General features: G+C 45.4%; 1 protein-coding gene across 2 annotated transcripts; it reads left to right on the forward strand.

Moving 5' to 3' along the window:
* Nucleotides 1-19677: 19677 nt before the first annotated feature.
* MME (membrane metalloendopeptidase) lies at nucleotides 19678-57011 on the forward strand (the record flags this gene model as incomplete). Of its 2 annotated transcripts, XM_084267132.1 has the most annotated exons (22): nucleotides 19678-19837; nucleotides 21173-21208; nucleotides 27815-27976; nucleotides 28752-28832; nucleotides 29477-29572; nucleotides 29678-29796; nucleotides 30799-30864; nucleotides 34037-34171; nucleotides 35863-35964; nucleotides 38926-39062; nucleotides 39162-39255; nucleotides 40000-40128; nucleotides 40967-41065; nucleotides 42872-42952; nucleotides 43914-44017; nucleotides 45089-45147; nucleotides 48176-48295; nucleotides 48945-49078; nucleotides 50666-50731; nucleotides 52506-52601; nucleotides 53006-53082; nucleotides 55633-57011. In XM_084267132.1, the coding sequence occupies 22 exons, from the start codon at nucleotides 19678-19680 to the stop codon at nucleotides 55730-55732; spliced, it is 2253 nt and encodes a 750-aa protein (XP_084123258.1). In that variant the 3' UTR covers nucleotides 55733-57011. The 2 variants fall into 2 exon arrangements, with proteins under 2 accessions (XP_084123258.1, XP_084123259.1); XM_084267133.1 differs by lacking the exon at nucleotides 48176-48295.
* Nucleotides 57012-72089: the final 15078 nt, after the last annotated feature.

Here is a 72089-nt window from a genome sequence, read left to right on the forward strand (position 1 = left end):
CCTACAGCTATGAGAAAATGACCAGCTTTTTATCTGCAATCCAGACTGGACAATTCACTCACAGGGTACGTGTGGATCAGTGAGAGACAGATGCCAATACATCAACACACTGATACAGAACCATGAGACAAAGCAGGCTGTTGAGTGCAACTACTTGCAAAACATCTTCTCATCAGGAAACTCTTACTCACTCTCAGCCTGAGTGTAATTACCACCTGACGTATTTTTTCCCTGAAGTTCAGTTTACTCTCCCGCCCACCTGCCCCAGCGTGGCTGAGCTGGGGCTCAAAGTGCCAAAACCCCACACCAGAACACAGCCTTGCTACATTTTCCTGTATAAAAGGTCTCACTCAACTCACAGAACCTAAAGGAGAAGTTTCCTAGACATATTCCCTGTGCAGCTTCTGTAAACTCCCCCCAAAACCTCAGATGAAGGCAAACCCCATTTAACTGGACAGAAGTTATCTTCCAGCACACCCTGATCTAGCTCATCAAACACCCCACCTCTCCCCCTTGTGAGCACACCACCTCCCTCCTGTACAAAGACTGAAGTTTAACTGCATTCAGACGTACCTGTTTCATCTCAGGAGGTGCAGCTGACACCCTCAGCTCTCCCAAACCTCCTGCTGCTGTGCTGCACAGCAGGATTACTTCTACAGCCACCATTAGGACAGCACAGCTGAGAAAACTTCCCTTTCTGTAATGAACTGGCCTATCCCCCCATCACATTTCTTCTTTGCAGGAGACATTAAATAGTGAATTACCTTGAAAAGTTATTAGTGCAGCTACATCAGGACACGATCATTCCACATCTGCTGCTTTACCAGCATGGCAGTGGCCAGCTGCAGCCTTCAGTTCTATAAAAGCAGTTCTAAAAATATGCCAATTTCTTTGCTAAGTACATCAAATGGTTAAGTGGGGTACTGCAGAGAATGAGATCTGGAGATATTTTATCTATTAAAAATCTCAATTAATTGATACTGTTAAAGTGGTCCATATTAGGCACATAGCAAAAAGTGTTACTGCCTGTGAGATAGTACTGGAACACTGGCTGGTATTCAAACATATTTAAGCATAACCTTAGAAGGAGAAAAAATGGAAACACTCAAGTTAGATTTCCAAATCAGAATTCTAATTTCTTAGGTTCTGAACGCCCCACCTCTACAATGAGCAACTTCACTCAATTTAGTAACAACAATAAAGGGTTTAGAAAAGTATTCTATTCATCTGCTGGAAGCTGCAATACAGAAATCACAATTTATATATTTATTTTAAAATACAGGAAACACAAGAGCAGTTCTCAGGATTCCCTCTATCTTACTGAGAAAGGCTGTAACTTGCCAAGCTAGAGTCATGCTTTCCCCCTGTTTCCCCACATAAACCTTGCTTTTTTGTTTTTTAAACAACAGCACAGGTTGTTTCCTGAACAGAGTGAAACGTGCATTGGAAAACGTGTCTAACCAAACATCAAGTCAGAAGTGATTAAGCAGAACCAAAGCCCACAATCAACAAGAGAGAGGTGGGAGTCACCCTGTGCATGTAAGATCTCTGATGAATGACCCTGATTACAGGACAGAGAAAGCCACTCTGATTTTCAGAAGCAGAAGGACCTTGCCTTCTGTCCAGCTCAGTGGGAGCTGCAGACACCAACACATCTTCAACACTGAGCAGAACAACAGTGCAGAGCACTGGAGAGTAGGCAGACTGTTACATCTGTGTGCAGGTAACAGAACAAATCCAGTTCAGCACTGTACTGCAAGGAAAGACTCCAGACAGTAAACCCTTCAACAGTCATGTCTAGATGATACAGAAAAAAATCTCTAAAACTCCATCTCATTAATTGATCAGTGGACTTCGTATAAATAAGAGCAAATTCCTCAGTTTGTATTAGTTGACTTAAGACTTGGCTTTTAAGTCTTGGACTTCTTTAATTTGGGCAGCTGAACGACACAACTCCTGGCCCAAACCACTTTTCCTGCCTTAAAATAATTACCATTTTATTCTAAGATCAAGTTCTCACATTCTGCATCAACCTGTGCCACACATGCTTTCAAGGTGTACCTTCAACAGGCTTTATCCCAGGCATACTTTGAAGATACACCATTAGTGAGCCTGGGGCTGCTCACCAGCCTTCATTCTCCTAGTGTGAGTAGTAAAATTCAATCACTCATAGATGTCCTTCTGCAGACAGTCATATCCTTGTGGCAGCGCTCCATGTTTAATCACAGGCACTGCTCTTGGGCAGATTCAAACACCTTCCATTTATATTCAGTGACATTTCACTGTTCTTCCACACATGGTCAGCTCACACTGCATTATAATGCACTGCTGCAGCAGGGTCACATGAGAAATGGAATAAACTAAATAAAAATCCCTAATAAGAATGACAGCTGATTGATAAAGAACCAGTATGTTCATATGGGCTGAATTAAACTCATTTTCTAGTGCACTGAGGGGGAGGAAAGCACTTCTAAGATAGGCTAGATTTTTTTCCAGAAGAATGTAAGTAATTTATGAATTCAAGTTCTAATGGAAAGCAGGGGGAACTTGTACTGTAAATGGCTCTGGATCTAGAAAACAGAAATACTCATTGAACATACCCTCTAAGTAACCAGAAAATTATTCTTTAGACCTCTTTTTAACACTGAATTTTTAAGTTAAGAGATTATCTGCTTAGCCCCAGGGAAGTCATGACATCACAGCAGGGTATTAATGCAGTTTTGCATTAAAATAGATACATACAAACAAAGCAGGTCACAGCTTAAAAAAGTAACTAGTACAATTACTTTTGTAACTGAAGCATCTGTGAGGAGTGACACTTTCTAGGTGATTTTTTTGCAGCTGCAATAAACATATTCATTAACTTCCTTTTTGCAAAGCCTATTCATGAAAGCCAGTGGTGTCATCTCCTCAGATGTTTATTTAGTCGAGCTGTTCTTACACCAGCAACTGAGCCCTTGAAATGTGCAAAACGGTGAAGCAAGGTGAACCTGTAGAACTTCAGAACTTCCCCATGAACTTCTAAATCTTTTGAGTTTCAGCTGCAACCGTGTGTGGGACACAAACACAGCTCAAAGAAGAGGGATAACAACACTGAGCTATACCTCTTCCCTTACCAACATTAAGGGATACCACATATCCCCTCCTCATTGTTGCTTAAGGTTTCTGTGTATCTCAGATCAAGCAAATAAACTTCAGGTGCATTCTTACTTTGTTAGAGCCTGACACAGAAGATTAGTTATTACTATGCTGGCAAACCTTACTGTGCTTCTCCACCATGAGATGAGAAGAAAATTAAAAACAAACTATGACTATCTTTAAAATAACTAAAGCTAGAAACAAAAAATTCATCTTAAAAAAGCTATGAAAATCTTAACTGAATAACAGCCTAGGAAAGGCAAATTTCTAATCTCCTAAAATGCTGCAAGCACAGAAATGGTTAACTTTTAAATCCTAAACAAATTTGGATTATTCCCTCTAATCCCCCTATTTTGTTTTAATGGTTATTAGGAAAGACATCTGAGAAACCTTATCCTTTAATCTCCACATAACTGAAATACTAAGATGACTGTATCAGCAATGATTTTGCTACACCTGCCAAAAATCATGAGTCTTCCCAGCTTTCAATATGCTGGCTGCAGGGAAGCTGTGGCCAATGTCACCATTATTACTGAATGTTTTGGTCTTTATCTGAATGCCAGCAAGGTTTTTCCAATGAGAAGAAGCTCATCAGAAAAACAAACCCAACAAAATCCGAAACAGATCACATCAGCACACATTTAAGTCTTGTCTCACACTTCAAATCTTAATCTCATTCTACTTAGTTATCTTACAAAAGATACAGGACATTTTCATTCACCATCCCAGCTGAATCAACCATCCTCAACAGTCACCTTCTTAAGAAACCAATATCCACATCGCAGTCTAACAAAGCCAAACCCAACACCCACCTGTAAGGTAAAAGGTAAAATCGCTTTTCTTTATCATGATACATTTCTTTACCATGACACACTGCTAGCTCATACCAACTAAGATGATTGTCCAAGCTACCCAACATTAAGGTACCCAAGATATAGCAGGGTGTTCCAGTAGAGTTACAGAGCATAAGGTAGATAAAGCCTGGGAAAAGGTGGCAATAAGTATTTGCAAGCATTCCTATGAATTTTAGTTTGGCTCAGCCATCTTTTTCAAATCACATAATATTATTTGCACAGTAAAGGCAAATTCCTCCCTGTAACCAAAAATCAACAACCTGGGCAATAATGTCTGCTGAGGACAAATATTTCTGTCTCAGGTGGAAGCAAATGTAACTTAAAAACATTAGAGCACCCAGTCAGTGAAAAGCCATGAATAATGTCACATGGCATATCACACAGCTTGAACTGCTCTTCCCAAACACAGAGTAACAGGTGTAAATGATGCAGAAGAAAACACAACAACATTTACCTAAACTGTCAAGAAAATGTTGAATAAAATGTAAGGTAAAAAAACCCTCTCTATAAAGAAATGATAAAGAGCTGGGATCTCACAATGTAAAAAGAAGTTTACTTTTGCTACATTTAACCTTAAAAAATGCAGAGGGCAAGGCTAAACACACACCAGGCAAGCACAGTGCATTAGTGTTAAGATTTTCAAGATCAGAGATGCTTTAAATTCAGTTTTGTTCTCTAAGATAAACACACCTTAGTACAATAAACAGCCTGGCAAGTTGAGACAGAGACAGGAGAGCCACAACTCAGAGCTATTATTCTGTAACACAGGAAGCCTGAACTATGTTGTTCAAGTGAAAGATGCATTTTACACTACTGGGTACCAAAAACCCCAAGTAAGCACCAAAGAAGTGTGCTGCCTGTGTTGGAAGTTTAGTATGACTCTCACTCTCCATGGTGCTACCCCCATTTTATTACCCCCAGCAAGTGCTTTAACCTGGGAGAGGTTGTACAGGACCTTCCCAAAGGGCAAATGTGGATTTTTATGAGAAGAGCCTTTCCACATTTGTGCTTGGTTGGGATGATCCACAGAAAGACTGAACTACTGGGGAGACACACCACCCCTGCATCAAACCAAAGGAGGGAAAACTAGCTACAGAAAACTACTGCTGAAACTGAAGGATTCAGAATACTATAAAAGCATATATATACACAGAATATGGAGAACCAAACCAATACATGCTAGCTACACACTTAGTGTGGCTATTTTATACCCATTACTTTGCATGATGTGCTCAGATATTTCAGAACATTTTACAGAGGAAAGTCTTGCTGGAGTGAAGGTCAAATTGTAATTATGACAATGCCCTAAAACAAGAAAAATTTGAAGCCCTATGAACTCAATGATCTCAAAGGTCTTTTCCAACCTAATGATTCTGTGAAAACATGCAGAAACTACATCAACACATTCTTTGTATTTCATAAGAATTTTCACAAAATAAGTACTACTGTTGCTCAGAAATGAAGAATGGATGTCACAGTTCTCACACAAATAATTAAGTGTATTTTCTAGCTCTTCACACATGATAAGAAAGTAAGAAGTGCCACACATCTGAAGTGGGTACAGTATTTCTATCTCCTGTAGAAATAACTCTCAGAATTTGCTCTTATTAATGCTTATTCTTCTCTATCCACAGGACCTCTACTTGGCAAACACAGATACAGCATCTACCATCACCACCCCCATCAGTGAAGAGACAAAGACCTCCAATAGTTATCTCTCTTATGTGTGCATCATAAGCCTGTGGCAGCCCCTGAAATAACGCTCACCAGCTTGGACCTCGCAGTGCAAAGCAAGGGCTGTGGCAGTGCTGGACTCAGGACTTCCTGAACTCCTTCAAGAGTGACAAGTCTCACAGGAGTCGCCCATGGCACTGCACTGAGCACCACGCTGCTGCCATCAGCCCCCTGGTTATGCCCATGGGTGAGCATCCTTCACCACCAGACGCAGCACTTCTGCATCTTTCCAGACAGGAAAGGAATACATTTAATTGGTCAACAAACCACAAGTCTTTTTCGATTTCAACTTGGCATTCCCTGGGGGTATCTCACTGAATGAGAGAGAATAATGAGACACTTCTGGAAGGGGCTGGGTGCTTCAGCCAGATCCTCTCTTCTCACTTCCGCCTGAGTCACTCTCTGGTCCCCCAGGCTTCTCCACAGCTGGGTGTCAGATTATTTTGGCTGGGAGTTGCACTCACACAGTTGGTACCACCTGCTGTAAATTCTTCAGTCCTTGTTATCTCTGCAGCAACACTTGGCCTTTCAAAAGCTAATGCAGTGAAGAAAGAGGAAGGGACAGTTTGTGCTTGATGTTTAAACTGCAAATTTGTTTTCCAGAAACTCTTCACATTGATAGTTTTGATTATATTTGAAGAACTCACAGCATGACACAATGAACTATCAACCTCTACTGCTGCTATCACCTAAAGAAGGCCAAACTCTACACTGTCGAGTGTGATGATCAGTGGTATAAGCCCAGTGTAATGCCAAAGACCACAATGCAGGTGACAGAGCTACTCTGAAGTTGTGTAAATAAGAGAGTAACAGTTCAAACTACGTCTTTATGTAGATAAAACTCAAGCTACTAGGCACAAGCAGACTCTAGTATTCCTCTGTTTATCCCACAACTCACAACAGTCAGCATTTTTATAAACACATGCTTTTGGCTGAGGATGCCAATAGTCAAGAAAAGGGGGAGGTAATAGAGACAGTAGTTGTAGTGATTACAGAAACAGCTGAATTTATATTCTTGTATTTAAGCAAGACTTACTTAAACCCACTGTAGTTGCAAGACCTGCACATTCCACAGGAATCAACTGATTCAGCATCAGCAAGTGCATTTGATTTGCTGCAGTCAGGAGATATGGATATGGGCCCAAACTAGTCTGAGGGATGCAGATGTACATTCCAGTTAAATTCTGAATTTGAGCCAAGAGCCAAAATTTCACAAGGCAAACCCACTGCTCATCCAAAAATAGGTCTGAACAGGTGAAATTTAAAGAAAGTTCTACACTCACTTTGCTGTACAGGTAAGCTGCCATTTGTATTGCTGTGTGGTCTTTTTACAGGGTACCCACTGAACAAAGAGAAGCCTGATGACGTTTTGGGTATCTTAAATCTGAAAGGGGAAAAAACAAAACAGTTTTGTGCTACTATGAGAAAAAAGCCACATCTGTTTTCTGCCTGTCCTTCCCCTTATGCTCCACCCTGTCTGGGACAAATGCTTCATCCAAAGCACTGAGATGTGGAGTAGGGGGGAGGAAAGTATTTTTAGGTTACCTGTATCTTGCCCTTCCTCTCTGGGAAGTAAACAACAGAAGTTCCTATTTGTTCTCAGTTATGAGTAATGCTTCATAATAAAAGAACCTGGAATTAAATAGACACTATCTAATCTCCCCAAAACAAACAGAAAGATATAATGCCACAGAACCTTATGAATGGCAAACAGGTAGGATGGAGGAAAGCAAATTCTTCATGATTTGCTTTTAGGGAATTATGTATTGAAAGATCAGAAAGTAGCAGTGGTCATATATCCTTACAGCATACATAGTGCATGGTTAATGTATATTTTAATACTCATGCATTAACTTCTTAGAGAAAACATACATCATGTGGTTTAAGCCAGCCACGTGTTACCAAGAGAATTTTTTAAATTTCTGCACTTAAAATTATAAATCTTTGAAACTTTTCCTTGTTCTCTGCAAAATGAGCCTTTTTCTACTTCTCATCTCTCAGTTTTATGTGTATTTAGGGATGCCCCAAGTCAAAATCTTTCTCTGCCTAAATAGGTGGGGTCTTTAAAACTTCTTAAGGAATTTGATAGGTCTGGAAACTCTTAGTATGTTACTAAATCCCCCTATAAATCCTGGCAAATTCACAGACTGCCCATTCTCACAGGGATACATGGCCTAATTACAAATCCATTAAACACTCTGAGTTCAAGGGTCAGCTTTATCCTTGAAATTATTTGATCCACCTTACACTAATAGCTTCAGTGAAACAAAGAAGAGTGAAAAAAGACAAAGCCAATAGTAAAATAAAGTGAGAACAGGGTCAGAGAGCAGGCAAACTACAAACATGAGAAAAGTAAATGGCAATTGAAAAAGACTAAGCAGTCAAGGGGAAGAACACTGTGGGATAAAGAAGATACTCAGCTACTGGGGGCAAAAGAACACTGCTTGCTTTCCATCAGCTATATCTTAGCCAAATGTAAATAAACTGAGAGATGACTAAGATGTTGATGCCTTGTCACCTCTCCAGGTAACAAAGGTGTGGGACCAGCTCTGTCTCTGCTGTTCAGCAGGGGCCACAGCCAGTTGCTCTGAGTAGGTATCACTGCAGAACTGCACCTGGCAGAGGCGTGAGGATGCCTTTAAAGCCCCGTGTGGAGCAGGTATTTGCTTTTATTACCCATGCTCAGTTTTATGTATGCTCAGACATCTGCAGCTGTGCTTAAAGCCACTCGATACCACACACAAGCACCTCACTCAGCAGCCCGGTGTCTCAGGGCAGAAAGATGTCCCAGGTCCTGAACTCGCTGCTGAAGTTACCAGAAGCTTTGCCACAGGCTCGAGTGAAGGCAGAACCACCCCTCGCTGAGGCAATCAATGGGGATTTATTTCCCCATTTGCAGGGTCACACACACAGAATCTTTACCCTTTTGTGTTTTAAGGTAGAAAACCTAATGTAAACCATTAGGAAAAACATTTTTTTTCCTCTCAGAGATCTCCTATTTAATGTGACTTAAGAAGGGTGGTTTGGAACAGGACAACTCTCACTGTGTTCTGACAGTCCAGAGTCAGGGGTATTTTTTCTCCCTGTTCCCCATACAGTGCTCACATTATGCAAGTCCTGTACTTGGTCATTCACAATTACAAAGAGACCAAAAAGAGACATTTCAGTCATGGACTTTGTTCAAATTATCTCATTGTCCAGGGACATGGAGCCAGCTAATCTGTGACATTGAAACAGAACTTATTTTTCTTACAGACTATTTGGTTATGTCATTTGGATGGTAAAAAGAAACTCTGATCTACTGTGTAAGCAGCAAGAGTGAACAGAAATTGTTGACTATTCACTTGCCAATTTGCCACTTTGCCAGGCAAGGTGGTGTTACTCACTGTTTTGTTAAGTTCTGGCTGACTTTTCCAGTGACCTAGACATTACTTAGGAATACTTCTAATCTGTCATCCTAAATTTAGACATTTCTTTCCTCTCATTTTAAATACCTTCCAGCCTTAATAATCTTCATGATTGTAACTGTATCCAACACTCCCAGCAAACATGGCCTTTAGTGTTTAGCATGTTTATTAGGCTTGCAGTACGTCAGTGGCTCGCTGTTTTAACAGAGTATGACAATGAAAAGAATCACACCCTTCGGCATGGCATAACCTGATCAGGGGCTGAACCAGTCTTGACATTTTTCCAAGCTACTGAGAAAACACATACTTTAGGATCCGTTCTTCAAAGGGTTTGTCCTCTCCTGATAAAGGCCCATCATCCATCAACAATCTAGTATGGTCAGCACACAATACAGACGTGCAGTATTTCAGCAGAATGCTATTTTGTACCTAACTCCCACACAGCACCACTGTGCCCTGTTATCTGTAGTTAGTGAACTAAGAATTCATTTGGTGTTCTGAACAATAATTCAAAGTGTTGTTGGAGAGGATGCTTAAATTTGTGCATGAGGTAAAGATATAGATATTTTGTACATAAACACAAAAAAGTTTACTTACTTTAGTCCACTGAAATCCTATTTTTTCTCTGGCTTCTTTGCTGTACTTTTAATTTTCACACTAAGATACCAGGAGGAGATGCCACATCTTTGGTTAAATATTGATGATGGTAATTATGAGCCTCTATAGAAAGGTCTGTGTTTTTTCAAAGGTTATCATGAATCATGTTTTCTGCTCTATGAACTCGGCCACAGCCATGAACACTACTGAAATATTTGGTCTCCAGACACATCCAGGTAACTAACACTAGGAAGAAAAATGGACCTTGAAGAGGCAACTCATGTAAGAGCCCTTCAGAGTGCAAGCTGGCACACTCCACTCCGAAGAACATTTACCCTGCATGGCACAGCAGCCGTCAGCTCCTCAGGCATGCTATATCCCAAGCACTGAAGGAGCTTATCTTCTAACTGTGAATGCAAGACTAATTATTCTCTGGTAACTTCACAGAACACTCAGAAACTGTTCTGTCAGTATGGAATGAATCAGTCCACCTTTCTCAAGTACCACAGGTAAGTCTTTTTCACCTATCAGCACGTTTAGCTACAGCTTTGTAACTTGGTTCTGAAACAACAGTTTCAGCCAGTGCCAAGCCAGTATGCAGGTAGGTAATTCTGAAACCAAATGTATCCCAAAAGGGACATTTTGGCAGGCACATTCCTTTGTGGAGCACTATCACTGCTTGGGAAGAGAAGTCTGGAGAGCAATACTTCCACAGCTTCCATGGAAGTCGTGCCACCTTCCTGGCAATGTTTGTTCAGGGACAGTGAGGTGTATTTTCCCTAGAGCCTGTGCCATCAGGAGGCTCTTCCAGACCTGGGCTAGGTGACAAGGCATTTGACAAGTCAGGTGATAGTACACAGCTGCTTGACTTTTGCCATCTCTTTCTCCATTTCACTCCTACATCTCTGGGTGCTCTTTAATGGAATGGGTCATCTCTGAAACTCTTTTTTTCCACAGAAATTGAAATGTATAGTGACTTACTGTTACTGCATTACCACATGACACCTATTGCACTCCTGCTCACATGATGGAGAAGTCAGCAACACAAAATAAAAGAAATGGGACAAGCACTCTTGATGGACAAAGCCTATTTTACCCCTTCAATTGCTATCTATACCAGCTTGTGTGGTTCTGGGGACTATGTGACACACCCAGTGTGAACCCTGCAGGAATGTGAAGTAACTATTTCCACAAATCTGCTCGAAATCAAGTACCTTTTACGACTAGCAGGACAGGCCTTTTCATGAACTCCATGGCTTCCAGCCTGAAGTGCTTTGCAGAACTGAGTAGGGCTGGTCAAGTAACACTTCCTGGATGGTTGTGTCATCTGTAAACAATCAAATGGATAAAAAAACCCTTTATTGTTTGGTAACTGATTATGCCATGCAGGCACACCAGGCATTGCAGTTCAGCTTCAAACAGCGCTGCAGCCCAATGCATTCTTAGCCCCAACCTCTTCATTTAGTAGGATCTGGCCACTGTGATTGGTGAAATCCAGAACAAACATGTGGTTTACAAGTTCCTAGTTCAAAACATTCTCCATAATCATGGTCCCCACGTACCTCCCACCCCACAGTCCACTACTACTGACTGGCATTTCCTGTGAAAAAGCCACCCCAAAACACATTCTGCTTTGTCATCTGATCAGCACCACATAGGCATATAGCTCTGATTCCTAACCACAAAGCTCTTTGGCAACACCAACCTCTGCAAGAAAAGCAAACAATCAATTTACCAGCCCTAAGGCCTAATAATAATAATGCAGTCAATAATGCTAACAGGACACAAGGAGCACCTGCCCTACGGAGAGAGGCTGAGGGAGCTGGGCTGGGTCAGCCTGGAGAAGAGAAGGCTGTGGGGGGACCTCACTGCAGCCTCCCCGTCCCTGAAGGGAGCAGAGGAACAGGAGGGGAATCAACTTTTTTAAAGGGTAGATAATGGCAGGACAAGGGAGATGGATTAAATTAAATACTAGAGGGAAGTTCTTTGCAGAGAGAGTGGTGAGGGGCTGGAAGGGGCTGCCCAGAGAGGGGGTGGGTGCCCCGTCCCTGGGGGTGTTCAAGGCCAGGTTGGCTGGGGCCCTGGGCAACCTTGTGTAGCTCCAGGCCTGGAGGTTGGTGTCCCTGCCTGTGGCAGGGGGTTGGAGCTCTGGGACCCTTGGGGTCCCTCCCAGCCCAGCCCAGTCTGGGATTCTGCATCTCGAGGAATGGGCACTGATGTGTCAGCCTGGCCAAGACCCTGCCACGGGCAGCGAGGCCGGGGTGACCCCTGAGGCACGGCGCCACAGCCCCACCCCAGGGCGCCTGCCGTGCTCCTGAGGCACGGCCGCAGCCCCCGCCCCCTTACCGGCGCGCCAGGCCACGCCGGAGCACCGACACTGCTCCGGAGAGACACAGGGACCCGCAGCGGACACAGCAGTTCCCGTGCTGGCGGCGGGCGGACCCCCGCTGCCCGGCCCGGCCGCGCCAAGCCCACCGCTCCCGCCGCCGTCGCCTCAGCCGCGCGCCCCCTGGCGGCCCCGCCCCCCGCGCCTTCCAGAAGGTTCGGCGCTGGGCGGGCTCAGGGTACCGCGGGTGGCGGTGTCTCCTCCCCGCCGCTCCGCTCAGCCGCAGCCGCCTGTTCGCGCCGGGCGCTCCCTGGCTGTCAGCCGGGCGACGGACGTGCAGATTTGCGCCTACGAGGCCGCGCCGCCGGCTCTGCCGTGAGACCCGCTCCCTGAGGCGGCGCGCAGCGGGTGAGTGCGGGCCGAAGGCCGCCTGAGGCGAGGCCGTGGGGAGAGCGGCCCCGCTCCGCGCCAGGGCCTGGGGACGTGGTGTGGCGCCGGCTTTTTCCGCTCTCTGTGGCCGGGGTAGTTCCTCTGCCAGGTGCTGCCTGAGTAAAAGGCCTCTTGGTGCTTCTGCTCAACCTTATTTCCAGCGCTGTGGCTCCAGAGCCGGCTGGGAGAGTGTAGCTGCGCTTTGCGTAGTCATATTTGCAGTGTGCGGGGCGCCTTGTCGCTCATTCACCCAAACTGCTTCACCCTTCGCTCCTGTGTTGACATTATTACCGGCTTTTATGCTGCCTGTGTGTGTGGTGTGTGGTTTTACCTCGCTTCAGCCTTAACCCTTTCTTCCAGCCCCTGTTTTCTGTGGTGCTCAGAGCTGTGGCTGCAGAGATGCCCAGGAGCCTTTAGCCTCTGTTAGCCCGGGCATTGCGTGTGGCTTTTCGGCAAGCTCGAGAGCAGCCAAAGAGAAAACAAACCTTGCAGCTTTTCAGCCAAGCCTTTTATCAGGCTTGCAAACACCTGCAAATCAGTTACACTATGAAGCATGTCGACTAACAGAGACAAAGCTTTGTAATACAATACAATTAGACCTGAATAATTTAGGCGTTGAAGCAAGAATTTGGAGACCCAGGCTGTTTACTTCCCTGAATGAGAAATTACCCAAACTTGGATTCATTATAAACCAGAAATAAAGAGAAAACAAACAGTAAATGAATAAACACTCCGTGTGTTAGTCGTTGCCATCTAAATTCTCTTGCAGTCCAACTGCACTGAGCATACAGGGGGCCAAGGAGGGAAGGTGGGAGATTTCCCTTCATCTTCTGCCTATGGCATAGGACTTGACAGGGAGAAGAGATCAGCAGGACTAAGATGGGTGGTCAAAACCACACAGGCAGCATTAGTGTTGGCAGCTGTTTGTTTCTTGAGCATAGACATTGTTATGTTGGGAAAAAGAGCTTTCCCAAAAGGAAATAAGCAAGCATCATCAGTGCTGTTTCACAGTAATGTAAATGAGTCCTAATTTCCTAAATGTCATGAGGAAGTCATACTGAGAATAAGGTCTTAGTGTTGTCCATTTGGCCCAACTGAAGAAAACAACATTGAATGGGTTATTAGCTTTTTCTTGCCTTGATGAAGAGTTGAAGTTGAGCTATTGTGACACAGTTTATTTTTCTGAAGGCTGGACAGTGCATCTGTTTTGTGTGTTATTCTGAACTACCTGCAGCAGTGTTTGAAGAACACACTTCCCTAGCCACTGATTTTGGAGAGATAGTACTCCTAGCTCCTCTCAAATTAGTACTGAGCAGAAACCGTTATTTTTCCAGGATACTGATTTAATGCCAGTGAGCTGCTTCTGACTTTCTAAATTGTATGCAGAGTTTTGTTGGGTTCTGTGAATTTACCATGTATTGTTTGCACCAGGAGCTGCCCATCAGAAACGCCAGATCCTGCTAAACTTACCCTGAATCTGCAGACTCTTAATAGTGCTTTTCCACTGAAAGCAGATAGATTGCTTGAACAAAAGACAACTCAGGAAGGTTGTAAGGACAAACGATTCTAATCTCTAATGTGAGGGTTACACTATTTATTTTTTTTAATTCTGTGGAGACCTTTCTGGTGTTGGTTTGCCTTTTTGTTTCTTATCTCAGCTTTGTCATATTACAGTAGTGGAAAGATAGAGGTGATTAAGAGGAAACCAAATACTCAACCTTTGACAGGAATCAACATAAACTATAATCTGTTCTTTGGGTATGCACCTTATCAATGAGTAGGGCGTTCCCATTAATAGGATCAAGCTATAGGTCTCTTATTACCCTAAAGTTATATGGCATAAAAATGACAAAATATTGATCTGATCTAGGAATTAGTAGAAGTTGTTCGTATGCAGGGCTTGAAGGTCAGGGGAAGAAGGAACTCTGAAACCTCTGTTCAGGTGGGGTGGGTGGCAGGACAGCAGCGTGTCCCCTTCACAGCCTCCTGTGGGCTGAGGAAGCATCCCACACTGGCAAAGAACCTTACTTGGAAAACAAGTCTTTGCTTATTTCTCAGGCAGGATATGACAGTGTTGAGTTGATGGGAGTTTTCCCCGAGTCAGGCCTGAACAGGGACATCAGCATTTGACTCGCACATCACACCTCTTTCAGCCTGCCCATGGACAGATGTGTAATCCCTGTTTCCAAGCACAAGGCTCTGCAAGAGTGGAAACTCTCACACTGCCAGGCATGTCAGTCCGCTTTGGACTAGTTAAGAGATTTCCAGTCAGTTTTCTCCCTTTTCTCTCTCTCTGGTGAATTACACTTCTTTGGTTCACCTAAAATTTTTGAAAAGTCCTTTTTTTGCCATTTTAGTTCAATATGTTCACATGTGTTGCCCTGTACTTGTAGTTGAGGCTGTACAATAGGCATCCCATTACAAAAACATACTTTTTTATCAACAATTCTATTCCTGTGTCTCTGGGTGAGATTTTCTATTGTTTGCCTTGGGCTGGCTTTAAGGCAGGAGGTAATGCCAGGACTGACCTGCAGGAGCTGATGGCTTCTGGTAAAGGGAATGGAACGTTGCAAGAATTAATGCAGGAAAGGTTGAAAGTGAGGTACTTAGATTAATTTGATTCTTGAAAGGATATAATTAGCATTTCCCCCACCCCTGCCTGTAAGAAATGCAGTATTTTTGTTCTTTGGACTTTTCAAAATGTTCTTCCTGCCTGGTTTTGGTACTCTATTCCCATATTTTCAGTGACTAAAACCTTATTTGTTCTTGTTCCATCTTCAGATGTTCATTTTACAAAAGCACTTCACTTTTGCAGCTGATGCTCAGTTAACACCTAATGAGCCTCCCCTCTTCATTGCCTCTGCTCTGCACATCATGGTCTGCTGTGCAGTTCCATGAAGAAGTCACTATTCAGTTTCCACCTTTCTTAGGGAGGAGGAGGGTTGCCCCTCTCTAGCAGCAGACATTTTAGCGTGTGTAGCTGGCAGTAAAAGGTTTCAGAGATTTCAGCTGCCGTTTCTGCCTCTGAGGTAATGAAGGTGCTTTTCAGAATGCAGCAGGAGTGAGTGTGGTATCTGGTTTGTGGGAGAGGAAGGACAGCGACTCACATCCCTGCCTCTGATGTTTGCAGATGTATTAGTAGAAATGAAACTTAATAAAAATGAAACTTAGTAAGAATGAAACAGATATCTCTGGCTGTTTGGTTGGCTTGGAAATTTTATGATAGAGCTCCGAGCTGTCTCTCCATACAAGAACTCACAGCTGTCTCCTTCCTGAGAAGAAATCGCTCAGTGACTGTTAAGATCCTGCAGAGGGTATGTGACTGCGTTAATTTGACAAAGGCAGCGAGTCTGCATGGAAACGGGCACCAAGCGTTGCAGGCATGCAGCCGCTAACCTTCCCCGTGCATCATCTCTTGCCTTCTCTTGAACTGACTCGAAAGAAATGAAAAGCCGGAGGGGGAAGGAAGAAAGGTGCAGGCTGCTCTCGCTCCCCAGACCAGCTGTCGCTTTCATACGACCTCGGTGCCTTCCAGCCTCCTCCAAGGCAGGCAGAGGTGGCCTCCGAGCCGGCGGTCCCGAGTCGGGAATGGGGCAGCTCCATCGGACATAACGCTCATCTGCACCGCCTGTCTCCAGGCGGCAGCTCCTTCTCTCTCCGCCACCTAATCGCTCGGGGAAGCTTTGCGAGGTGAAGAGTGTGGTTTGTCGCTCTCGGGGCGGGGGGGGCTTGTTTGTTTGTTTCCTGCCCCATCGCATTTTTATGATCGCAAAGAGGAAGAAGCCTTCAGGTCACCCGGAGAACTGCTCGTCCGGCAGCCCGCAAACAAGGGCTCCTTTCATTGCCAGCAGCTTCGCTCTGCGGCGGCAGCGGCGAGAAGCAAGGAGCGCCCGGGCTTTGATGTCCGGGCGATGCCGGCCCCCCGCGCCCCTGCCGCTGCCCGCGGGCGGGCCGGGCGCTGAGCCCCGCCGGCGGCCGCCCGGCGCCCCGCCAGCCTAAGCCTGCGCGCCGCCTTCCCCCGGGACCCGCAGGCGCTGCCCCGCCGGCTCGGGGCGCCCCGCGCCGCCTCCGCCCGGCGCCGGTCGGGGATGTGTGTGGCGGCCCCGGGGCCGGACCCCTTCGAGCGCCAGCCGGTGAGTACGGGGGCCGGGGCCGGCGGGAGCGGGGACGGGCACGGCGGCGGGACGAGCGGACGGGTCCCCCCGGGGCTTCCCCGCCCTGGCCGTCCCGCGGGGATTTCTGACCGTCCCTAAGTTACGAGGATCCCCAGCGAGTGTGCTCCGGGCACCGGGCACTTGGGGCTCGGGGAGGCGGGCCGTCGGGGCGGGCTGCGGGACGGGCAGCGCTCGGCCCTGGGCTGCGGGTCGCGCCTCCTCGAGCCCGCGGGACGCCCGGGCAGCCCGTACCGGCGCGGCGGGGCTGAGCCGCCTGGCGCTCTGCAGCTGCGGCGGGAGCCCAGCGCCCTCCCCGCGGGGCTCTACCGGGCGCAGCCCGCGGCGGCCCCGGCCCGGCGGCCCCTCCCCGCCCGGGGCGGCCCCGGCCCGCGGCGCCACCCCGCGGAGCGCTGCCCGCGCTCGGGTCGCCTCCGGGCGGGCCGGGCATAGCGCCGGCCCTGCAGCGTGCTGGGTCCGGCAGCAGAGGTGCCAGCCCGCAGTCGTCCCGTCTCTTGCCGGTACCGTGCCTGGGGGTAGCTCACCCGCACGGTACATACCGCCGCGGTTATTAAAAGAAGCATCAAAATCGCTTTGATGTGCTACATCCTCTATAGACACTACACTGAGAAGCTAGGAAGCCACGAGACGATTTTTAACGTACACATCTCAAAAAGAGCAACTGATGCATTAACTGCCTATGCCACCTAGACCAGGATTAGTCAAAGTAATTTCAGCTGGCTGTTCTATCTAAGCTTTCACAGGCAGAGGGGATCACAGAAGCACCAAGAGAAACGTAAGAAAACCATAATACCTAGGCTTTCATCTGCTTAAATAACACTTTTGATGTGCTTGCAATTAGTACATAAAGAAGGTTTTACCTGGTGTTCGTTAATGCAGACGGGATAAGTTCTCTAAATAACTAGAAGTAAAAACTAGTCGGTGGGATGCCTTTAAACATGAGGAACGCTCTTGCAGGAACAGAAAGATTAGCTCACTTGGAAAAACTTAGCTGACTGTAAGGAACACATTTGCACATGAAAGGTACGGTGTTTCTTGCTGTTAAAATGAACTATGTTTACAGTGCTCTAGACACCTCAGAGTAGGAAGATAAGCATCATTTCTTAAATTAGGCTCCAAGTATTAGAGGATTCTGGAGGTTAGTCATTATTTAGTCAATATAAATAACAACTTTTGCTGCTTAATAGACATGAGAGTGGTGTAATGGTTAATTTGCTTATTTATGAATTTGTAGCTCAGTTAATACAAATTTCTCTGCATAGCTCACTGGTTTACATGGGTGGGATTTCAGTCCTGTGTCTCAGGAACCACCTTCTGATTTGACCAAAAACCTACTCTTCAGAGAGAAGTAGCAGCTCATGAGGAACGTGAAAGCAGTTGTAACAGTCCCTGTAGGTTTAGAAAGGTGGGCTGGACAGACCTTGCAGGATTCCAGCCTCCTGAGCTACAGACCTGTGAATCTAGCACTGCCAGTCACTGCATGCATCTGCACATCCAGGGAATACTGACAAAATGTTCAGTATCCAGGGAACACTGAAAAGTCCTCATTCTCTGAGAGAAATGGTGTGATAGTGTCCAAGGATCCACTGAGAGAGACAGGTATTGTGTGAACTCACGGAACACAAATTGATCTCTGTTGACCTAGGTCCATAATACCAAGGTGACGTTATTTTATTAATAAACTTACACACTTTAATGACATGTTTTTGCGGAGGAGGAGCTTGTGTTCTAGGTGAGGTCAACATCAAAGAGAGGAAGAGATGATTGGAAACTAAGGAACAGGAATCAGAAGGTCCAGAGGAAAAGCAGAGACTGGTTGTCTGAAAAATTGTACCAGCTTGAGGAGACAGAGATGACTACAAGCCAGCCACACAGTTAAACAGTTCACATCTCAGACAGGAATGGATGCAGAAATGGAGAAGGGTTCCCTCGCTGCTGTTACACTGACTTACAGAGGGTGGGGAAATAGGGCATCATGAATATAAAAGGACTTGACCTGCACCACTGGTTGACCTTGCAAGGGGTCTGGTGAATGTAGGTGTTTCCATGCTTTATCCCTGTGGAACTCTCATGTTCTTCCCCATTGCAAGGAAAGGGTCTGCACCCTCTGGATGTTGAGATCCCCAGGCAATGCTGTGAATAGAAACTGTTGAGTTTTCCTTGTGAAATACTGAGAAATACACTGCTGTGTGGATAGCAGTTTGAATCCCTTGCCAGCAGAGGAAAGCCTGGCCCTAAATAAGTGAGAGCAGATGAAGAGAGACCAAAGTGATACTGAGAAAGGCGCCAGAAATGCAATTCTACAATCTGCTATTGCATACACATTCCATGAGTGAGCATGGGGCCCTTCGCACTCCCACCAGTTCTGCATCTGTATGTGTTGCAGTGACTCCTGGTTTACAGTGTTCTAACCTCAAAAGAGCGGCTTGGTCGCACTGCCTTAAAAATGACTGTGAAGACTCAGTCTTCAGTGTGAATTTGACAGGCCTCCAGCAGAGCCTGATTTTTTTCCCCTATTTTTAGAGACAGCTGTAAAGCTTACATAATATTTTAATAAATGACAGCAAAGCACAATGGCATATTTTGACCTTTGGCATTAGATAAGTTGTTGGCAGATTAAGTTAATTTTTATTCAAGCAGGGAGGCTTGCCTTTTGCTTGCTTGTGAACTCCTGTACCATCATAGAAGATTAAACCCCACGGGTACGTTTTAAAAATAGGTTTGGGTTTGTTTGCCTTTCTTATTTGGTGGCCTCTTGGTGTGAAGGAAAAACCACTCTTCTGTTCTCCCTAAATGACAAGCAGCGCGTGGTATGTACCTGTGTGTCTGTGTGTGTGTGTGTGTGTCTGTGTGTGAGTGTGTGAGACAGGAGAGAATTTAAATTTCCTGACTGACATTGAGTAGCGTTGGAAATAATTTACCTAGAAGACATCTTGGTTATTGTGCAGTTGAGGAACCTGTTTCAAGACCTGTGTCTCTGTGTTAATGAGTTTTCCCTTCTCCTTTTCAGACGCTGGGTTATGGGCAAGTCAGAAAGCCAGATGGACATAACTGAAATGAATACTCCAAAACCAAAGAAGAAACTGCGATGGAGTGCCCTGGAAATCGGGCTGGCTGTTCTAGTGATCCTGCTAACGATCGTGGCAGTTACCATGATAGTTCTGTATGCAACACATGACGGTCAGTACGTGTAAATGTCTCTGAATATACAAATACTTAGGAATATACATGTATTTTAAAAAATTAAGTAATTAAGAAATTATTAATATACAGTAAAAAACCCAAACCAATCCAAGAAGCTGCATGTATTACAGTGTTATATTAGAAAAGACTTGTGTGGTGCATATATCTGTGCTACATAAAAACTATTAAGGAAATAACGAGGTCAGCTCAGAATTATTTGCTTGATAATAGAAAACTGTACCTTACCCAGTGTCTAAAATGAGATTAGTAGTAGCTGCTCTATCATAACCATATTTCATACATATAACTGTATGCAGTTATTTAAATGTAAAGCTGCATCCATACTTCTTATATCTGGACACAGAGACAAAACTCTTACCCAGCATTTGTTCACTCAGAGTTGTGGTGAACACCAAACATCTGCTTGCTCTGACTTAGCACTACTTTGCTTTGCAATTAATGCTTCAGTAAGTAGGAAAGTCTACAAAAGGCCACACTGCTGAAGGGAACCAGGACACAGTGCTTCCTCCATACCCCTGTATACGCATGAGAATTCCTCTTACAGGCTGGTGCAGCGAGGACTCTCAGTGTAGTCATGCTAAGAGGTTTTGTGATTCTGCAGCCATACCAGAATACTTGAAAATAATTCCATTCAGGGGTGAATACTCTGATAATTTTTGGAAAAGAAAATACAGAGAAGCTAAAATTTCCATTTGGGGTCAAGCTAGAATGTTTCCTTATATCGGAAATTAAACGCTCTGTTTCATTTTACAGTACTTAACAATTTTGTTTAAACTTTTTATAGTCTAGCTCAATTATGGAATGGAAAAATGCCTTTCTGAAATGAAAAATAAAAGAATGTTTTATTTCTAAAGTCTCAGAAGGAAACATGTTCAAGTTCCTGAACCCTGTATTTTGTTCAGAAGACTTCAGAGTGAATGTCTCAGAATTTTCATGTAATGCCTCAAAAATCTCCTTGTCGTTGTAAGGCATCAGACTGACTTTGCAACTATATTCACTCCATTTGTTATTTTTCTCTAAATTTCTTCTTTGTTATGAAAATAATATTTTCCCATCTCTGATGGATATGGCATTTTCCACTGAGGACTAAAAAAATTCCACATGATGAGAGACCAGCACCAAATGACCCTAAAGGGATGAAGACGATGCTATTGTTAGATCTTGATCCTATAAATAGTCACTTAGTGTAAGGTGCCCATTCATCTTTCTCTTACTGTACACTGCACTTACAAGCAATTCTAAAGTGACCCTCAACGAAAATGGTGTTTATTATATTGACATTCAGTAAAGAATGATTGCATTCTTTTTTAGATGGGGTTTGCAAGACACCAGACTGTATAAAATCAGGTAAGAATGAAAATATATACCTTTTAAACTAATTTCTGTCTTTTTAAAACATGTAATGTTCCCATCCAACTGCAGACAAGTATGGCACTTTGAAGCATGGGATCTGCTAAGCCAGGTTATCTTAGCATAGTTCTTCTGCAGATGTAAAATCTCATGATGTGGTATTGTCACAAAGTCATTGGGGTCTGGCTAGTGAAAGGCTTAGAACCTCCAAAGAATGCCCCAGCCTCCCCTTCAAGGGAGCCATAAGATGGCTTTTCCCTACACCCATCTCCAAGTCAGGATTCAACCAGAGGCTATGTCTCCAGAGAAGGTATAGGAAAAGAAAGTCATGATCGAGAGCCCTTAGAGATGCCATACTGCTGCTTGAGGAGATGCAGTATTAATCTTCCATGTCCAAAAAACTTTCTCAATTTTACAGTCTAACAAGCTAATGTCATCTTTCAGTAACAACTGCATAAAAACTTCTTAGTTCTGGTCTGAACTCTACTGGAAAGCTGCTAAAATGCATCAGAGAAACGCTGAGTTCCATACTACATATCCTCTTGTAGTTGCTCTCCCTCTCCCCTCACCTGTAGTTCTCTTATGCTTTCTGTTTTCTCCAGATCAATTAATGCTGTTTCCTTTTTTGCCTAATGTACTTCTCCACATCCCCTTTATCTTTGTAAGACTTCCTCCAGCTCATTAATACAGTCTGACTTCAGGCTGGGAAGCAGCCTCTCGCATTCCTCAAAAGCAAGCAGCATTTATCTGGCTGTGCCAACATACATTTCAAAGGGGCTGCATGCCAGCTCTGCCCAGCTTTCTCCTTTCATGCCATTTTCCATGGCCAAACGGTTGAGAGGTCTTCATGCACTTGCAGCAGCCTTCTCCAAGTCGGAAAGAGAGCCCTGCATCATCAGTGTATCATCACTGATGGTATCTGTTCAGCCCTATAAACAGGACTGTCTTGATTATGTGTTTTTCTGGGAAGCTTCTTAACATGGGGCCCCTGAAATCTCTCTTGGTGGTACTTTTTGGTAGGCATTCCTCCTTTGCTTTCTTCACCCCTGTAGCATAACTTGGCCACACAGTTCACAGAGGCTGTGGCCCAGTCACAGCGGGCAGCAAAAACTGGGAGCTCAGAACACGGCTCGTTCCCCAGCACCCACACTGTGGCCTCTCATCTTACCAAGCAAGTATCTTGCATGTTGTTCAACTGGGGTAACCTCACACTGGAAAGCATCATAAACATTCTAATAGCTCTGTGTTATCTTCATGTCAAGTGGAACTCATACCTTCTGTGTAGATTCTGTACATGATGAGTGACCCCTTTGGAATGTAAGAGAAAAGACAGTCCTAGGAGGAGCCAGAGACCCAGGATGTCAATAGGGGACACAGGAAAGGTGGTGAGGAGTCGGAAGGGGTTTGAGAGTCAGCACGCAAGGAAGTGTACATGCTTGCAAGGGAAGTTTATGTAATGTAAGTACAGTTGTTAAGGGATCTGAGGTACACAGCACCCCATGGGAGTATTCCAAACAGTTTTGATTCACGGGTCCTATTTAGACTTGCAGACACGCCAGGAACAGCATAGAAAGGTCATTATCCTGGTTCCTTATGTCCGTGGGACTACTCATGTTAGGTCTCATTTTAGACAGGAGCCAAAGTATTGAGGGTGGCTGTGGCCACAGCACAGTCTCAGTATCTACAGGGTTTATTTCAGGTAGTCATCACTGTCTTTTAGTTACACTGCCAAGGTGCTCTTCTGCCACCATGAAAGCTCATGCTGTGGTTTAAAAAATGATTGAATTAGTTATTAACTAGATTTGTTTCAATGCCTGAGGATGCTCCTTACAGCTCTGTAAAAGAAGTTCAGACAGACTCTGCAATGACAGATGAACTCGGAAAAGCAGTAGAAGGCTTGGAGAAATGAGGCATCCTGTAAACTGAAGGTCTGGCAAGAAGTGGCTAACTGAATTAAGAATAATTTTACTCTTTTATGCTTCCATTGCCTGGCACAGGCTGCCCAGGGAGGTGGTTGAGTCACCTTCCCTGGATGTGTTCATAAAAAGGGTAGATGAGGTACTTAGGATATGGTTTAGCATAGGATGGGAATGGTTGGACTTGATGATTTTCAAAGGTCTTTTCCAACCTTGTGATTCTGTAAAAGAGTTAACAGCCTGTGGATATTTAAGAGAAAAAATAAACATTCTTACTGAGTGTAGGGTGATCAATGCAGAAGGATGTGAAAGGATTGCAGTAATAACATTGATGGGGAAAAGTGGCAGGCTCACAAAGTTACCTACCAGGGTGAAGAAGGAGCACTGTTTAAAAATACAAATTGCCTCAATTCAACAGAGATAATCATGGCATATAAAATGAAAAATGTGAAACAGAAACCCAGGCAAAAGGTAGCTGGTGTACTTACAGGTGTTAATACTTGGCATGTACATGCAAGGCTCCTGAGAGGCAAACAGTGATCTGATTAAGCTATAGTGTTATAATTAAGTTATAGCTGTGGGGCTGTACCTCACATACGACCTAACAGATGCAAAAGCAATAATCAAACTGGAACACTTCTGACTGTATGAGTGACCTGGGCTAGTGGAGGGTGTACCTGCATGGCAGGGGTTTGAAGGTCCCTTCCCACCCAGCCCAGTCCGTGGTTCTGTATTATGGTCTGTGGCAGTCCTGTGTGCTTCTGCCTAGCAGGGGGCAGTTTCCAGGCGCCACTGGCATTCTGCATGGGCTGTTGGGCTGCTGTAGCAGTGCAGTCAGCCGATGCAGGAAGCAGGTAGGACCAGGAAGCCCCCATGAAGTCAGGATGTGCTAGCTGTTAGAGAACCCTCAGTTCCAGATCCTGCTCCTGCCTGTAAATTACTCAGAATGGATGGCTCTGAGCAAAGTTGGGAATTACCAGCTTGAATTTTAAATTGTTATTTGTTAACTGAGCCAGGATTTCCATGTCTCACCTTGGTATGATGCATTTAAGTTAGGAACTGCTAGAAAAGTGTTGGGGCTTCTCCCCTTCTGTGGCCATGAAGTGAAATATAGTCAGATTATGAAACAGGGAGGCAAGTGTTGGTAAGGATGTAATCACCCAGAAGACTTTGGTGATTAGAATCACTAGCGTGAGCAAGTTCTTGGCTCCAGATACAGAACACTCACTATCATGGCCCAGAATGGTCTGAGCTTCAAAAATAGTTCAGAGAGTTTGTCAGAATTATGTAATTTGAGAACAAAATAAATTAAGGTTTTTAAAATGCAGTGTAAAGTGCTTAAACCTGAGAAATAAGCTGCATTATTGCTGTTTAATAAAAACATTACTGGCATGAATTTAATACCACTTCAGGCCAGGATTTCGTAGCAGTTCCATCTTTAATTTGGCTGCTGCTTTCAGACCACACAGGATAGTACACAGGAGGAGTTAGATAAATGCAGATAGAAAGAAGGAAGTCTGAACTTCAGAGAATGTGTCGTGGTCTTTCAAGAACTATAGTTAGGAGCAGATGCTACTGCAGTGGAAATGCCTCACGCCACAACTGACCGATACCAGGACAGGGTTTCAGAGTGAATTGCAACACGGTTCATTAGGTACCAGCCACTGAAACAGAATGAAGTGAAGATGCTGACAGAAATAATACATTTAATAGAAGAACTTCAAATAAATGACCAGAGGGAAAAAGAGGTGATGAAAATGGAACTGGTTATGCACAGGGTAAAACAGCAGTACCTCCACAGTAATGTAATGGAGGCTTGAGAAATCCAGTGCAGTGGGTGCACGGAGTTACCACATGATCTGTACATCTGAGCATTTCTCTTCTGACTTCCCTGAGCTCAGACAGCCCAGGCTGATGAGAATAAGGAATTTTGATCTCTCTCATACCAGTTTCACCTAGGTAAGCATATTGTGTTTCTCCTATATGCTCCCCAGGTCACTGGATGTTATGTCAGGTTATATTACTTTATTTGTAAGCTATTAAAGCAACAACGGGCAATCAGGAGCACTACAATAAATTAATCATTAAAAGTAATAGAGATAAAACTGCATTCTTCAGCACCAGGAAACTGAATAAACAAGTTGTAATCATAGTGAACCCAAACACTGGTTCATCAAAGCAATTCTGAGGACTAATGAAAAGCACACCATGTGTTACCTGTATTTGTGTACATGTAAATTAACCTGTATTAGAATTAAAAGAACAAAATATTCATCAGCCTCTCCCTTAAAATTTCCAGAGCAAAACTCCCTCAGTGTGTACAGCCATGAACTTACCATGAAGCTTCTTTGGGCACAATATAAGTGACTTAGAGCATGTTTAGGATCCTGTCCAGCCCAATTGGTCCCACTGATTTTGTAGGGGCAGCTCATGCATCATTCATTGGTAATTGATTCACATTTCATTGATTTTAATATATCTATGGTATCAGACAAACAGTGAATGGTTATCTTGGGGTGCAGATGTGCAAACTACACTCATGAGGAGAGCATTCTTCAGGAGAATACTTAATGTATGTGTTTTGCATGAAGCCCTAACTGAAAGACTGCATTTCCCCAGATAGAGCTCCTTCAGTTTCATCTGCAGTATTTAAACTTCAACTTTTGGTACTCTTTAAATTTTGATTATCTAATATTGGCTGGCCTGGGCTTAGGATGGATGCTGACTTTTGTGTGACAGTAGTAGGCAACAAAGATTACAAACTGCTGCAGACTACAAATAGAGCAGCCTGATTCCCCAGTCAGAGCAAGGTCTGATACTGCATAGACTTAAGAAGATGTAGATTTCTCCTGGGTTTTGTTGTTTGAGGGTTTTTTTTGCAGAAGTGGTAAGCTGGTGGGTAAGAGCCAGAAGATTTCTCTATCCTACTGTTACTTTTTGGCAGGGCTGGCACACAGCTCCGAATGAGCTGGCTCTGCTCTCTGGTCCTAGCTCTTAAAGTCTTTGTTCCTGGACTAACACATGCCAAGATAATCCAAGGGACAGCGTTGCCCTTCTGTTGCTCCAGCAGAGAGATTCATAAGGACGCCCATAAAACGGGAGATGTTAGGAATAACTAACACCTGGTAACAGGTAATCGCGACTTCCCTGGCAATGCTTCCCGGTGTTTGAGCACCCTATAGTAAGAACTTGGTTGGACTTGATGATCTTAAAGGTCTTTTCCATCCTTGTGATTCTGTGAAGTTTTTCCTAAGCTCAAAAGGATCTATTTTCCTTATTTCTGTATGTTCCCATCGACTCTTCTCCAAGTTTACAGGCAGAGGGGAAGTTCCTCACTCTAACAGGCTGGATGGAAGGACTGCTTGCTTGCCTTTCTCAAGAATGGGTAGAAAGCAAGCGTTAAATTAAACTCAGGAAAAACATGACTGAATTTCACGATCTCTGGCTGTTGTCCTGTGTCCTTTCAGTCTGAGGTCAGCCTGCCACTGGCTTCAGAAGGAAAAGAATCAGGTGCTAGGCATCGTACCTATTTCCACTGTGGGGTTTATGCTGCTTAGGCAGTCTAAAATTGAAATGTCTGGGTTCATGGCTTTTTCCATCTTCCAAGCACTGGAACACTGTAAAACCATCAGATGTTGGCTGAAAATATAACACCCTTAAGTCAACTGAAGATCCTAAGAAAAACAGGGGTGGGAGGCAAATCAACATAAATACTGTAGACTGCCTGTCCTCTTCATTTCCACCAGCATGAGAGACATGGAAAATACTGAAAGTGCTGGAGAAATAACTATAAATATTTGACTCGCCCATGTGGGAGGAATGAACTTGCAGTCACAAGCCTCAGTGTTTACTAAAAATAATGTCTGAAAAATGGGAAGGATATTCAGTATCCTGGGAAATTCGGACGTGTCACTGGCTCCTGCTTGAATCCTAGCATCTCTCCCCTCTGTGAGAGACTGTGCTGGCATACTGGAGGGGAAGCAGTCTAGGTGGAAGAGACGTTAAAAGAAAAAAAAAGCCACGGAAGGTTTATGGACAGCAGCTGGGGAACTGTCATCAGCGACTCGGGTTTCACTAGAGAAGCCCGTGTCACACTCGGTCAGTGACAGGTTAGTCTTTGACAAGCCACTGCAGGAGGGTCAACAGGGACAGCAAGTATCAGTTGTAGAAAAAATGGGGAGTAACTCTTAAAAAATCAGTGTAGATTCAGGAAAATGTTAATAGGAAGAGTACTGACAAGAACTTAAACGGGTACGACAAAGTCGTTACTGTATTGAAATAGGCTGGATTCAGCTGAGCCTGGATCATACTAATTATTTAAATTACACTGTAGTGGATCCTTAACCTCTGATTTGTCTTGTATTTTTAATTTCTCTTTTCACCACATTTCAGTAGAGAGAAATGTAAGTCAGTAAGTGAAACACCTTACACTTATTTAAACCTGAACGACTCACAGGGAGTAGGTACGTTAGTTTACCCATCAGTAAACAGAGACAGTGGAACAGTATGTATATTATGGGCAGTAAAGGAAGAGTAATTCACTGTTTCCTGACTAGGACTTTGGTCTAGAACATTCAAGATGGCTTGAGCCTGTTCTAAACTAAAGGCAAGACATTTTTTGCTTCCCTCTCCAGAGGAAACAAGTGTATTTGTTTCTTTTCTCTCAATGCTTTGTCTCATTTCCCAGCGGCCCGAATCCTTGAGAACATGGACACCACGGCAGAGCCTTGCAATGACTTCTACCAATATGCCTGTGGAGGGTGGCTGAAGAGGAACATCATCCCAGAAACCAGCTCCCGTTATAGCAACTTTGACATTTTAAGAGACGAACTAGAAGTTGTTTTAAAAGGTCAGTGGGGTTTATGTTTGGGGACTATATAAAGTTTCTTCTTTGGCTTACATGTTATCCTAATAAGATGTGGTTGTCTAGTACAGCTTAAAATACAAGCAAGTATTTCAGTTGCTTTGTGCAGTTCAGGACAAATCTACCTCCAGCTGTTTGCTTGGAGAAAGCTGTGGAGGTTACGCTGCTGTGTCCCAGCATTGAGCAGACCTGACCCTTCTGGTCTCTGTGCTCATCTGCATATTAGCAGAGCTGAAATCGCTGCCCTCACACCTAACAGCAGCAGCCAAGCTAGGTGAAGAAGAGAGGTCATCCTGTGGCCACCTCTGCAATGCTGGCAGTTGCTCTCTGTGTGCCCTGCATATCTGTATTCCACCAGCTAAATCCCAAAGAGCAGGCAAGGGATTTTCTCACTAGTCACCTCATAAACTTAGGTATTTCCACAAAATGTGTCAAATTGTCCACACTGGCCTGTTTCAGATGAAAATAAGAGATAAAGAAGTCACTTTATCCTCATAAAACATTCCCCAAATCACTCTCTCAAGGCTGAGTATCCTTTTTGTACTTTGCAACGCTTCTGCTTTTGCTGGGTGTGCAGTTTGTGGATGCCACAGTGTTCCTCAGGCTTCAGTTTCTGTGGAGCAGAGCAATTGCAAAGTAGTAATTAGAGTAGTGGTACTTAGCATCCACCCTCTGGTCCTCAGGATGGTACCCATGATGGTTCCTTCAGTATCTTTCCAGTAAAGGTCAGATATTAGGACATATTTACTGTCTGTTTCAGATGTCCTCGACACACCAAGCAGTAACGACATAACAGCGGTGCAGAAGGCAAAAACCCTGTACAGATCATGCATAAATGAAAGTAAGTATCTCCTGCATCTCATCTTCACTGTCAGCAATACCTATATCCTCCTAATTTCTGTACATGCTGTCTCAGAAATTCATGAAAACTGCAATGTGTCCATTCTGTAGAGTCAAATAAGACCATCAATAGTAACACCAGTATTGTCTCCTGTTTTGCTAGCTTTGTTATTTCAGGTGAGATTACATTGCTCTTCATTACCAGTTTGCTGCAGATATTTAAACTCACATCCTTTCAAAAATTACCAGCAATGAGGTGAGAAATAACTGCCACACTAGGCTTCCAGAAAGACAGGGAGATCCTTTATTTCAGGAATTTGAGCTAGATCCTGGCACTAGAATGAGCAGTAAAGCAGTTAGCAGGGCTTCCCGAATCACATGGTTTTACAGTTACTACAATGTTAGTTCTCAAAACTGTTACTTCAGGCTGTCTGCAGAGTGAAGATATGATTGTTCTTGATGTCATCATCACAAGGATTTGCATCTGCTGTGTGCAGTCATTACAGAAATGCTTTTTAGCACAGTCATACATCAGAGCATACTCGTAGTGATGGTGAAAACATTTATCAGCTTCATTATTCTGAGCTCATTACACTAGGGTAACATTTCTAAACTGTCTGGTAACTCATTTTATCTTCCCAACAGCTACCATTGACAGCAGAGGTGGAAAGCCTCTGATCAGCTTATTGCCAGATGTATCTGACTGGCCCGTAGCAACAACTAACTGGGAATCTTCCTATGGTGAGATGATCCCTGTTTATTTCCTTTTCAGCTAAAATGTCTAAATCATCCTACTCTTCACTGCTTCCCAAAACCAGAGCCTGAGTACCCCTTTCATTTGCTTAGGTACTGCTTGGACAGCTGAGGCAGCCATTGCACAGCTCAACTCCAGATATGGAAAGAAGGTCCTTATTAATTTTTTTGTGGGCACAGATGATAAAAACTCCACAGCACACATCATTCATGTAAGTCTGCCTGGCAGGGATTGCCTTGTTGATCATTAAAATTGCAGCAAAATAGCTAGAAGCAGAGGCATAAATGTTAGCCAGGAGAAACAGGAGTGATGGGAATTCTACCAGAGCAGGTTGTAGATGAGTTTATGAATCTATGTAGCTTTCTAACTGAAATTGTAAGTTTCACAGTGTGCTGCCCCTTCTCAGAGTTAACATCTTTCTGTGCACTCCTACACTCTTGCTCTCACTGAGATGAGGGTGATGGAGGCATATATAGACATAGAGACACAACTGATGTGTACACTGGAGAGACGACAGACATGGTCTACTCATATGTGTGCAAGCAAAGAAGTAAACAGGATTTCCTTACCTCGTGCTTCAGGCAGAAGCTCTGTCCCTGACAGCCTGGGCTATGGTCCCAATGGCAGAAAGCCCACAGAGGGCTTGTGTTTTTACAAGGTATTCAGATGCCAAAGTACTAATGGGACCTGCAGTCAGCTGGCACAGATGAGAAGGTGGCTGAGGGCATTTGCATAAGGAGTATGTTGAGAGTGCCCTGCCTGTAAATGTGAGATGACCTCTGAAAATGGAAAACCCAGAGGAACACAGCACTACGTACAGTGAATCTTCACCAGCTATTCCTGAGTAGCAAAGGTCTAACCTTCCTTGTCAGTGGGTAGATAGATCCTTGACCACTGCACATGTATGAATTTCAAAGATGCAATAACTGTCTTGTTTGTCTCTGGACTGTTTTGCCTTCTGTACATCCACTGTTTTCACACCTGTCACATGTAGCATGTGTTGTTCAGCACAGGGAGAAAAAGACTGAAAAGACAGAGAAGTAAAAGGAGAGTGAAAAGAATTCAGGGAGGGCAATTCAAGGAGAGAAGGTCCCTTTGGCAGAAAATAATTTGTCAAGAGTGAAGAATCTACAGCCTGTAATTCAGAAAAGAATAGTACAGTGCTGTGCTGCTTTGTCCTTAAGCACTTTCACATTTTTATTTGAATTTATAGATTGATCAGCCTGGGCTGGGCCTGCCTTCTCGTGACTACTACGAGTGCACTGGTGCATACAAAGAGGTAAGATGAAGCCTACATGTTAGAAGCTTTAGCCTGTATTTGCAAGGCAGACATATCCTCAAGAATGGGGATAGGCAAAGAGCAGGAAGAGTCCTTCCTCAAAGAGAGTCCCTGGGAAACATCTCTGGGAGAACTGGAGTAGAAAGGTAAACAGGATGAGCATTTAAACAGGCTGATCTGCTGGTGAGAACAGCATGTGTGACAGGCTGAAGAAAGGAGTTCCAACATGGTAAGTGTGTGAGAAGGCAAGAGAGCCAAAAGGGAAATGAAGAGTATACAGGGAAATGAAATGAAGGGCAAGTAGAAGTAGGCTGGCTAGGAATGGGAGGGACTGTAATGAGTGTCGTGAAGATGAGGTGTAATGTTATGCCATAAATGTTAGTGACCTAGTTTGTTCTGCTGGCAGCCCCAGGAGCCAAGGGGTCTTGTCCTGCTCCAGCTGCCAGTAGGTACCAATGGTCCCTGCTCTGCATGAGGAGGCTGCACATTCCTCTGGCATCACCACCCTGGACATCCCAACGCGTCTCCCTTTCAATGTCCCTCTCCCTTCTCTTCCATTCCACTTTTAATCACTGAACATGTATGTGGAAGAAAAGTAGTAGCTTTTCCACACAATTCCCGTGTGGTTGTGCAAGTCAGAAGGGAATCAGCTACTTGACTTTTTAGGACCTCTTGGAAGGAAATAATGTGAAATGAGTTAGCTTTGGGACACAGCCTCTGCCAGGCTCCTCAGCTGAACCAAGGTGCCTCATACCTGTCCGAGTTGTACTGAGATAGGACATGAGAGCTCATGGATCCCCCCTGGTCTGTCACCACAAAAAGGATGCCTTTGCTGAGCTATCACTGGCTGGCATCCATCAGCAAGGGCTGGAGCTGTCAGTGGAGTCCAGGTGGTCATATGGCCAACAGGCTTAGGAAGAGCAAAGAACCATTCAGAACTGAAGACACGCTTTTCTGTATGAAAGATCTGGAAAGATCACATTCCCTGAGGCCACTGCTGAATGAAAATGCTGCAGAATTTGCTTCCCTGACATCTCATATGGTCTTTGATTCGTGTTTTGGTCTTAGTCGGACACATTCTCATTCACCTGTTGGCACTGACACTCTGTATCCCTTGTTGCTAATCCTGGATGTGTGAAGTCCTTGAGAGCTGCAGTATATGTGTTTGTTGAAGTCATGTAGCTGTAACTGTACCACAGTAACCTTTAATTAGCCAGTTTTCTTCTCTGTAATAAATGCAAAGTGTACAAAACATTGGGGGTTCATAGGTAGTTTGCTGACATGCTAACAGGTCATGCTGTAATACTGATTACCTTTAATTACAGATCACATGCTAGTAAAGACAATCATTACCATATTAACTGCTTTACATGGCTATCTGGTGTCAGGGCCTCCTGGAGCTGGCTCATGTATCACAGGTTGCCCCCTTCCTTGCATCACCTCCACAGCAGCACTACAAGACAATTCCCGTTCTCATCTCTGACCTACCTGAAAGCATCATACTACCTTCTGCTGCTGGAGAGTAGAGGAGGAAGTGTTGTTAAAAACCAGCAGAGATTTATTGCTGAAAGGCAGATTGATAATACAAGGGTGGATACTTGGAGAGACAGGCGTTCCTCCTTTCAGCCCCTGCATGCTGACAGCAGCATTTCTTGGCTCTGCTTCCTGCGCTGTCATTCTACTCTTTGAGCTGGATGTAGCAACAAGCACTTTCACCTCTGACTTTGTCAGGACTTCCCACCCTGAGCCTGCAAGTGGAATTTGTGAAAAATATATTTTAAAAATCTTTTTCTCTCTCAAGATGTACAAGAGGAGGTATTCTGATGTCTTAAGTTCCCACTTGGATATCCAAGAGTATTTATTCTTGCATTCCATCTGCAGTTAGCTGACTTGGCTCTTTGCTACCTGACCAAACGATGATCTGCACTTTAGGCCAAAAATAAAGCCCACTGATTGGTACCTGAAGGTCTTTGTTGACTTACTGGTTTGGGGTAATGTCAGTGTTGAATTTCTGTAAATCCTATTTGGGTATTAACAATGGTATTTACAGGCTTGGGATGCACTCTCTGTTGTGACTTGCAGCTGTCAGTGGTTTCATGGGCTTTTCTCTTTCTGGTAAAATCATCTCTCCTGATTAAAAGCACTGCTGATTGCCCAGTCCTTCAGGAGGCAGTGAGCCACCTCTCTTCTTGAGTTCTGCTGCTCAGTTTTCCAGCACACACAGCATTGTTGGTGGTTCCTGAGACTGACAGGAGATGGATGGTGAGGAAGGTGGTCACCAGAATGGCTGTATAAACACAGCACTTACTGAAGGGCTGCATCCCACCAAAGTATTGCCATTAATAAGGCTGATGACAGGCACACTGTACTACTCCTAGGCTTTGTCACTGTGTTAGTAGATTGTACTATTTTGTGGAAAGTTATTTATCCTTAGAAAGATAAGATGTATTTTTATTTGCATTTTAAAAAGCGTGTTGAAACCAGCGTTTCTCTTGGTAGAAAAAAGTGACTTATCAAGGGGGAATTAGAATAATACTGAGCTCCATAAAATGTAATGAGATCAGTGGATATTTGGCAGTGTAACTATACTGCCATACTTACATTCTTATTCTTGGTGAATTGTTACGTTAAATTTAATATATACTACATTTTCTATAGTGCATCTGGCTTTACTAAATTTAGATACAGCAACAGGATTTCTAAATGTTCCAAGAAGCAACAGAGGAGGTACAGTGCTTGGGAGAGTAATGTTCCCACAACGCTAATTCAACACAGTCCATCAGCATTTCTCTGGGTTTTATGTTTCTGGGAACGTTGCTCTCTGGAAACAGTATTTTTGGAAGTTGTAATTAAACTGAGCTAGAAAAAACACGGGTGATGGTTGAAATGTGGACGTACAACTGTCTCAATTTAAATAATGAAAACACAGTGCAGTAGGTGAGTGCTCAGCTGTGAACAGTGCCACAAATCACAGCCATTTTCCATGAGGGAATGTGCAAAGTTGATTTCTGTTTGTGATCTAACAGTATTTCAGAATAAATTACTATTACACTGTTTAAGAAAGGGATGAAGAACTGTAGCTTATACAAATGAAGATGAAATCTTAAAGACAATCAAGGTGTGCTTCACTTCAAAGAGTTTTGTCATTAAAATGTTTGTGTTTTTTCCACAGGCATGTTCTGCCTATGTTGATTTCATGATCTCTGTGGCTAAACTAATCCTACAAGAAAGAAACGTGACTTTCAAAGAGAGTGAGATTTCTGAACAAATGACAAGAGTTATGGACCTGGAGAAAGAGATTGCTAATGTAAGAGAAACATTTTTAAAGTATCCTTTAAATAACCGACTTTTTTCTTGCTACCTAAGAAAGCCAATTGTAGGCTGAGTTCTTGAGTTACTTGCTAATGTTATTTTGTGGGACCAAAACCTGACCAAAAATGTGTGGGGCCTGGAACACCTAAGAGGAGCACATAGTATGACAGACAAGCCTTCTAATGAGCAGGGGAAGGTATTTGAGTTAGCTGTTTTCCAAATAGCCACACGTTTTACCCTAATCTGTTCACAGAAGCCTGTCAAGAGAAGAGAGAGACAGGGAGAGATGGGGTTTGTGTCGAGTCTCTTGCAGAAAGCCGGTTCTGGGAACTGCTTTCGGGCCTCCTGCCCCTTTGTTCCGTCTCCCCGTGGTTATCCGAGCAGGAGATTCCCAACCCCTGGCCTGCCCTGCAGCACAGACTCATGTTTGTCCTGCACAAGCTGCTCCACAAAGCTGATTGTTCCAAGTGCATTTTTAATCAAACGCTGCTCTCCACTAAGTGTGGTTGGAGAAACAGCCAGAATTTAAACTTGCATGAGAAAAGCAACTGGGACTTCGAGCATTGGGGAGCAGAACCATGGCCTGAGATTATTAAACATTTCAGAAGGACCTGAAGCTGAGGAGGACTGTAAAACAGGCTGGATACAAGCTTTCTAGCTTCAGCTATTTTTCAAGTTACACTGATAGTAAGGGCATGTATTTGGCAGAGGAAGATCTCCTCCCCCCCAATTTGTGTAAGTTAAACGCTCCGATTTTTATTTCCTTCTGAGAAACTCACTCTGGGCTCAGCTCCGAGAGGAAAAGGCATTAAAAGAAAAGGAATTAATTGGAGAAAGATTTGAAGGGGGTATGAAAGGAAACCACAACGGCAATGTCTCTACAACAGCTGCTGCTGGTAGAGAATGCAGTTGGTGCTGGGTAAACTGCTGTTGTCTCAGTTTTCAATTGAAAACTCAGCACCAGCCTGAGTGTTGCTGGAAGACATCTGGCATTGTGCTCTTGGGAATTTGTTAAACACAGAAAAAAACACTGAATGCACAATAGATTAGGAGAGGAAGTGGGAGAGAAACCTTTTAAAAGAGAGAAAATCACGACTTGATTTTTCAGAACCGTGTAAATGGGTAAAATCTACTGTTGGGTGTTGCTGAGCAAGTCAGTTCAGAGTGCTCAAGGCAGGGGTGATGTAGGGTCTCCCATCAATTACTCCCACGGATCCCAAGGGCACTTCCTTGTGCTGGGAGTCAGGACTCCCTTTCTATACAGTGGTTGCAGAAAGAACTTTACCAGCTAGAGCATGCATCCTGATCAGAACGCTCCCACTGCATTCCTGCCACAGGCACTGGTCACCCTGTGCACAATAAATACATCTCCCTTGTTCCCTTCTCCCAAAGTTCTGCACCTTGCATCATCCCATGATGATGCACATACCTTGTGTCAATGTACTCTGGTAATGGTGTCTCCTCAGTGCTTTGAGTGGGGTGACTCAGAAATTTAGTTAATCTGTTCTTTCCTTTTGTCTATTTTCTGTCTATAAAACACTGTCCATATTTAGATACAGGGTACTTTACAATTAATGCAAACTTACAGTAGTGTGTTAAGCCAGAAATACCTGTTTTCTTTCATTTCCACTTCCCTGCAAACTGACTCAAAGTAAATCCTCATTTTCTCACGATCAACTTTGATAGGCAACTACAAAGTCAGAAGACAGAAACGATCCCCTTTTGCTGTACAATAAAATGACCCTGGCACAGCTGCAGAACAACTTCTCATTGGAAATCGATAATAAGGTGAGTGATCAATAACCTGATAGTTCCACCTCCTGTTTATGACTGTTGAGATTAACCCATGAAGCCTCACAGTTTTTTTCTTTAAAAGATAGTTCTTTCTTGAGCTGAGAGGTGAAACTGAACAGGATACAGCATATGCACACTATCTTTCCTACACATCTGCTGACATTAAGCTGCATGTAACACACAGTCCTTCCGTACCCACTGAGTCTCCTTACTTGAAGGCCAATCTTGCCCTCTGCTTCAACGTAAAGAGATGGAAAAGGACAAAGGAAAAACAAATACCAAGAGTTTCCTTACCCACTTGGATTCAGAATGGGGAATTTGGCGAAACTTGCACATACATAACCCTTGCTGGAAGTCTGGAGAGCATCCTTTGCAGACCACAAATACATTCCCCTCCTGTAATTACCACAGCAGGTCCAGGGGTCCCAGGACAGAAGTCACAACTGCAGCCAGCAGTTGAATCAAGTATGTTGCAGTGTGACATAGAGAGCCCTCTCTGTTTATCCGGAGCTGCAGATTCAGAACACAAGTCCTGTGTTTCCAACATTCCCCCTGAAAGACGGGCTCCCATAGCAAGCAGAAGGGAGCCCAGGAGGTCAGGACTGAGAGTCAGGAGGATCCTCCCCATTCCTCCCACTGTAGCTGCTCCAGGAGGTTTCAGCTCTTTCATGTTCCATACCTGGAGCCATGTGCTGTTTGTGCAGTGACCTTTAATTCATGGCACCACAACGTTCAGCTAAAGAACAGCCAAAGGTTTGATAACATAGGTGTGCCTCCTCAGTAACAGCCTGTCTAAATAGACAGGGATTTATTTATTTTTTACCATAAATGACCTCTGTTTCAGTATCTTCCACAACAGGCAGGTTGACTGCCGTGGAGAGCACTGTGCTTGGACTGGCAGGAGTGCATTACTGAGTCTTTCGAGGCCACTCAGTGACCTCTACGAAGTACTATCATCCCTACCAGTTTCATAATCACTGCTATTTTATTGACTTTATATTCTTCAACTCTAAATTACATGACAGTTCACTTCTGCCTAGCTTAATTTGTTTCATAATTTGCCTTCTCCCACAGGTCTTGGTTGAACAGTTACCATTAGTCATAATGTCAGAAACTAACTTCTCTTGTCACAGAATGGTATTGCCCTGGTTATTTTTAGTTCCTGGGGACTGCTGCAGATCAGCAATAATCATCTGCTCTAAATTTATCCAAAAATGCTCAAAAGACACATGATGGGAGCTGGTAGTGTAGTCTAAGGATAGAACAGCAATTATTCCTAAGATTAGCTTGAAGTTTGCTGCTTCTCTTTCAAACCTGAAGTGGTTCTATTCCTGAAAGTTCATCTGCTTTCCTCAGCTACATTAGTTTGTCTGATGAGAGACGTTAACTCTTCCAATAAACTTCCCTTTCAAAACATAAAGCCACCAATGTTTTTCCAAGTAACAGGCATAACAAAAGTAGTTTAAATTAATGAATTATTTGTTTTAAAGTACTAAGATTATTTGCTTTTCTTACATGTAACACCTTCCTTCTCATTACCATCATGAGTACCTGCCCAGTGTGGGAAAAGCACTGAAGAGCTCTAGGGTTTTGATGACCATGTTCAGCTTCTAGTCTGAATCATGGAGCAGTGGTCCACAGATGCCATGGATTATGGAACCTCAGGCTGACATGGAGAATCTGAAGCAGTGTATGTAGAGTTACCTACAGCGTCAGTTACTAAAAAAGGGAATGGAGAAATTGGAAGAACAGATCACACTGTCCAGCCTACAGTATTCCAAGCTGAAGGGTCTCTCTCTCTCAGCTGGTATCAGACAGAGGAAGGCAAGCAACACACTCACTATGTGTGAAAGCAGAGCTTGTCATGACCTGGAGGCGAGGGGAAGGAGGAGGTTATCTCCCATTAATACTACTCTCTTGCTCAGGGCTGTGTGAGGGAGGAGCAGCCACGTGGCCGGGGCAGTGTAGCCTGGCTGTGTGGGTCTGATCCTGAGCAGTGACCACGCTGTCCCCCAGTGGCTGGGTGTTCTCGAGCCAGCCCTGACCCATCTGCTCGCTGCAGCACACTCTGTGTCTACCAGAGGCTGAGCACAGGGCAATGGCTCTCCTTCCCGGCACACCGGTAGGAGTTTTGGGTTGAAGGTGCCCACACACAGCAGCAATGCTCTGTTCAGACCACATGGACCTTGCAGAATGAAAACTTAGCAGAAAACAATTTCCCTAGGGACTGGCTGCATCTAGAAAGTTAAGTCAAGCCTCTCAAAAGGTGAACACCAGCATAAAGGGGGGTTTAGGACCAGAGAGGCTGAAAACAGACAAGACCTCTAACCTTAGAGCTTTCTCTGTCACAGCCTGCTGCAGCCCGACCTGCTGTCGAAGATACAGCCGTGCCAGTACTCGTACTGAGGGAGATTCGTTACAGACAGCAGATTTAGAGTGCCTGGTTTAAAGCCTATTAAAAGCAGTCCTTTTATGGACCTCTGTACTTCCAAACGAGCCCTTACCGTATGCCTCGGAACGGGTTGTTAAGTATACTGTGAATCTGGCCACAGGTACAGAGACATCCTGTGCTGGAAGTCAGGCTGTTGGTCACTAGCCAAATACAGCAAAAAAGCACATTCTACTGAAAATACCATTTCTGCTTTTCCAGGCTAAAAGGAAAGGGTCACAACACCTGTGTTAGTTTGAAATCAAAATGATGTCTCAACCCCTTCTGCTCTTGAAGGGGTTCAATATTCATATATTGAATATGAGCCTATTTTAATAGGATTTTAGAGCACAGAGGATTATCTCAGATCCATTATTATTAATGATGACTCCATTTACAAGCAGTGCAGCTATCAGGGAAACTAAAGGTGGAGCATTTGTGCTATGCAAATGTATTTAAACTGGAAAAAACAGCTAATGCAGTTTCTCTGTGATTTAGCCATATAATAATGCATCTTGATTTTCCAGGTATTCAACTGGTCAAAATTCATAAATGACATAATGTCAACTGTACAAATTAACGTTGAGAACACCGAGCATGTCATCGTGTACGATCCAGAATACCTTATCAAGCTGAAGTCTATTCTTAATAAATACACTCCCAGGTAGGTATGTTGGGTATTTTTGTAATTTGCATTCTATTTCTAATAAACTTTAAAAGCCTAAAAACATTACCATCTTATTCCTGTTGTTTTGTTAAACAGAGACCTTCAAAATTACATGACCTGGCGATTCGTAATGGATCTTGTCAACAGCCTCAGCCGTAACTACAAGGACACGAGGAATGCTTTTCGTAAGGTGCAGAAATGAATCTCTCTTTAAGTTGTAAAGATCACTTTTGTGAGCAGCAGAAGATAATTTTTCTTTGTGGTTGTAGTCTATAAAAAGCTAATTGTGAATTTTGCACACACAAGCTAGATGTGTTTGCTGAAGCTGCAGCTGGAGCGTACACATCGTTTACGTGATGTATGCGTGATAGCTGGGGTGGATTTGCAAAGCACTGTGCTGGTACTTGGTCTCCGTGGTTTTCTGCATCTAAATTAATCCTCATTTTGATAACAGAACAGTCCTATTTATTTGCAAATCATTACAGTTCTGACTGACTTGTTACAGACTTTTCTGTGTCTTCAACAACTTTGCAGGCTCCCAAAGCTGGGAGCTCTGGCTGGGTGGAAAACACAATCTTACCACTGCAGAAATTAATCTGCTGCTTAATCACAATGGCCCTGTCAGAGCTGGAGCTGCAGCACTGAGCCCTCTAACAGTGAGAGCTTTGTGTCAGGGTATTATTCCTCTTTAGCATCTCCCAGTCTTAGTTTTCTCCCCTCTACCTTTCAAGTTTTGAAAGGGTAAGGAATATTGTGACTGATTCTCATGTTTCCTCAGCCTGTGACGGGTGTTCCCGTTACAGGGTGAGTCCAGCTCACTGTCACATGCACATGGTCAGGCTCCTCTGAAACACATCTGCCAGTTGGTCACCATTCTCCTTCACCCTGTATGGGCCCAAATGTCACCAGCTCACCCCATGTTTGTGTTTCCCAGGCACTTTATGGCACAACATCTGAAACTGCAGTTTGGCGGCGGTGCGCCAACTACGTCAATGGCAACATGGAGAACGCGGTGGGACGGTTATATGTAGAGGAAGCATTTGCTGGAGAGAGTAAACACGTGGTAAGGCTTTTTGCAGATTTACCCTGTCACTTCCCTGCAGTTCTTTACACAGCTTTGATTCACTTTTTCTATACAGCAGGTTTGCTTTCTAAAAACCTCCCCTTCAGGTCGCTTGTCAGTCAGTGTACCACTGAGGAGTAATGAGAACATACGTGCTAGCAGAGTCCCTCCTTTACACCTAAGTACTTCTGCCTTGCCTGAGCCAGCCTGCTGTCCAAGCAGATGGCCGCAGTGTGAAGTAACACGTGAAATACGAAGGTTACATGTGCATGTGTGGAGGGAGAGAGGCATCTGCCTGCTCTGCCTGTTCTGTGAGCCAGCCCTGAGCCTAAAGCACTGCTGGCACAGTGGTGCCAACACACACACACAAGGAACAGCATTTCTGAAGTGACCCATCACTGCTTCGTCATTGAGACTGATGCTGGTTCACATCCAGCCAGTGTGGGGTGCAGGGACAACTGGTTATTTAGATTCAGTCACATGGAAAACAGCTGAAAATGAACCAGAGTTAAGCTGTACTTTCCTGCTGTCACCCCTACTGTAAGCCAGGCTTCAGTTCCACCATTTTTGTGGTCGACTTACACGTAATCACTTGATACACAGCAAACAACTGATGGGCAGGTCAGCGCTGTTGTCAACTGAACTGCATCACCTTGTGAGCTCAGGCCCATTCCCTTCCCTCTCAGGCCAGGCTAAAAGTACTACGTAACTCAGCTCTGTGTTTTGAGGGTGGCCCATAAACTAGTGCAGGAAAACCAAGTCTCTGATAAACAATGACTCTGGAAAAATCACTGGCTCATTTTACATGGATTTTTAACATACTGATGTTTTCTCCAAGGTTGAGGAAATGATTGCAGATATCCGTGATGTTTTCATTAAAACCTTAGATGAACTTACCTGGATGGATGAAGAAACCAAAAAGAAAGCAGAACAAAAAGTAAGTTAAACCTTAGCTGTTGGGAATGTTATTAGTGTATTTATATAAAAATCACTATGTTGAGCAGTATCAGCTGCCCCTGTTCTATATATACAGACCCACAGCTACCTGTGTTCATACAGGCAGAGCAGGTTGCAGACTTCCTACATCAGGTGGAGACTACATGGTAAGGGGGCTCTGTGGAGATAAGCACACACAGCAGGAGGAATCTATGTACAAGATTAAGACATCCCAGGCAAATCAGTGATTAAGGGGCTAGCTAATTAATAACTACCAGAAAGTCATACTGAAGAGAAGATGAAATGGTGATTTGACCAGCTGTTAGGAGCAATGGAGCTAAACCAGAACTGCATGCCATCAGCAAGCTCCCTTTAAAGGGAAGATGTAGCTTCAGGCAGTTCACGTATGGCTGGACTAACAGGGACCAGTTGCAGAGCGCCCTGAATTGGGAGTGAAGCAATTGGAAGTATGATTTATTACATCTCTAATTTTTATACTGTAAAGATAGCAACTCATCTTCAACTTATTACTAAAATTTAATTTTAAAACATGTAAAATATGAGTTTATTAATTGTAGAGCAGGACCAGGCATTTTCCTGCAGAATTTCATTGTAGAAAATGTTAGGAAAAAACCCATTTAAAATAACTATCCAAACATTACTGGCTTATTGAATGACTCCAGGCTGTAAAGTCTGCAGCAAGCTAGGACTGCAGCAGACAGCTAAGGCAGTCTGGCATCCAGTCAGCTCATCACAGTTCTGCTTTGATCAGGCAGCACAGACGTGGTTGGAGGAACCTGTGTGTACCTACACTCTGAGTGTTCTTTCCAGAGCTGCTCATGGTGGTCAGTTACAACCACACTGTAACCTCAAATCCACAATGGCAGTGTAAGTCAGGCTGAAAATCCTAAACAAATTCTGTACTGTGATCAGACACAGTATTTGTCCACAGTCTGGGAAATACTTCCACCATTGTGAACAATTTATTTGACCAAATGAGATGCAAACTGGCTGAGAAGTTAGGATCAGCCCCCTCCCCCCAACCACTGTGTGTGCTGCTTGTCATGTTCTCTCATTTGTGGGAGTAGCCTACATCAGAAAGTAATTTGTATAGATAATGTGATTTTACTGCTAAATTTATTAAGACTTATTAGGAAGAATTGCTAAAGACTCTTCTGGGTTTTGGGTTTTTTAATCACTCCTGACAGTGCCAGCAACTACAAATCAGTACTGGGGCTGTCAAAAGATGCTGAGTAAGGTGTGGGTTAAAAAACTTTGTTCAGCACTTACAGTTGTTAAAACCTGGGAACAGAGAAGTAAATTATTTCCCTCCAGTGTAGATGTGGAAGCTAGTTAGGAAATACAGATGTAGCCCCAAACTCGGTCGAACAGTACAGATTCCTGGAAACCTGTAAGTGTGTTTTCCTGTAGTGTGCTGAAGTGAAAAACCTTCCAGGTCTGAATTTGATCGTTATTTTAGATGCTGTAAAATATGCCAGACATTTCAGGAGATGTTACTGTATCTTGGACCTGCCTTAGCAGCACAGTTGAAGTATGTTTGGCTGCCTTGTGCACGTTTCTGTGTTTTCTTCCAACAGAAGGGACAGGACGTACTTTCTAGAATTTTCCGCTGTCAGAATGAACCATAAACTTTACAGCACTTCCAATGGATAAAAAATGTAAACAAGCACTAGATACAATTAACACCCTGGGTGTTCTGCAGTTGCTTCCATAGTGCATTTCTTAGGCAATTTATGACTGATGGAAGTCTGGATTTGCTATGGATATCCAATTATCTCGTCCCTAGGCAACAGCAATTAGAGAGAGGATTGGTTATCCAGATGAGATTGTGACTGATGACAATAAGCTGAACAGCGAGTATGAGGAGGTAAGTACCCAGAGTAGGTCATACAAGTAGAAAAGGGTCTTAGGAGAAAAACCCTCTGTAGCCAAGCTGAAGCACATGCCTCTGCATGGAGTAACTCAGCCTTGCACGCAGCTGCACAGGTATTACTATGGCTGTTTTAAGGCCGGTGTAGTACAGCTGATCCATCACAGATAGCAGTACATATTTGGTGGCATTCCTGAGGAATGTATGAATTCTGGAGTACCTGTGCTGGAATGAAACATGGAGCCCATGGTGCACACTCCAGGATTTCCACATCTGCCACAGACTGACGTAACGCTGGTTGAAATGGATGCAACTCCACACAGCTCAGTAACTCTGCCTATTTACTCCTGGCTTGGAACTGGTCCCTGAAGCATGACATGGGACTACACATGTCATTTAAACCACACCTGAGCCTCTTCACTGCACAATGTCACCTCGGTCTTCTCCTCCCTCGGAGGTTCACTGATACGAGTAACTCCATCACTGTATTTAGTACACACATGTTTATGTTCCAGCAGAGTATGTCTGAGAAGTCACAGTTTTAATTTTGAAAAACACAGCTATAAACACAAAGTATGCTTTTTAAAAGACCATTTGAGCCTTATTTATGTGTTCTTTCTAAGGTGGAATTGCAGCTTACCAGGCTGGTAGCTGCTGGTTTCAAGCGGGCAACTCCCAGAGGTTAGGGTCAAACCCAACAAATGCTGAATTCCACTCAAAATACATAAAAAGAGGGAATAAAGATCTCTGGAAAAAATTATACAGCTTATAAGATATATCCAGCTACAAGATCAGCTCTGTGATGTCGCAGAGCACTGCAAATCAAGGTCTCCAAAAGTACTCCTAAAAATACGCTGTGTAGCTCATCACACTTAACCCGAAGACTTCACAGATCCACGTGTCCTTTAGTGCAAATCACTACAACCACCACTAAGTATTTTTCTGTCTTTCTTTCTAGCTGAACTACAGAGAAGAAGAATACTTTGAAAACATTATTCAAAATTTAGTATTCACGCAGAAGAAAAGGTTGAAAAAGCTTAGAGAGAAGGTGGACAAAGAGGAGTAAGTATTTAAAAACACCATGTGCAGTATTCCCGGTTTCCACAAGAGGAGGTACTTGGAGGGTAATAATAATTAAATGAGGATGAGCAGGAATGTACCTCAGCAGTGAATTAAAGTATTCCTGTAGAATGTGGCTGCACCAGAAGGCTGACACAGCACATTCCCTAGCTGTGCCGGCTGCTCCTCTGTCGCAGCTCCGACCCACTGGGAAGGTGCTTTAAGCCAGCCAGAGAGCTGACTGTGGTCATCACAGCCATGCTAACTTTGCAGTCACCTAAGGGCTGCAGAGCTGGATTGATCTTGAGGAGAAGACAGGAGTTCCAGCTTTGTACAGGCCAAGAAAGAAAAGACTGAGGGCAGGTCTCATTGCTGTCTTCAGCTACCTCATGGGAGGTGATGTAGAGAAGCCTGACTTCTTGGAGATGGACAGTGTGAGGAGATGGGAAGAGACACATAGTGGAACGTGGGCAATTTTGACTAGATACCAGAATTAGGAAAAACTTTTCACCATGTGTGTGGCCAGAAAAAAACACAGAGAGGTTGTGAGAGCTCTGTATTTCCATCCTCAGAGATCCCTCCTTCCAAATCGTGACTGAACAAGCATCTAAGCAACCTTAACCTTCAGATGGGGCTGATTACAGCAGTCTCTAATGCAGTACTCCTCATATGCTGGTATTTGAGGTAGCTGGATGTATGACACAGGAATGGTTTTAATAAGTCTTTAAAAATCCCCAAATGTTTAGATACCATTTTAAGCTCAGGTTCTTTGAGAGTTTCCTCAGTGGGAAATGCTGGTACAGTATGAGTGGAAACAAACCCAAAAACTAAGTAGCACTGTTCATCAGTTTGAGTAACAAAGGGAAAGGGCTGTTAAACTGATAAAGCGATTGGAGTGTCTGACATCAGGTGAGAAGCTGAGCACATTGGGGTGCTGGACTCGACAATCTCCAGAAGTACCTTCCAACCTCAATTATTCCACAAGTCTGTCCTAGTATCTAGGTTTGTTCCAGGAATCATTAACTCTGCCACCAAAAGCTGAAATTCTAACACTGATTCTTCTCTTGTTACCAGGTGGATAAGTGGAGCTGCTGTTGTCAATGCTTTTTATTCAGCAAGCAGAAACCAGATAGGTAAGGTTTACCTGCTTACTAACTGGGGACAGGTTCGATGGCCTACTTATTTTTAAGTTACAGATGTACATGTATGTAACAATATTACTCCTTTATTTATGAAAGCCTCCAAAGAAAGTATTTGGTGGAGATGTTACTTTGATTGCCAGGGATGAAACTGACACTTCTTAACTTGTGACACAGTCCCACTTCTTTTATGAAAGCAAGCATTAAAGCAAGGTGAAAAAATACCAGGTGTTCACTTCCACTGGGCTCTTACAACAGTGGTGTCAAAAATAATGTTGCTATTCTGCAAGACTGCCACTACCAGCAGGCCTTCCAATGGCACCAGAGTAATCAGCAGCTGTATTTTGGGCCTGAATATACTTTATTCCATGGCAAAAAGCACTAAGCCAAATGGACACAGTTTCCTTCCAGTTTTTAAGGGTATGTTTAATGCAGCAGATTAGAGCACCCTGGATCACCTAAGTCCTGATTCTGCCAGCACAGGTCCTAAGGGATAGCATCAGGTTTATCACAGAAGAACTCAACAAACTAAGCCAAGCTTCCCAAAAGGATTTCTCCACTGAAGAACTGAAGATTATGCAGTCCTACCTCCTACTTGTCACCTGTGTCTTTGCAATAGCTTGCTCTTTAGAATCAGAGAGCACTGCTTGGAGCACAGCAGGGCTGCAGCACTGGCACCTCAACATCACGCAGGCCAGGATGAGGAGGCCTGGAGGGCATGGAGAGAACTCCAGTCAGAAACAGGACAAGAGAATAGAGCCCACCGCCAGTGGTGCTGTTTGCCCAGGGATTCAGCAGCTGTAATACTCACCTATTTTTAGGTTTCACGTCCCAGTCAAAACTTTGGTGGTATTTGCCAAGGTTCATGAACTTCTCCCGTTAACCCAGACTGTCCTGGCTGTGCTGAGGGTTCTAAAGGTACGGCATGAGGTAACCACTGTGCAATCCAGGATGGGTTTCTTAGTGACAGAGCTGTGCCTCCTGAACCCACCAGCGCTGCGTGGTTACGGTGGGAAAGCGAAGCAAGTGTTCAGCGCATTACTGAGCCTTTAGCACAAAAATCTGCTCAGGGGCCTTTGTTTAAAATAGCTTGTGCAGTAAGTTGCAGAAAAGGAATCATGATTTGGGAGACTGAAGCTGGTGACTGGCAGTTAATATGAGCCATAAATTCTTACCTCATCCTTTAGCTATGGCATGCCACAGGATAATTAAAGCAGCCTGATCTTTAGAGCGATGTCTGAATTAGCTAGTAGTATGCTTTTAAAACAAAAATCCCTCTAAAGAGGAGTCCTGTGCATGATGTGTAGGAAACTGAGAGCTCTCTTACTACATTTTAGTATGGTCAGCTCTTCACTGCTCCATCAGCAGCACTGATCATCTGGAAGCCACTGAACCTCAGAGAAACAAGCCGAGCTGCTGGTAGCAAGGTAGCCCTCCAGCTGCTCCTCCAGGTACCCACCTTTGACCCACAGGCAAGTGGGAGCTTCCCTGTGCTGCTGATGGGACACCATGCCCACAGCCAGTCCTGGCAGAGGCATTCCTGCTCTCAGGATGCAGCATGTTCGCTTGTGTCCAGGGCCACCCAGATACTGAGGGAAATACTTCATGCCTTATGCTGCCTTGGATAGTCACAAAGCTGAGAAATACAGTCTGCGCCTCAGCTCCCAAAGGAGCTGCACTTCCCTCTTCTTTCACCCTCTACTCCAGCAGGGTCCTGCTCTGTGAGGAATGCCTGTCTGCTTAAGCCCTGTAGCAGAAGGATGCTGTACTCTGTAGAAGTCACAGATGAAGCTGTTTTCAGAAGGGTGGAGTGAAAGAACAAGAATAAATCTATGCATCCCGACATCTTACTCCAAAAATGACTGAGGTGACAGGGTGTTAATCTAACTGCCCTCAAAGTCCTGGGCAGGGAAGAGGTTTTGAGGCAAAGACAGGCTGAGCTCTAGGTAAGTTCAGGTTGCTGAGCACCAGGACTGGTGATAGTTCTGTGTAAACACCTTGCTCACAGGAGTGTCCAGAAAACCCAGTGTTCTGACACCGTGCATACCAGTGATCACTGGTCTGCTGGTCATCACAACAGCCCATCACACAGTACAGCATCTACACTTGCTCAATACTGAGCACAACATCACACCATGGCTGTCACTGTGCCACTGGCAGCTGTTTCACAGGACAACAGAAATAGTTTCTTGTCTAACCTGTTATTTTTCCATTTCCCCATGGCTCTTTCTTCTCTTGAAAGAAACTGCTTCAACTGTCCTGGATTTATGCTGATTTCTTTCTTGCACTGTATGAAAACCGTCCCCTAATTCCTCTTCTTTGTTGGGGTTTGTAAAGTTGCACACATCTCATTCACTGTGAGAATGAATGCTTCCTATTGCTGCAGCATGGAAAAAGCCTGCAGGAGGTACAAAGTGGAAGCAAATATTTCCTAGAATTCTGTATTTATAAAAATACCACAACTGCCACGTTTCCTTTTTACTAACTTGCTTCTTAGAAGCCTAGAAAAAAGAGCACAGAAGTGGGTGAAAAGAACCACTTTGTTCCAGTTCTTCCATTGCCAGCTTGGCCCATTTCTACTGTTTCTAGAGGGAGTTACTGATATTTTCAGTGGAAGAACTAATTCTTCTCTCTGAGATTGTTTTATCATTGCCCCCACCACAAATCAATTAATTGTTCATGGGGAAACACCCTTTTCATATATTGAGATTCATTTAATAATGGTGCAGGAGTCTGAGAAGCTACCTGCTCCAAGTGGGAAAAGCAAACCCCTTTCTTGCAAAGTAAAATAGTAACAAAGTAAAAGCAGATGAGGATTTTGCAAGTGTCTGAAGAAGGGAGTGCTGCTGACTTGTTCTGACTGTCCTATAGCCACTACCAGGTGTCAGGTCACTTGGTGCTGCTGGTAGGTCTGAGGGAGCAGCATGACTTGGTTAAAGGCCTGTGAAGGGGTCTGTTCACACTGTGCACACAGGACAATGTGGCAGTGCTCTAACTGTGTTGTGGGGTGGTGTTTTTGCAGTCTTCCCTGCAGGCATTTTGCAGCCCCCGTTCTTCAGCGCATCCCAGCCCAGGTCTCTGAACTATGGGGGCATCGGCATGGTCATCGGTCATGAAATCACCCACGGTTTTGATGACAACGGTAAGGCACTGAGATTCCAGTTACAAACCTAACAATGCACAGAGTGTTTCACATGCTTTAGTGCTTCATCATTCCAAAGAGCTGGCAAAACCAAGATGAACTTTCCACATATAAGACCAGAGCTGGATTTTTGGGGCTTTACAGTATTGCTAACCACGATTCCCACAGCCACTCCTGCAGCTGCAAGGCTGCACCAGCAGCCCAGGATGGCAGCCTGTGGCACACAAGGGCTTTTAATATAGTTGCTGGTTACTTGTTTTTCCCAAAGGCTGCATCAAAACCTATCCTCAACTGTGCGTAACTGTGACCAGGGTGTGTCACTGTGCTGGCAGAGGGGGGAACTCAAAGGTCAGGCTACCAGACGTGCAGTGTGAGCAATCCAGCAAGGAGCTGCAGGTCTGAACCATACCAGGGGCCCTGAGAGGGCCTCAGTCCCACCTTCTGGTTCAGTCTGACTGCTCTGATTTTTCTTCCCCGCTGCAATACAGCCTTCTTAGCAAGACCAGACCAACACAACAAAACAAGCAGCATCTGTAAGACTGCCTCATCACAGCAGATTTTTTAGAGTGATTATATTTACTTACTACTCTTCTTATTGCATCAAACCCCTCTTTTCTTGGATACATAATTCTGTTTAATATCATTACAGGCAGAAACTTTAATGAGAATGGAGACCTCGTAGACTGGTGGACTGAAGAATCAGCACGCAATTTTAAGGAGCTATCCCAGTGCATCGTGTACCAGTATGGAAACTTCTCATGGGACCTGGCAGGTGGACAGCACGTATGTCTCATTCATTTGTAACTACCACTGGTATTTTTCATGAGGAAGTACAAAATCTTGTGTCCTAAACATGCAAACTCTCATTGACACAAGTGTTCTCTTGGCTTATTGCTAACACTGTCACCCCTACACCAAAGGAGAAAAGCAAAAGAGATTCCTGAAGGTAGTGGAAAAGACTCCACACCTACACTGAGTGTCCTGCAAGAGGCAGGGTTTGTGTTCCAAACCAGTGGCAGTCTGAAAAGCCACCTTTGCCCTAGAAGCCTAGAGCCCTCAAAGGCCCTTTTCTAGTTCCACAGGGGAGCAGTTTGAGCCCCATTTCCCAAGCTTGATGCACAAATAATGTATATCCCTATTAAAACAAACTCTGGCTGCTGCTTTCCTTCACTGAGAAGTTTCTTACAGCTGGACTACAGAGTTAAAGGTCTGAGCAGAACCAGGGCACAGTAGGAGAGGAAAAGATGACAGGCAGATGTAGGAGAGGCTGGCACTCTAAATGTGACTGACTGCCTTTGGGGCATTCTGCACGGTTAAAATTACTCAGATTCAGGGCACTGCCTGAGGCTGACAGCCCTAATTTCATGGGAACAGCTGGCAGGACTGGCCCTGCTCTGGATGCAGACACCATCGCTGCTCCATTAACTCACAGAAGCAGGAGAAAGTGCTAAGTACTCATGCCCTTCTGAGACCAGTCCTGTTCCCATTAAACACAACCTGTAAAACGACCACAGGAAGGAGACAGCCCTGGGTAGGTAACACTGCACATCACCACGGGTCGCTCCAGGGGTGACCCAACCTGCACTGCCTGTAGCACACAACCAGCTTCAACACCCAGCGCCGTTTAACTGTCTGCACAGTGCTCCCAGACTGGCAGCACGTACTCTGCATCCTCTGTTGGGACTCAGAGAAATGCCAGTAAAACTAGAGAGGAATATTCCAACTGACTCTTCTGCCATTTTCCCACACATTACAATTAACCTAATGATGATTCTGGGTCTTGCAGCCTTGAACATCATAGCCTGGTACCATGGGGCTTGAAAATAGAATTTTTTAAAACTAAAATGACAGGTTGTTCATTACCAAAGCTTCATCATCAGTAGTGATACTTCAGTGACTGACAAATACTGTACCAGTTCAATAGATATCTTCTACGTATATTGCTACCAAAGAGCTACCTAACTCGCCTAATACACACAAAAATACTTCCTAGCAGATTCATTGCTCTGTTAACTGATCATTTCAGCTATTTAGAGTTTGGATTTTATCTTGTTTTGTGGACTGTACAGGCAGGTTCTGCCCAGTTCCTCTAGTTGGAACCAGAGGGTTAAAGATGAGGAGGGAATGAAACAAAGAGTAAGCCCCAGAAGATCTGAGTGAAAGACAGGAGAGCCTAGAAAGCTGCCTGCAGGGGAAGGAGGAGGGTTAGGGACAGCAAGAGGAAGCAAAGACTTGTCAGAGATGTTAAATTTTTGGCAGAACTTTGGATTTTGAGGGAATTTTTGCCTTTAAGTAGTGAGAAACATGTATGGTTTGGCATCACGGGTCCTGGGTAAGCTCTTTTTAGAAAACTACTTTTCTATTTTACAGCTGAGTGGAATCAACACACTAGGAGAGAACATCGCTGATAACGGGGGTGTTAGACAAGCATACAAGGTAAGCAGCATCCCTTTTTGTGGTTTACCTGGAGGCATCACATTAATTCCAGAGCCTTTGAAGAAGAAAAACTGCTTTTGTGTTAGGGACACCTAGTCCACCCCCCTCCTAGCAGGCAGAATCAACCATTTCTGTATCATTCAAACATACCCTGAGAGAAGTGCTGCGAGCTCCCTGCTGCAGCTGGGGTGCCACCACGGCTTTGCTTTCAGCAGTGGACAGACACAACCCGTCCCTTTCTCTTCTGTGACCTTTTATGTGTTTGAGGACTGCTACATGCCTGAAGGCCCAGACGTCTCTTCTTTAGACTAAACAAACCCAATTCTTGCAATCTTTCTCATAGGTCATGTTTGCCAGACCTCTGCTCGTTCTTGCTGCTTTCTTCTGGACTCTTTCCAGTTGGTCCACATCTTTCTTGAAGTGCAGTGCCCAAAACGGGACAAGTGCTTGAGCCGAGACCTGGCCAGTGCCAAGTAGAGCAGAAGGATTACTGTGTGCATCTTATAGGAGTCACTCTTGTTTATACATCCCAGTAGGACACTTGCCTGTTCTGCAGTACTGTGGCACTGTTGCCTCTTGTTCAGCTTGTTACCTTCTAAAACTTCAGGGGCCGTTTCAGTAGACATTAACCACTCATTGCTCAGCGTTCACTCGTGCAGCTGATTGGCTTTAGTGGTGTGGTGCCTGGGCACTTCAAACACGTCTCCTATTTGCCAGCATCCATCCATCCATCAGTAATTAAACACCAACAAGCTTTATGCCCTGTGTCTCTCAAGTCTACTGCAGAGAAGATGAGGGAAGATGAATAAATAGGGGAGGAGTGAATCCTCCAGTCACATCTTGATCGTCCTGGAGATCATTTGTGCCTCCTTTAGCAGTGGCAGGCTGGGGTGTCCAGCCCAGTCCCTTAGCCAGGGATCCACACACAGGGAATGCCCAGCTCCCACAAGGCACTTGAGCTGTGCTCCTTCTGGGAGTGGGCCTTCGGAAGCAGCATGCTTTTCTGTGTGGATCTTCACCACACGCAGCACATCACAAGGGTACCTGGTGGTAATGCCTCACCCACAGAACCTGCAGGAGACAGAGCTGCTGCGAGTGAGTCTCCCAGAGGCAGCTCTGGGGCTGGCTTAGCACAGAGCTTGCAGACACCTCCCTACACAGAGTGTCTCACAGCCATTTCTGTTACAGAACATGCTGGGCTTTTAACAGAACCGCCTTGCTTTATGCAGTCACTAATTAACATGTGAGAGGCTTTGCTAGGTAGATCTAGTGTCTAACGAACTTTAATGCATTAATTATGATTAAGCTTGCTGAAGCACAGTATGCTGTAGCTGCTGTATTTCAAAACAGAGTTGTCTTTCTTTGCATACTTAATTTCTTCCCCTGTACCAAGGTGCACAGGTATGCAGAGACCTCATTATCTGGCTGTACCCATCTCACTGAAATTATTCCACAAGCCTTGATGTTTTGCTACAATAAATTGGTTTCTTTAAGCCTGTTTCACTTACCCTTTATTCCAATATACTTCAGGCAGCTTCACTGAATCTGGTGTACAGCTGCACTGCAGGGCCTGTTCAGTGAGAAACCCAGCTCAGTTCAGTCAGGCCGCTGGTGTCACCACGCTGAGAAACAGCCCTGTCATCGGCTGCTTAAAGGCAGCACATGCTGGGATGGGTGGCCAAGGCAGTCTGTGATTAATTATGTCAGAGACCCCCTGTTCCTCCTTGCTGTCTGGGCTGGAAGGTGTAACATTTCTACTCAATTCATTCCACAGGCCTATGAAAACTTTGTGAAAAAGCACGGGAAAGAAAAACTCCTTCCTGGCCTTGAAATGAACCACAAGCAGCTGTTCTTCCTGAACTTTGCCCAGGTACCTGCACTTCTTGACTGAAGTCTTTGAAATCCACTTGATGTTACAGTTTAATAGTAACTCAGAAACACCAGGCTGACCCTCAGGTTAACTGAGAGCTGTCAGACTTGCTGAGCTGAGAAGTGATCACTGCAGAGTAGTGAAAAATAAGTCATTAGGTAATTTTTTACCTTCCCTAAATAAATTCAGCCACAAGTAAGTCTGGTAGATGGTTTCTTCTGCCCAGATGCCTTTGAGGACAACAGTACACTTCTTTGAAAAAACAAATGTACCTTTCTTTTTCCCCCTCTATGTTTTAACGTGAAGTTATTCTCACAACATTTGAAGTATTTCATAGTGAAACGACAGCAGGGCTCTTCCGGCACAATCTTGCTAATAAATGCTTCTCTCTGTTACATGTGCAGGTATGGTGTGGAACATACAGACCAGAATATGCTGTCAACTCCATCAAAACGGACGTGCACAGCCCAGGCAAATTCAGGTCAGCATGTGTAGTGATCTTCAGCACAGCTCCGAGGTGAAACGCTCCTTTTCACTATGGAATTCAGAGCGCTCTGCAGCAAAGGCTGAGATCAGGTGTATGTGCATATACAGGCACAGCACACTGAAGATGGAGGAGAGGGAAGGATACAGTGTCCCTCTAGACCTCCCAGCCCAGGCACAGCTTTGTGCAGTTGGGAACAGGCACAGCCCTTCCCAGGAAGCTCCACAGGTAGAATAAGGCTTCGGGGCTGCTGTCCTCACCCTCGAGGCAATACAACTTCATCCTGTCCACACTAGTGAGCAGCTCTGAATAGTTGTCATCCCAGGACACAAACACCATCACCTGACTGTTACCGAACAGTGATGATTGTTACAGCCGAGTCCCAGTGGTAGTGTCCAGAATCCAGTGCTCTTCTGGGAGTCCCTGGCTCCCATGATGGCTCTCACAATAGCTCCTGGTAGGGTTCTTGTAAAGAACAAAGGCTGTGGATGGACTTCTGTCCTCTGCTGAAACCACAGGTAATGTCTCCAGGTAACCTGTGGAGTACAAGCATTTTATGCTTGCAAGCATGGAGGAGAATTCACCTCCTCTTAAACAGTGTTGCTGACATGAGAGCAAGCTTACCTTCTGTGGGTAGCCTCTGCTGTCCTTAGAAGGAGGAGGAACTCCTTTGCCACCAGCAGCTAAAGGTATCCTGGCTGCAACACAGATTTGTATTCTCTGCCCTGTGCACTCAGGCAGCCTTCCCAGGAGAGGGGGGCTCGGAGTCAGTAGAGGCAAGCAGGAAACTCAGCTGCCTGGGGGAAGCCTTTGGGCCAGACCAGGATCTTTTGAACATAAGGCAGAGCATCCTGGTCACCAGTAGTGCAACAGCAGCTTTGCTCTACTAAATCTGTCTGGTCAGAAGCCATGAGATCAAGTAGTAATGGAGACATCACAACATCCCTGTGAGCTTTGACAGGCTGTGCTGTCTCCAGCATTCACTGCACAACAGCTGATCTCTCCCTGATACAATCTGGTGCATTAATTCCAGGATCTTTGTTTCAGCAGCTTTTCACTAAAGAATTATTTTGTTTATCCCCCACACTGAAATATTTAGTGAAAGCAGTGACTGTTCCTTCAGTTGCTGCTTGACTGGCATTTCCCCGTGGGTGGTTCCTGTAGTATCTGCCATCTCTCCTGGAGGCAGTTAATGCACCAAGTCCTGGAACCAGCTGAATTTGGTCACAGTGCTAATTGGTGAGAGTCACGGGTCCTTTGAAGCTCACTACTTCAGCATCTTTGGGCACTGGCATTTGTGTGCATCTTGGATCTGTTACACTGTGCATGGTGCAGGTTTCACATGGGTATGAAAGGCTGTATAAACTTTATGTGGAATTACACGAGTACTGCTGGGGAGCTACACTAATGTTTTGAGAGTGCAAAGTGATTTTCAGGATGAGGCATCCCTAAGAGGTCTCCAACAGGAAGCATCTCAGCACGAGACATACCCACAAAATGACATGGTATTAAAATGTCACAACAGCTCCCAATGTGCCCTTCTTTTAGTATTTGGGGCAGGGTGTGGGTGTGGGTTGGTCAGTCAAACACATGCTACACTGACTGCAGCCCGTCTGTCCTTCCAGGTAGGACAGTGTATGCGTAGAACAACTAACTAGTTGAAGGTATGTTAGTTGCATAGAACAGTTACAGTTCATGGGCTCAGAGCTCTGAGCACTGCACAGGTACAGCCTTCTGCCCACTAGAAAAATCAGAAGTTAGCAAGATGCCTTAGGTCAGGCAATCATCAAAGGCGAGTGAAAGACAATCTGTATTGGAGTGTCAACAGGCAGAGTTAAAGCAAAGTGAGTAACAGATACAGGTCAAGCCCTGCCTACGTGCCACCCCCTGCACTGCTGGGCACGAGTAAGCGAAGCAGGGTTCTCACCCACAGCTGGTGTATCTGTTAATAACATATGTCAGTAAGAAGGGGTTTTTACCCCCAAAATACTCCTTGCTCCCTTTCCCTCAAAACCCCTTTTTAGCAGCTGTGGTCCTTAAAGCAGTGAAGCGCTGCTCAACCTCAGCAACATACAACTTCTGGGATCCTCCCTGCATGCTGCCCTGGCTCCTGAGGCCACTTAGCAAAGTGAGACTAGACAGTGGAACTGCTGCACATGTCAACCGCTGAGCCTCACCTCAACTTCCGTGGACACTTCCAGGGTCTGCTGAAGCTAATGATCAAGGGTATTCAGAGACTAGTCACAAATTACTTCAAACAGAACTGAAACAATTCTCAGTGAAAACTAATGACAAGCACTAAATCTGTTCCTGGTGAAATAACAGGATGTTTTGTGAGAGCCAGAAGTGAGGGAGGGAAGGTCTGTTCTGGGGAGAGGGAGAAGATACAGCCCCAACTTGAGGTGAAACAGAAGCGATAGAGTTCAGAAATAGGGGTGCATCCCCCGGTATTTTGAGGTGACACAAAAAAAGAAGTTACAAAATGGGGATCATCTTGTTTGTTTTAAGCAAAGGCAACACTTAACGAGATGCTGTTTTGTTTTAAAGGGTCATAGGATCACTGCAAAACTCTCCAGAGTTTTCTGAAGCCTTTTCATGCTCCAAGTCAAACTACATGGATCCTGCGAAGAAGTGCCGAGTCTGGTGACAGAACTGCAAACCTTGGGGAGCTTTCCAGACAAAGAGAATCCTGAACTAATTCTGAGGAGGGAAGAGAATGGAGGGAAGGAGGCTGGAGGAGTCACTGGAATTCTCAGTAAATGGGCAAAATAAGAGAGTGACACATCAAGCCATCCAATGAAGGACTAATACCAACACAGCAATTAGCTGCTCTGGCTGATGGGCTGCTTTTCCTCTCACTGACCCTGTAGAATCTAAATCACGTGGCAGCGTACAGTAACATTTCACTTGTAGTTAGTCCTGTTCCCCACTGGCCAGGGCTTTTAGGTTGTTCTTGTTTGGTTTTTAACGTGGGAGTGTAATAGGACCTCTCCCACTGGTCACTGGATGCATCTTTCTGACCTAGCAGAGGAAGGAAATACTAACAACAGAGCTTTAGACATCCTAACACGATAATGAGACAAGAGCTTCTATCCCAAGTGTCAGACTTTGTACCCTCTGCTGTTACAAATCTGTTCTACCAAATGTTTTCATTTTTACTTGAAACCATTTATACAAGAGGAGTCCAAAGACCTGCTGTAATCAAGTAACTTCCTACCAATTACTCCCGTGTGTATTCTCTGAAGTCACATGTACCAGGGTTTATTTACTGCTTTCCAGCCAAACTGAGATTGTAGGTAATTTATTAATTTTTGAACATACAATCTGTAGGATTGGGATCAAAGACCCTTTCACAGTTTTCTAAGCTTTTTCTTGCTTTCTCTAAAGTTGGTCTTTTTTAAAGTTTCTAGTAATGTATAAATCATAGTTTTTATATTGAAATCTGAGCTACACTTTTGACTTGAAGTATTGTAATAGATTTTATCAGTGGCTGCGTAGAACTGGGAAGTTTGAGTAGAGCATGGTATCAGGCAGTGAGACAGGGTCTCCAGGACAGAGCTCTCCAGCAGAGCTCACCAACAGGCACATTTCCAGGCTGGCTTCCTCAGTGGTCAGGGTCCGATCCCACCCGTAATTTGTACATGTTCTGATCGACATCAGTCCTCACATCAGTGAAGCTGTGCAGCTGATTGCAAAAACGGAGCTTTAAGTAAGAAGGTAACAGGCTTTAAATCTGCACTGATACATATTAAACATCCTCATGCAGATTGCAAAGGAACTTAGTGCTTTGTATACCAAAGCAAACAGATTTCCAGGAGTACCAGATACCTCGGATGGCTGCTACAATAGGTACATTTGAAAACCTATGTTCCTCTGAGCTTTCCGAGTTTGTCATCTGATAAAAACATTTTGATAATAAACTGAAATTATGAGTCAAACGCCACGTGTGTTCTCTGTGTGACATCCAAAGCACATCTCTCTGCAGGTGAATTCCTGCACTCGCTCTGAGCACCACGCTCCAGCATCTGGAACATGGGATGCAGGCAGAATTCAAATGACTTTGTTCTAGGCAAAAGCAGATGTCGGGAGGTTATTCAGTATCCAAGGAAATCACACCAAAATTGCCAAAATTGACAGGGAAGCAGAGAGCCACAAACAGCAGGAGTTAGAGAAAAGCAGTACAAAAAGTTACATTAACTGAGCTTTTAGTTCTCTGGGCCCCTTTCTTCACTCCTCTCCGTGTGCGTGTCATACAACTTCTCACACTCTTAATCATTAACCTGGTACATCCAAGCCCATGGAACATGTACCATTATCCTCAGGTAGACAGGGAGCACCCATCAAGGACAGACAAGACATTGAGAAGGTAACTAACTAAAACACTGGATCACTAAATGCAGAATAAATAGTATTAAATTTAACAGTCAATCAATCCAGAATCCCTGACACCGAATAGTAGATCAAATATACTGCTTGTAACAAGTAAGCCAGTACAGGTGGATGCCTGCTCTATCAGCAAGCTTTTCTGACCACCCCCAGGTGCCCTTTGCCTCTAGGCAGGCAAAGAACTAGAAGGGAGTATTTAGTGCTGGTGAATTCCTCTGTTCAGTGGTGGGCACACCACACAGTGAGGGGCTTTTCACTGCTGAGTGACCTAGGCACACACATCAGTAGCTGCATCTTATCTTGTGCTAGCTCCTGATGGAGCAGGGGAGGTGAATTCCTGTACTACCAAGGACATGCCCATTTCTTTCCCTGTCACAGCAAGAAATAAAGCTTCCCTTGTGGAAAGTATCCAGCAGCGCTCTGGCCAGAGCAGCAACAGCTTCTCTTTAAGGAAACAAAACATAGACACATTTGACAGCTGGCTTTAGGCATCAGAGCCAGCTTTTACATTTATGAATTACCAGAGTTTCTTCCCCAAACCCCCATTTCATTACCCCCCATCTATTTCAGTGCAGACATCCAGCTGTGACAGTGAGCTGGAGTGTGGGAAGTGTGTGAAATATAAACCAAGCGTAATGCATGTGACCAGAAGAAAGGCAGTCGCTGCTGGCCACACAAAGGCCAGGAATACCCTCCTCTCAGTGCATGGAATCATGAAATCAACTGAACAAAGATCTAGAAAACTTACAAACACCCCATGATTTGACAGCAGTGCATGATAAAGGTTCAAAGAGAAATGACCTGGTCACTGTGAATTGTCAAACTCTGTGCAAGAGTCAGGTTTCCACGTGCCCATGCATCTACATCGCTTCCCAAACCATCCCCTGACAGATGCCTTCCTGCCCACAGCTGTATGAGCTACACTGACCACAGGCTCAAGCCTGGAGGTGCAAACGTGGCTGCTGATTTCCTTATTTCCCCTCTGGAATAGGTGGGAAAATAGCCAGCAGCAAGGCAGTCTCACAGTTAAAGCAGCTGAATCAGAACAATGCTGGTAGCTGTGACTGCTGTAACAGTCCCCAGCAGGAAAGGCCAACACACCAGAGCCCAGAGAAAACCAATCATCTGCAGTATGAATCTGAATCTCAGTGTCTCCTGGGATGGATCCCAGGGCCACCACATCATACACCCCCTCCCAGCAGTGTAGTCTTCTCCAGAAGTCACTTGGCACATCAGCCAAGGGCAGGGAAATCTTGTATCAGCACTGAGCAGAGAACTGAAGCATAAGACACGTCCTAGAAACCAAACCTTAACCAGCAGCAGTTAGGACTGCCTCACTCACACAAAGTAAGATTCAGGGCTCTGCAAAAGTAGCAGCACTGATCAGCCCAAAGTGAGATACCAGACATTAACCAAGAAGTGATGATCAGAATACACCTTTCATCACAGCTTGCAAACTAATTAGTGCCAGTGAGGACCTTCCTTCCCAGAGTGTTAATGTCAGGGAAGTATTTATAGAAATGCCACAGAAAGTATTTACTGAAGGCCTGAAAAGCAACAGAGAAGGGGGAGGACATGGCCCTCAGTGCAGTATCCACATTTCACTGCTGCTTCAGTTCCACATCTGAACACCCCAACAGATTTCACAGTAGGGAAATAAGCACCAAGACTGAGATGCAGCAGGATCCAACAGGCAATCAGCTGTGTTTGTTTGTATTTCCCAGGGAAAAAACCTCTTGGTTTTACCTCAGAAAAAATTACTAACAATTCCCAGGGTCACTGTCAGCTTCTGTAAAAACCCAGGAGTCAGTCACTACAGTTTTGCAGACATCTGTGGGTTGCTCCAGGTCCCTGACCTGGACTCCCCACAGCAGCAGGCTGACAAAATTTAGGGACTATGTAAAATACACATAAACACTGACATTGGCCACTTACCTGACAGTGCATTAAGGAACAGCTACCAAACACTAAACACAGCATTCACTAAATTCATGTAAGCAGAGCCACAGCACTGTGATTCACAGTCAGACAGCTCCTCTGCTGCTACCTGGGGCCACACTGGCCAACGCCAATAGTACATCTCTGGCTGTGCAGACAGGACTGCTCCCAGAGGAAATCACAGCACAGCAAAGAATAACACACTGTGTCCAGAGGAGCCACAAGGGATATAGACATCTTCTGCAACACCCTTCAGAGAGCTTTTCACCCAGATGGCTAATGACTGGGAACTGCCTCAGAAAGGGCTTTTCCCAACGTCCTGCTTAATCACCAAACAAAACATTATCAGCTGACTGGGCAAACCAAAGTCCCACAGGCTGTGCTGGAAGTGGTTGGAGATGCTCCTGTGCTCAGTCTGGCCCCTTGATCACTGGAGCAGGCTGTGCACTGTGCTTTGTTCCCTGCCTGCACCCCAAGCTTTCCTTCCCATGCCAAACAAGGCACCAAGGCAGAGCCCATCCCTGGTTCCTTAGTGCCTTTCCTCAAAGAGCATTCCTGGTTGCTGTGCTCAGCAGAGCACCTTGGTCCTTCCAGACTCCAGAACCACCACATCCCAACCTAGTTCACAGCAAGGACACATTTGGAGTCAAAGGTGCCATGTCCTCATTTCAATTCTCACAGGGAAAGCTCAATCTTAGTCCTTGACCTTAAAAATTACCCTTCACTCAGGATGAATTCAGATGTAAGGAGGGGATAACCAAAAAAACCCAGAGGACATAGTATGAAAGGCCTGTCAGAGACCAATGTCCAGCAATTAAAGTAACAAAGGCTAGACAGCCATGGAACTGTGACTAACTTTTTTCCTCACCACACAGTCCAGGTGCTGACCCAGAAGATGCTCCAGCCTTCCCAGCACAGCAGGAATCACTGCTCTGCTCTCCCAGGAAAAGCCTAGCACCAGGTGTATTTCTGGGGGATCTGTCCAACTTGTTCTCCTTTCCCCCTCTCCAGGACTTACTTTTTAATTCAGCACAGGGAGAGCTTCAGTGTCACTGTAACATATCATGATATTTCTTAATTCTCCTTTGGCTGTGCCCCAGTGCTTTCCTTACTTGACCAGCTGCTGACAAAGATTCCAAAGTGCAGAATTAATTTTCTTAGCTAAAACACCAAAGAATGAGGCAAAAACCTCTCCAGCTGCTTTTCTCTCCATGTGAGGCCCCTCCACACAGGAGCTGTGTTTCAGAGGTGCATGCAAGCTCAGTGCACGTATGTGGCAGGTTACTGGTGTCTCACCAAAATCTGTGGGTCATTTTGTCACTCCATCACACTTACAGACCTAACTGACGTCGTAAGAAAGGCAATGAAGACAACTGCTACAGGAACACAGCCTCCTGCAGCCTCTACAGCACTAAAGAGCTACAGAAAAATTATTTTTAAAAGAAAAGTTTTTAAATAAATTCTGAAGCTGTAATATTCATAGGAGGAGATTAATGTAATTACCTCAGAAGTTGTTCAAGAATTAAATCCTCCCACTAATCTTAAAAAAAGGCCCCAAATCATTTTATCAGGAGGCACTGGAAAAAAATTCTCCTCCAGAAGAATCACAGGTGCAGACACTGAGGCAGGCACACCGTGAGCAGCACAGCAGGATGGGGAGTTCCTCCACAGAACATGATCAGCAGATTTCCCCCCAATTACTCAGGTCCCACTCCGATGTCTCTTTCAGTCTACATTAACTCAAGCCATTCTTGTCACATCACATTTGGAGACACCAGAACCAAATACAGGAGGAAGCGATGGTGATGGCTCAAGACAGAAGAGCTTCTCCTCAGAAAAACCAGCGTTTAACAGAAGTGAGCCCTAACGAGCCCAGCCAGCCTCTGGGGCTCAGTAACAGGCAGCAGGCTGGGCTACCTTGTCCTCCAGGAGGGAATACCATCCCAGTACTGAGCTCCTCTAGTGACCTCTCCTCACTACCACCCAGAACAGGACAGTTATACACAGCATCAGCAGCTATCATTTGATTATTAAACAAATCAGCTACAAATCACTTTCAAACAGCGCAGCTTGAGGCGCACAAAATGGCGGAGTAACTCTTCGTTCTTCCAAGACTCCAACGAACTACAGCTACCCTGATATACAAGGGATTGCAATCATTAATTAAATGGTACAACTTGGTAAGCAGCGACAGAAGAGGCTGCCACAGGTGTGAACCCCCTTTCCCTCTCAGCCTGTCCTTCCACCTCAACTCACAGATCGCCAGCACCAAAATGGCCGCCGACCGCATTTCCTCACACAGACCACGATCCAGAGAGCTTCACAGCGCTGCTGCTGCTGCAGGAGCCTTAAATACTGGTGTTTAATCAACCTGCTGTGACCTCAAATAGGTACAAGCTGAGCTCGTGGCAAATGCCTGCAGAGACACAGCCTTCTTCCCAAGCAAAAGGAACCAGACGCCCTGTGAACCTGACACAGGGATGGCTGCCGGCAACACGAAGCACCTGGTTGGGGATATGCCCGCAGGGGTTGGCCCCTTTGCCCAAGGAAGGATTCAGCTCAGCTCCCACAGCCACCCAAGACGTGACCCCCTGCAAACGGACTGAGCTCACCAGGCCACTGAATCCCCCGGGTCAGTTTCTTAAAAGTCAATAAACAAACCCCACAACAAATAAAGCACCACCCGGCCAGATGAGTTGGGAGTCTCGGCCTGGGGCACAAACAAGCCCCTGGCAAACAAGGAAAAGCTCAGGAGCCCTTTATTTTCACACAGCAACCAGTGTTCTCTGCAGCTTTGAACAAGGAAAGGATCTTTAGAAGCCAATACAGTTAATCATGTGTTAGTAACCTTGGCAAAGGAAGGCTGCAAGCCTCGCTAGGCTCCCAGGTGGGAGAGGGGCTACAGAGCGGGACAGAACCCGGGTCACACAGGGTTTCCTGGCCTCAGGGGTTTCTACACAAAGGAACAAACCCCACTGGGGTTGCACTCAGACCTGTTGAAGCTTCGTGCTCTGCTGCCCTCCTGTCACAGGGCCGGGGTAAGGACAACATCAGCACAAACACAAAAGCCAAGTTCTCCTACCTGAGGCAGCTCCATCTCCGCTGCTGCAGCTTAAAGGTAGAACCAGGCTTCGAGCTGCCTGAGCCAGCACAGCATGGCCCCGGGGAGCCAGGGCTGATGCTTGAGACAGCCTTTGCTGACACTCATCCCAGAGGCAGCTTCGAGGAAAGCCCCAGGGCCAGGCGCTGCAGCCCAGGGTGCTCCTGATATGCCTGAGGAGAGGGGGGAGCGCAGGTGGCAGTCCTTGCCTCAGCCCCGCCTCAGGCACAAAGCCCTTCCTACCCCAGTCTCGAAGCCCCTTGTCCGACACAAAACCCCTCCTCACGCCCTTCCTGCCCCAGCCAGCTGCTTGCCCCTGGGAACACGAGCCCCGCCCCTCAGCACTCACAGCCCCGCCCCTTTCCAGAATGTTCCCCGGGCCCAGCACCAATAGCCCCGCCCCTTCCCAGGTGGCCCCGCCCCTCCCGGGGCCCCGCCTCACCTCGCCTCAGGGAGGGGCTGCCTGGCCGTGGGGCTGGGAAGGGCTCTGGGCCCAGCCCGGCAGCGCACCGGGGTGAGCAGACAGCCCCCCCCTGCCCCAGCAGCACACCCCGCGAGCAGGGAGGGCTGCGGGTGTCCCCTGGAGCCAGGTAGAGCCAGGGCGCCTCCAGAGAGGACCCGGGCTGGGGCTGCCGTCCCAGAGAGGAGCAGGCAGGGCTGGCTGCGTGTCCTCGTTCTGCGCAGGCCAGGAGTGAGGGGGCATCTCCACCTCCACTGCTGGGAAAGGCCTCTGTCCTCACGAGCAGCACCCACAGCAAATTGGAACGCAGTTAGGGTCCTTGTAATTGGATTGCAAGTGTTAGAACAACGTGAAGAAGTTGGAACAGCCACGCACAGCATCGCAGGACGGACGGACAGTGATTCATCCCTAATCAGCTTGAATACATTCCCTAGGAGGGAAAGCTGAGCAGAGGCTGCAGCACAACAGCTGGGAACCCTTCTCTGGAGCAACGGGAGCCCAAACATTCCCAGTCTGCTTTTGTAAATAAAAAGATGAATCAATGAACCTGTAAAAACCATCTCAGAGCACAGGAGGCATCATCCTCTGTGCCAGGAAACGCTGGAAGTGAGAAGGGGGCTGGAACAAGGTGGCCACACATGATGTGTGAGCCCAGCTTTGCACATGGAACTGCTCTCAGGTGATGTGCCACAGCTCTTCAGAGCACGATGGCATTATCTGTATAGTCTCCATAGGCAAGGGACACCAGCGTGGGTCAGGGTGTTTCAAAGGAGGCAAACCAGATAAAACCAGCACATTGTGCAGGGTGATGAACTGCCCGGTGGCTTCATCCACTCCCAAAAGGAAGAATGAGCTTGTAAGACAAGACATAGCCTGAGACTTTGTACAACAGCCATCACTTAATTTCTCAGCAGAGTATTTTGGGAGATTTTAAAAAACACCAGGAAATGAACTCCACATGCACCTACCTCTGTCTTCAAGGAGGCTCCCTGCTGGCTAGGGCTTGGACAGTGAGAGCTCCTATCAGTCTGGGCAGCCTCAGTCTTAGTCTTAGGAAATATATGCTTAAACTAGTCTCAGCTTACATAGTGTACGTGTACAAGCAAGTCAGAATGGGTGGGCTCATCTGGAAGCAACTAGAAGCAGCAGGTGATGCTGAAGGTCCTCACATGGCAGTGGCAGCTGCTCCAGCTCACCGGGAGACTATATCCCTCTTTCTCAGGACCCTTGATGAAACAGGATTGCCCCTGTGCCCTCACAGGAGAAATAACTTGGTGCTAGGACACTTCCCAAACCTCAGCATCACGCTTCAGTGCTGCTGCTAATAGCTGCTGGAGCTGCAAAGGAATTTCCATGGTTGCATTTCAGTCAAATATATTTCCTTTTTGTTTCCATTCCTAAAGGGCAACAGATACTGACCACAGATGGAGACAGGATGTCTGACTGATGTGCCTTCCTCGCATTCCCAAAATTATACAAATTGCCTGAGCAGGACTCAAAAATAGTTTCTTTCTCCATCTAACCCCATCGCGGGTTACTGAGAGGTTTTTCACATTCCCTGACGCACACATCGTGCTAGGATCTCCAGTGCCTCCCACAATCACTTCTGTACTTTAATGGGATTGAATTAACAATCATTTAGTCTCCCAGGAACTGAAACTTTTTAGTATAAAAGTTTTTGAGCTCAAAAGCTCAAAGCTCTGTGAGATGCAGTGGCCCTGATTACCCGGTTTAAATGGCCAGGTCACTGGAGGGTCTCAAGGCACGTTATCTAGCAAGTGAGTACAATTACCTCCAATTATAATTTTAAAAGGCAAAACACCTCATACAAGATAATCAGGGGGCCACACTGAGTCTGAGCCCTGATTCTAGGCACACCATGCCATACAACACACCTCCCAACCTTAAATAAGTCTGATGCTTTTTTTCTGAAGGCCGTACATGTTTCTGTTCCATAACAATAGATTCCGAGAGATTTTCTCCATAATGCAGCTAAAAATACTTCCCCAGGCCTCACAAAGAATTAACTCTTGCCTGTTCATAAAAGGTTTGAAAGTCCTTAGCTGGTGGGAGCTATTTTCAGTTATCTGTGATGTAAGGGCAGGTTTCTAAACAGAGGCATGAGGGTACCCCACCAAGGCTGATTCAGGCAGACAGTCCCACGGGAGTACTTTCACACCAGGAGATGTCCAACAGTTGCCCTCAGGCACCAAGGCAGGATCACCTGTCCTGCTGCTGCATGCTTGAGGGGTGTTTGTCTGCTCTGAAAGGCCTCCAGTAATCAACAATAATACTGATTATTATGCCTGAAAGTTTCTTCCAGCACTTGTGTGCCTGAATCGGGACAGCCTGAGTCTCACTTGCCTGTTCTTCATTACTTCTTGCCCCGTGTGTCACCAGAAGAGATGATGTCCTTCCTTAACATCCTTCAGTCTACTCTCCTCCAGGCTGAACCACTCCTGGGTGCTCATCACCTCACTGCTGAACACTACAAAGCTCAGCTCCCTCTTGCTGCCCAGAGTTCCATCCCATGGGCCCACGGCTGGTCCCTGCTGGGTGTGTGGGTGGGGGTGGAAATCATGCACATCCCAGGCTATTTTTCTGGTATTCATCCCTTTTCACACCTAGATTACATTTCACACCTGGGTTACAACAATGCTGACCTCAATCCAGGCTGTGAGATGGGGCAGTTCCCAGGCTCTCTGCTGAAAATTGCCATCCAGAGGCAGTTCCCATCCTGGATTTGCCCTTTTTAACACTTTCTGGGAGGTGTAGAAACTGCATTTTCACCTCTTGCATTGCATCTTTTGCAGCCTAGTGATTTAGTTTCCTTTTGAATCCCACCTTTGTTCACCAATCTCCCTGGATCACTCTGGGGATGGTGCCCACAGAGGGGGGCTGCTGGTGTGCCAGAAAACGGGGCTGGAATTCCACATGGGCTGGAGTCAGTGCAGAGTCCAGCAGCTTTGAATTTGACAAGAATGGGATTAGTTGCCAATGGAAAAATACAAAATTGGGCCCTGAACATCACAGGAACAGAAAAGACCAGCAGCTAAGTTGGTATTTATCTACACACTACTAAATAACACCCAATGTTTTAGGAATTAGAAAGTCCAAATCACACATTTTAGAATTTGTTGCTTCCAGGTAACTCTCCCTGTCTGCCTTTCATGTTTCTAAAGCACTTTATCAAGTACTACTGTGCTTGTATGACTGTTTGCTTCCCCTTAATTTTTTGTAAAGGAAGTTAATGTAGTATCAGATATTTTATTTAGACACTAACACTTCAAATCTTGGGGCAGGGAGAGCGTACTGCCACAGTATTTTAAATTTAATACTTTATTTTTTACTACACAACTTAAAAACTGCCCTAACTCCCTTGAAACTTTCCCAGATACATTGAGATACCTCTTCCCCAGCTCAGCACACCTCACAAATGAGCCTCATTCACTCTTTTACCCCCTATTGCATGGCTAAATCTGGGAATACTGCTTCCCAGACAGCCCAAAATCAAGGTGACAATAACCAAGCAGGCTGCAGAACAGGCAGGTGTCTGCCCTACCATGGGACCCCGAGAACTCCTGAACTACAAACCATCTGAAAACTGGGAAGTTGGTGATTCTTCCTGATGCATTTCAAGCTTCTGATGTGGATAAAAAGCACACACCATGTTTGCAGTGTTGGTATTAAAAATAACTCATTTTATACAGATTTTCATCGTTAGAAATTTCGATTTAACTTCCAGGCTCTTCTATTCAACATCATTGTCAGCTCTTCTGTCCTGTAAGACAAGATTAGGTTTTAAAAGGCAGCAGAGTGACCCGAAGGAAGTCTGGATGGGATGAGATACTGTGCAAGTCACTTACTTCCATCATGAGAAGACAATGTAAACCATTAGTGCACACCCCACGATCCAGCCGACCGCAAGGAGCAAAGGCACGACCAGACGTGAAAGCGGGACGTGGGCTGGAAGAGAAGAGACAGTCTGTTCCAGAAAGGCCCCATCACACTGACACTGAATTCACACATCAGCCACATCAAACCCACAATTATCTCAGAGCAGAGAGATACCTGTGAGCTCAGGCCACATTATCTAGGGTTGCTATTATTGGCTTGGCAGGCTTCTAATGAGAACGCAGAGCAAAGCCCAGAGATCTCCCCGCTCCAGTCTCTGCAATCAGATAGGTACAAGGCTTAGCACTGCCAAAAGCAACAGGGTACAGGGAGGAGACAGAAGCACGAGCCTGTCCTTGGTCTCCACAGGTCAACAGGGGAACATCTGTACTGGGCTTTGACAGCAGCTGTCCTGGTTGACTGAGGATTCAATCCCAGACTGGGTTGGGTGGGAAGGACCTCAGACCCCCCAGTGTCCCCTTGCCATGGGCAGAGACACCCCACCCTTGACCAGGGTGCCCCCAGCCCCATCCAACCCGATCTTGAACCCTGCCAGGGGTCCCAGGGCAGCCCCAGCTTCTCTGGGCACCCTGTGCCAGGGCCTCCCCGCTCCCCAGGAAGGATTTCTGCCCCTCAGCCCCTCTCCATCCCCCTCCTGCAGCTGCAGACCTGCTGGTCACACTGCTGGGGATGTGGCCCAGGACATGGTTGACTCTCAGCTCCCAAATGCACCTTGTTGGTGCATGTTTTGCTTCTCAAAACGTACAGCACCTTCTAGAGTCTCATTAGCTTGGACACAGTAAATCAAAATTCAAGTGATTATTTATCATTGTGTCCATTTAGACCAACAAAGTGGGGCTGCAAAGAGGGGACACTGTGTGTCCTCTCACCCCAGGGGATGGCTGTTTGTGCATCAGGGATTCATAGCTCACCTCTGTGCCTTCTGTGCACCGTGCCTGACTCAGCCCTCTCCTATCCTGTCACCACAGCCATACAGAGCCGTTAAGGCTGAGGTCATTATCCATTGCAAGGGTTTTCCTCAATTCCAAGTAAGAAAATAACATAAGAGTTTCCAACATGACTGTAGCACCTGCCTGGCTGAGTTGGGCCAGGCACAAGCATCTGACATCTTGCCTACATCACCCACTAGGATGAGAACATGGTAAAAAATCCCCCAGAGCTGTGTGGTCCAAGGCAGGCAAGGAGCAGGCAGAAAGCAGCATTTCATATAAATATCTTTCTGTACAGCATCAGAATTTCAAGGGACCTTCTACCAGCTCCCTGCAAAGAGCAGAGGCTTGGCAGAAAGCCACGTATCAGCCGTTGCAATCATATCACTTACCAATAAATTACAATGTTTTTAAGCATGTCTTGCTGCAGTTAAAAGATTCCCAGGTGTTTGAGGTGGTTAATAAATAATGTAAAGCTGCACACACCACCTTGCACAGTTAGATCAAGGAGACTGACTCTGGAGGGATGCTTAATAATTTAAGGCTTTCCACGCTGCTCTTTTAAAGCTGTGCACTACACAAACGTGTCTCACAGCAACACTGCATGGTGTGGAGAACATATGCAGAGGAAAGCTGCCTGTGCTGCCATAACAGCATTAAAAAACTAAATGAGAAAATCCTGCTCTGAGCCTGGGGAGCCTTTGGCCACCCAAAAAGTCCCTCACCTCTTTCACCTCAAGGCTGTTACTCCTTCGACACTGTGAAAGGTAAAGGTACTTTGTTGGCAATCACCTCTCTTGCCACTCTTTCTACAGGTCCCATTAGGAAGGAGGGGCTGGATCCTGCTGGGGTACTGGGAGGAGTTTGCTGAGTTCACAGACTCACAGAATCACAGGGGTTGGAAGGGCCCTCCAGAGCCCATGGGGTCCAACCCCCTGCCCAAGCAGGGTCCCTAGGACAGGGCACACAGGGCGGTGTCCAGACAGGGCTGGAATCTCTCCAGAGAAGGAGACTCCACACCCCCTGGGCAGCCTGTCCCAGGGCTCCCTCAGCCTCACTGGGAAGAAGTTCTTCCCCAGACTGGTGGGGAACTCCCTGTGCTCCAACTTGAGCCCATCGCCCCTTGTCCTGTCCCCACAGACACTGAGCAGAGGCTGCCCATGTCTCCCTGTGTCCCACCCTTCAGCTATTGATACCCATTGATCAGATCCCCTCTCAGGCTCTTCTCTCCAGGCTGAACAGCCCCAGCTCACTCAGCCTTTCCCCACAGGGGAGATGCTCCAGTTCTTTAATCATCTTCTAGCCTTTCTCTAAGGGCTACACTGAGTTGCTGTTGTGCCTACTGAATAGGGAGTTTTGTTAGGAGATCCAGTTTAAATCAGTAAGATAAGAGAGGCTGGCAAGTCCTGGTGGGAATGCCATGCCCAGCATTTGTCATGAGGCAGCAGCAGCTGGCTCCCAGGGATAGAGTTTCACAGGAGCCATTGGCAGTACTTGTGTTTCATGGCTGAAGAACAGAAATGGCCATGAGATCATTTGCTCTGATCTATATGTCACAGGACAGACACCCCAAGACTCAGGCTGGAGCAATGCAGCCTCTTGGACTGTATTTTATGCCACGAGCAGGAGAGACTGAAGTGCAGGACATGCACATGGGCTCACACGGTGAGACATGCAAGCAGGTAACCCCTCACAAGGCCTCAAAAGAAGGGGACAAACTCCAAGGTCCCAAAATTTGGTCCAGGGGAAAACTACCCCAGGCCTAAATCTGGGAATCAGTATTGCCCTGGCCCCGGAGCAAGGCTGTGTGCACCAGCAGCCAGGAGTCAGCTTGGCTTTGCAGAGGTGCAGGTGGGCTGCACAGGGACTGGCAGCCAGGAGCAGAATGGCTGGAAGCACTGTGGTGTGGAGAGAAAGGCATCTTTGCTGACACCCATGGGTAGCCAGCTAGAACCCCACCACACGAGGCTTCATCACGATCCCCACTGAAATGAACCCACAGGAACAGAGAGGAGGGGGTCATGGGCATGGCCAGCAGACCACGTCTCCTGCACATCTCCTGCCAGCCCCAGGGGACAAGGCTTCCCGTGTCCCTTGTGTGCTGCCAGTACTGCAGTGCTCCAAAACCTCATTTAACCACCCAAGTGATGTGGACAGGCTTTTGTGTTGAGGGCACTTGCCAGCTCTGTACTTGAAACCCATGTGAACCCCGTGGTTATTCAGCTCAGCCAGGCTGCCCAACCGTTTCTAATCTGGGGCTGGGCAGAGCCACCCCAGCGCTGCCACTCCAGGGGCTGGCGCCAGCCTGGCCCATCCCAGGGATTACAGCCACACTGCTCTTTGCTTTTCCTGTTCTTAATTTAAACACAAATAACAATAGGATGTGGACGTACTAATTCCTGGTGAAACACTGGTATTGGTATCATTTGTGTAGTTATCAATGAAAACTAAAGTTAAGAACCCTGTGTTCAGTATTGTTAGATCTCATCTTAACAGAACTCCACTACCCTTCTTAGATACCAGTGGTAAATGTGCAAGAAAAGGGAGATAGTCTTTTAAACCTTCCAATATAGCTAATGAGGATGTATAGAAAGTTGCTTTTACAAGGACAAGTACTGTTTGAGTAACGGTGCACACAGGTAACACTACATTTAACCTTACAGCCATTTCACCAGCCAAACTTCTGACAGGGAAATAAATGGGAAATGAGAACACAGAGAAAACCTGTTTATAGAAAATGCCTTTTCTCCTTGGGGAAAGTGGAAAGTCATTATTAAAGTTTCATATTGCTCTGTCACTCAGGCTTCACGGGGTTAAAACCCACTTTCCCCTAGCATTACACTCAGATTTCAGCCACACAGTATATGCCAAACACATTATACCCAGCTCTGTTTAATTGTGTTAGTCAAGGCAGAAATCACAGCTACAGGAAACCTACAGAAAACAAACCTGCCAGGATCCAGAAAGCCAGGAGGAACCCAAGCTACCTGAAGTTTGTTGCTGTTAATAGAATTAGCTTTTAAACTGATCACATGCCCTTACTGAAAAGTAAAACGTATAGTGTGCCACACAATGCAAGGAAGAGCTGAGCCCCTTCACCTGGCACTGCTCAGGTTCCTGGATTTAAGGAATAGGTGGCTACAGACAGTTTCTCTCTGCATCTTACCTGGCTCTGCCATTCCCCCTCGGCTGCTTTTATTGGCGAGTTTCGAGGTTTGCCTCTGCAGTTGTTCTTGTGAGCCTCAGGATGCTTTAAATAGAGCAATATTTGGAATGTGCTGCAGCTGCCTTGCTCACTGATGCCAGTTTTTTGGCTATATGCATCCAATTGTCTAAAAAGGCAGGAGGAGTTCAGGGGACTAGAGGTTACCTCTTCCTTTTCCTGCAACTGCACAGCTGCTTCAGATCAGCTGAATAAAGAGGGGTCAGGATTTGAAGAGGGAGAAAAGCAACAAGGGCAAAACCTGCTTGACAGTCTCTTCACAGCCATGAAACACCATGCAGTAAGTTCACAGGATATTGAGAGCACAACAGGGTTCCAGTTTGTTCTCAGTCCCCCATGTCTTATCTCTCTCCTATCACAAAACCAAGCCAAGCCCTACTGAGTACTCCCTGTGCATGTATTTCTCTACGTTACTTAGTAGGCATCACCAGGTACCTTCTACTTCACAAAACCCAGAGACACCTTTGGGATCTTCCCCCTCAGAGGTCATGGTGTGGAGTCACAGGTTTTCATTACTCCTGTGGGCAGTAGGTAACAAAGCCCAAGGGAGGAACATTCCTAAAATAATCTGAGAATGGTTTTGTCCTAAATAGGATGAATCACTGCAAACTGCAGCCTCTAATTCAGAGGAGAAAAACCACAGAGGAGTGACAGATCTGAGCCACAAGGACAAAGTGCACAGTAGCCTGTGTCACATAAAGAAGGGCTCTGTAGAGAGACCTTGGAGTGATCCTGGCCACCAGTTTTGATCAATAAGCAGAAAAAACCCCACTCAGAGATGTGACATCCTCCCAGAGGAACTCACAGGTGCATCACACCTTAGCAAGGAGCCCCTCACCAAGTGTTTTTTTTCCAGGGGCAGGACATTTTATGTGACTCTCAGCATTATACTAATATTCCAGTTCAGAGCTGTGTCCTGAAGTGAAATGAGGATTCTTCCTGTGTGTTTCTGAGATGGAAAAGGACACAAACTGCTGTTCAGGAGCCATTCAGGCACACAGGATGCTCTGCAGGGATCTAACCTGGTGTCTGTGTAGTTCAGCAGAGCTGGCT

The sequence above is a fragment of the Gallinula chloropus genome (genome assembly GCF_964237585.1).
Source record: "Gallinula chloropus genome assembly, chromosome: 8".
In the NCBI taxonomy this organism is placed as follows: Eukaryota; Metazoa; Chordata; class Aves; order Gruiformes; family Rallidae; genus Gallinula; species Gallinula chloropus.